At 37.1% G+C, this 72,089-nt stretch overlaps 4 protein-coding genes across 4 annotated transcripts; all 4 read left to right on the top strand.

The window, feature by feature from the left end:
- The first annotated feature begins 9,650 nt into the window (after positions 1 to 9,650).
- Positions 9,651 to 15,097, top strand: LOC139696637 (serine/threonine-protein phosphatase 6 regulatory ankyrin repeat subunit A-like). Its single transcript, XM_071595446.1, has 3 exons — positions 9,651 to 9,686; positions 11,849 to 12,610; positions 14,102 to 15,097. Exons 1-3 carry the CDS (start codon positions 9,651 to 9,653, stop codon positions 15,095 to 15,097), a joined length of 1,794 nt encoding a protein of 597 aa, XP_071451547.1.
- Positions 15,098 to 21,014: 5,917 nt separating this feature from the next.
- Positions 21,015 to 27,842, top strand: LOC139696565 (uncharacterized). Its single transcript, XM_071595369.1, has 4 exons — positions 21,015 to 21,124; positions 23,681 to 23,915; positions 25,384 to 25,533; positions 26,918 to 27,842. Exons 2-4 carry the CDS (start codon positions 23,750 to 23,752, stop codon positions 27,292 to 27,294), a joined length of 693 nt encoding a protein of 230 aa, XP_071451470.1. The 5' UTR covers positions 21,015 to 21,124; positions 23,681 to 23,749; the 3' UTR covers positions 27,295 to 27,842.
- Positions 27,843 to 29,798: 1,956 nt separating this feature from the next.
- On the top strand, positions 29,799 to 45,652 carry LOC139696328 (cytochrome P450 20A1-like). Its single transcript, XM_071595046.1, has 10 exons — positions 29,799 to 30,127; positions 30,222 to 30,274; positions 30,359 to 30,528; positions 30,873 to 31,018; positions 37,585 to 37,755; positions 39,535 to 39,799; positions 40,052 to 40,175; positions 40,748 to 40,927; positions 43,179 to 43,280; positions 44,116 to 45,652. Exons 1-10 carry the CDS (start codon positions 30,056 to 30,058, stop codon positions 44,264 to 44,266), a joined length of 1,434 nt encoding a protein of 477 aa, XP_071451147.1. The 5' UTR covers positions 29,799 to 30,055; the 3' UTR covers positions 44,267 to 45,652.
- A 10,033-nt stretch (positions 45,653 to 55,685) lies between these two features.
- LOC139696635 (uncharacterized) lies at positions 55,686 to 63,510 on the top strand. The gene is made up of 5 exons (XM_071595443.1): positions 55,686 to 55,689; positions 57,867 to 58,103; positions 58,220 to 58,655; positions 58,824 to 60,502; positions 62,705 to 63,510. The coding sequence occupies exons 1-5, from the start codon at positions 55,686 to 55,688 to the stop codon at positions 63,508 to 63,510; spliced, it is 3,162 nt and encodes a 1,053-aa protein (XP_071451544.1).
- Positions 63,511 to 72,089: the final 8,579 nt, after the last annotated feature.

The following is a 72,089-nucleotide window of genomic DNA, read 5'->3' as shown; positions in this document are numbered from 1 at the left end:
TAATGGCACGATGCCGGAGAGTTTGGCTGCTCTCTCAGCGAATGGGGCGAAAGTGTTTAAAACCCCGTATTGAATGAGACGATATTTGCGTTCTGCAGTGATGGGCAGCGACCTCCCAGTCTCTCTGCACAATGATCCGACTCCCACCTACGCTTGATTTGGCAAATGGTTGAAAGTGCAATCTAATAGCAATGCAATGCAATGCCGCTGCACGAATCCCTATAACTCTTAGCATTGAAACCACCTGATTTATTCTTCGGGGAGTAAGATGAGGCACAAGGTTCGATGCGCTGGCGGTATCGTATACCCGAGGAAAACTGGTGAGGTTGCTTGGGTTATGAGCGGCGTGTTGGTTCAGCAACATTTCTCCATTTCAAGGAAAAGGAGACATTTGTTGTTATTGCGGAAATCTCGAATAATCGGTCCACTGTGACACGAAAGATAATACACTGCCGTTCAATGTACCTACCATGGTATAAGATTTGAGTCTCGTATGATTTCGCAGGGAGGTCTAGCGTCGATCCACGGATATGGGTAAGAGAAGACTTTAGATTGGCTGATTTGTATAAAGCTAATATTGTTATATTTAAACTCTATTTTCATGCCTAGACTGAAGGATAATGGGTCATGTTACGGTTTATACACCCATAGGCCTCTTAAAGGATAGTTAAATTTTTTTCTAGGATGTACCCCATAACAAATCCTTGACGGTCTTATTACTCATTCCCAATATGCGAATCTGAACACAATCTTTTGATTAGCATTCCCGTACACTGATGGCATGACTACTTTGGTTGGAAAATATTCTCTAATTAAAAACCTCAGGTACTTATATTTAGGGGAAGCCGAGGGTGTAAATACTTGATTTTCGGCGAAAACGCCTATTATATAAAAGTCATTGCATTGTTTCATCTATCAAAATGAATGGGAATCCTCTGCTCATAATCAAACTTTCAACATGAAGAGATTATTTAAAACTGCTGATTAGGAATATTACTGGGAAATATGAAATCTGGGGATGATTTGGGATCTATATCAGTACGTTGTGGCTGTTGCAAAACTGCGATAAAAGTTTACGACCATCATTGCGATGAAATGTTCCGATCGCAAAATGGTTTTAAAATCACAAACGAAGGCCTTGGTTATGTTTTACTGAATTAGAAGCAAAAATATTTTCATTCGCCACCATTCTACGACGGTACATTTGTAGCAGGTACTTGATGGTTTCTGATAGCTGACAACTTATTTCCCATTGGAATATGGAAAAGTTAATTGAGAAATTAATGAGGTTTTCCTATATTTATTAAATAAGTGGAGTATATGGACTTTGTCAATATTAGATATCCATTTAAAAAATATAAGAAATTTTACTTTCCCGTCCATTGACAAAAAATTCCGGAATGGGTTCAAGGAGACAGTATGATCAAAAGTCGGACAAACAAATCAAAAATAGGACTGCACGTTTATTTACGTCCATACTGTTGTAATAAATTCACTTGCAAAATCAAAAGCGTTACAGAAGCTTACGTTACACATTCAAAGAATGATTTCGCCTTTTCAGGAGTAGAAGTAGTAGTTTTTAGGGGAGGCGACCGACAGCTGACGTCAGTCGCGCCGCTAGGGAACGAAGGCGCCAAGGGGTCCACAGTTTAACGTCCCATTCGACGGACGGCGTACTCACTCTAAGTGCTCTCCTCAAAGGATATCAAGCAGGGATCGAGATACCACTGATAACTATCTGCCGCACCTGAGATTCGAACCCGGGCCTCTGGATGGGAAGCCAGTGCGTTAGCCACCGCAACATTCCGATCGCCCGATTTCGCCTTTTAAGGCTCGTAGTGAAATCTTAGGAGTGTGTTTTACCTGAGTGGGAGACAAGTTGAAACATTCAGTCCTTTAAAGATCATGATGGCTTCCTGAGAACATTTTATTCCCCGTAACCTTTGAAAGCCGCAGAAATGTTTGTTTTTTTTGTAAATCTGAAAAAAATTATTCCATCAATAAATTTTTTTAAATCAGGAAACTACCCTAGTGCATGAAAGGTATGCAATTGTGCATACACAATGTGTTGCCTATGCAATTATGTATTTCACGTAATCGATCACATTTTTTGTTGTTACTTTCTAAGCACATTGAGTGCTGAGCAGCACCCAATGTTTGACGGTGGCTCGAGTGAGATCTTGTGGCCACAGTGGGAGCACCAATGGAGGACGGCTGCATCTGCTCTAGTGTGCAAGGAGGGTAATCAGTACCCTCCTCTCGTGCGGGAACACTGGCCGTAGGGCTTAATCGCGTAGCGACAAGAGTTAGGGCATAACATCACGACCAGTAGTGTCATCAATGAATGCAACACAGGACTGGCACCAAAGTGGATTGGGTCTTTCGAAGCAGATCGGAAGCTGGGTCACGCTTGGTAGATGCCAAAGACCAATGCTATATTGAAGATTCAGGTATCAGAATTTTATCTTGGGAGATAGCTGCTGGGCGATAGATGATGTAGAGTTAGAAGAAGGGCTGAATGTGACTTTTCAGTCAAAGAACTCTCAGGACTGAAAAAATTGGTTTATGGATGAGAGTAAGTGGAGTGCCCTAGGTAAAGTGAACAAAAATTCTACTTTTGATATTTCTTTTTCATGTATTCTTCGGCTGTCATTGGTATTTCCTTGAGAACGGTTCTTGTTTATTGGATTTCCTTTAAAGAAAGCGAAACCAGGAAAAATAGTAGTTATCACTTTTGAAGAGATTCATCGTATCTGGGGATCTTGTTGATATCGTTTAAGGTGATAATTTCATTTTTATATCTTGTTCTAAACGGTCCAAATACAGATTATTTCGATCGAGTTGTCATGATCACATTACTCAAAATAACGCAGATTTATCATTGCTAATTGATGACGAAATAACCGCGAGATAACAGTGCAGTCAGAAGAAACAAAGTATCGGTGTCAGTAAAGAACTGCTCTCACACTTATCAGTTCATATTTATCATCTCATATTACGTATCAACCCTGAAATGAAAGTATTTAGTGTCTTTCGATTTGGATTAGATCAGTAAGAAATCTGCGCAAGCCGAGGATCGTAACAGGTAAGCATCAGCTAAGAGGGAATGTAAATTCCCAAGTTTTTCATCATTTGATAATTTATTATGGGTTTGAAACAGATATTCCTCGTGTTCGTTTTTATAATTTATAAATAAGGCAGCAGAGCGTTTGAATTTTACCAGGTTTAGGTTGATAATCCTGCTCGATCAGGCCCGACGCCTGGGCGTCGTTTCTAAACGGACAAAATTTTGTTTCAGGAAATAGAGCGATTGTGTTCATACCGAGTGTACTGTTAATTGTTTAACGAATGACGGTTAATATAAGTATAAGTTTATTCTAGCGTCCAATAGAGGATACGAGAGCATTTATACTCCGTCTCTGTACGGATAGCAAACATCCACCTGCAATTTTGCAATTGTTATTTGGAAAAGGAAAGTCGTTTGCCGAAGAATTGCCAAGAATAGCTCGAATATCCCATAAAAACAAATGATAAATATTAGCATTTTACAATGCAAAATTAAAATGTAGGTGTTGGGTACTATAGGAAGTGTGTCATTCACCGCTGCATTGTACTCGTAGTTAAAATTGAATTGTGAAAAATATCGACTTCCTTTTCCTGATGATTAGTTTAGCAGGCTTATTCGCATTTTTTGAATTTAAAGAAGCAAACTAAAATTCAGGATCTACTAAAAGAAAAATTAGTGTATCTACTCATTAATAATTGATTTCCCTATGCTATTTAATGCCTTGATAGTTTGTATTTTTTTATTTTCGTACATTCATCTCTGGGTACCTTTTAACCAATAAATTTCTTTTGTTCCATTCCGAGTTCTAGTTATCCACCTGGGGTGAATCCACATTTGATTACACCATAGGTATTTGTTTTTTGATTTATTTATATTTTTGTTTATGTCTCGGTTTCGAATCCTGAATATATTTTCTCAATATTTTTTGTAGCCACAGAAGCAATGTTTTCTTTCATTTTTCCAGATTCTGTTAACATACATTGAGATCACGTTCACCTTAATAAGGCATTGTCTGACTGCAGTAGGGCCATATTCGGGTCAAAATTAGTCTGGTGTGTATTCACCCCCTGCCACACACCTTAGTGGTGGCTGGCAGGGTACTAAAAAAGGCATGACGATTTGTGAGGCGAAATTGATCATGTTCTCATTTAAACTATCTTTAGATAAGTCAGATGCTTTTACATAATCGGATATCTCTCACTTAATTTGCTTGCAAGTTACGTCTGAAATTATTGCGAATATTTTTAAAGATTTATAGCCAACATAACTGATCCATTCGTGCGCTGCGGAATGGAGTTTCGTGTGCACTTGAGTCATGTAAAGGGATCAGAGTTATTTCAATCAGAGACTCTGGTTATCGTTAAAATTCTGGTTATAAATGATCTGATAGTATAAGATTAAGTATTTAGAAGTCCAAAGTCTTCCATTTTTTCCATTTCTTTTTGCTCTTCCTTATTAATCCTTTAAAACAGTCCCAAGGTCCTGTGTTTTCCGATGTTTTCTAACATTTAGATTGCTAAGTTATTAATCCTCGGGCTACTAAGTTATTGTTTGGCCCAATTGAGAAAGGTTTCTCATGCAACAATTTCAGAGTGTAAAAATCATTCGCCTTGACTGGGATTCGAACCCAGATCCCTCAATATCCGGTCGAGTGCTTTAGCCACTTAGCTACCGAGGCGTCCTCTTAAACTCTGAAAATTTGGGGCTTTTAAAGGAACTAGATGTTGTGACGAAATACCGTACATACAATGTCACATGCATTCGTAGTCGTGCGCGAGGCGCCACTGTCCACGAGGTTAAAGCCAACATTAAACACTTATGGTGTTAATACTTTGACAAATTCCAAAGAAACTGCGGGAGATGCCGCAACAGTAACTTTTAACGGAGTCATCCGCTAATGTGCATTTCAATGCAACAAGAGGACGCCTCGGTAGCTTAAGTGGCTAAAGCACTCGACCGGATATTGAGGGATCTGGGTTCGAGTCCCAGTCAAGGCGAATGATTTTTACGCTCTGAAATTGTTGCATTGAAATGCACATTAGCGGATGACTCCGTTAAAAGTTACTGTTGCGGCATCTCCCGCAGTTTCTTTGGAATTTGTCAAAGGGAAAACACCATACGTGTTTAAAAGTTGGCTTTAACCTCGTGGACAGTGGCACCTCGCGCACGACTACGAATACATGTGACATTGTATGTACGGTATTTCGTCATAACATCTAGTTCCTTTAAAAAAGCCCCAAAATTTCAGAGTTTAAGAGGACGCCTCGGTAGCTTAAGTGGCTAAAGCACTCGACCGGATATTGAGGGATCTGGGTTCGAGTCCCAGTCAAGGCGAATGATTTTTACGCTCTGAAATTGTTGCATTGAAATGCACATTAGCGGATGACTCCGTTAAAAGTTACTGTTGCGGCATCTCCCGCAGTTTCTTTGGAATTTGTCAAGGTTTCTCATGGTATCAAACAACTTTGAATGCATTGAGTTATGTTTTATTAATATTAATGCTAAACAGAAAACTGGCAGGAAATAGTCAGAAGGATTAAAAAACAAAATGAGTGAGAAGAATTCAAAACAGTGAGTTCGTGAAGAAATTTGGGGAGGATAAGAAGGTGAAAAACATTAGGTTAGTTGACATGTTTACAAGCAAGTGCTCTTTGCACCAGCAAAACGAAAAGAAGAATTGTAAATTGCTTCACATCGATTTTGATATGAAGACGAGTGGGGCAGACGAGAGAGTAAACCACCTCATTCAGCGTACCATATTGACGGGAGCTTTTGAGTGGCCGAAATAGATTCTTCACGAACGGCATCACAGTAGTCAACGAAGAAAAGGTATTTACCATCCTCCTACGAAAACCCAATCGCTCCCTTTATTTTGTGTTTTGTTTAAAAAAGTCAACAGCTGTCGCAGTGTAACATATATTTGTGCGCACCACGAAGTAATGGACTTTTACCGCATTTCCACCGCTACTACATTGTTATAGGCATTTATTCGGATCGGCCGCGCTGAAACGCAGCGAGTTCGCCCGCGAAAGATATCTCCGCCGTCAACGCACAAAATGATTCTGTATTGGTCTATCATCGATTGAGGGGCGAGTTTCGGTTGTCGAGTCTGAAGCTCTGGGAACAGTATAAATTATTTGTGGCAAATGCGTCCTTTCAAAACTGCGCACGGGGAAGATTCTCGTTGGAGATGCCTGGAGGTGCATGAAGATGACAAATTCATTACAGCCCTCTGAAGCATAAATTTAGGAATCGTCTAAAGGACTAAATAAGTTATCTGGGAGCAAATATCGGCGGTGACCACAACTTCGCCTGCTAGTTAAATACTATTTCCAATTCAAAAGGCCAAATACAGTGATGCAAAACGAATGGCAGTCAGTAATATGGATTGACACTGAACGCATTCCAGTGAGAATTGGAAAAAGAAATGGAAATTTATGGTGACACAGAATCAACCAAAGAAATACACTTATGGAATATTATGAGAAGTGGATCATTGAAAGTCAAGAAAAAATTCGGGACTGTCGAGGCTTGAGAAAAGGAGGCCTTGAGGAGTGCTGACCTTGATATGCCTGAAGAAGAGCACGAAAATTCAAGAAACAAAGAAGGGAAAAAAGTTACAAAAGATTGAGTAATTACATCAGTCGCATGGCGGAAAGGTGAGTAAAGAACCTGTTGAAGGAGTGAAACAATTGAATTGGGGATTGCTGAAGGGAAAGTGGAAGTAACGTACACAGCCGTGAGATGCGGCTTCGGAGAACTCTGAAGGAGCGTTGAAATAATGCATGATGGCAATGGTGAAGTACTGATTTAAGGTAAAGATAATGCAGAAAAATGTACTTGAAGCACAATTTTTATGGGAAAGAAATACATGTCAGGTCACTTGAAGAAGAGTACATGGTTGATAGGGTTCATGGAGAGAGATGGGAGACTACATTCTTTGGACTGAATTTGACCCTGGAGCGTAGAGTTTACCGGAAAATATGTCACCAAAGACTGGTGAAGTACCCTCTGAGCTAAAAGTGTTCAAGAAATAAGGTGTGGAAAAAGTTCTTTGAACTAAAATGTTATATTTATATGCGAGTAGAAATACAGATGGACTTCAAGAGGAACATCACGGTCCCCATACCGCAAAAGAAAAGCGCAGGCAGATAAGAAAACATTACAACTATAAGCCTGATATATCGGGTATGAGGCCGACGAAAATCAATTGAAAATACTGGGGAAAGCTGAAGAGTTCGAAAGTGAGAGCCAATTTTCAATTTGGAAAACTTAGGGAAGAATGGGAATCAGTCTTTATTGCATTCCTGGATCTGGAGAAAGCTTTTGACACCGTGGTCCGGAACAATATTGCGCCTTAGGGATATGGCTTGTCTTTTTCCGATTCTGTAAGAGCCCCCCCCCCCCCTTGCAGCCAATCAAACTCCACTTATCACGGGTTTTCAATTTGAGGATTGGCTTCGGTAGATCTCCAGACAATGTTATTCCCTACCAATCTCTTCATTCCCTCATAGCTCATGGTATCGACATTTTACATTACTTGATCACCATAGTTCATCAGTGGCCTTGCGTTATAACTCATCCCCTCTCAATTTCCTTCAATTTTGGTCTTCAATCAACTCTCGTGCGCCAGGATGTGTCCAGATAGTTTCCCTCTTCTTCTTCTCGTAATTGTCCTTCATAGGATTCTTGCTTCATCCGCTCTTCGAAGTACTCCTCAATTTTTACTCCGTCTATCCATATTATTTTCATCATTATCTTTTAGAACCATTTTCCCATCGCCTCCAATCTTCTTTTCTCTGCTACTCCTATCGTCTTAGTCTCTTATAATTGGAAAAGTAGACTCCACATACAGCTTTTAATGAAACCTTTCTTATGTACACGCTAGTACTATTTGCTGTCAGTATTAATTTCTTCTTCTAGAGAGCCTTCTTTACAATTTGGATTGCTATATCCCTTCTTACTTCTACCATCACTAGTGGTTCTACACCCCAAACTAGCCGAAATTTTTCACTTTCCATATAAAAAGAGGAATCATGCCACTCGACTACTTTCGTCCATCAATGTGACAATGAAAATATTGGGACATTGAGCATCTTTTTCCGCCTCTGATTTTCTGTCGTAGGTGTGAAATGAAAGATTTATATTGCTCTAAGTTGCCTCCATTATAAACATTTGGCCACAACAATGGGAAGTTTTATTCATCAGAAATTATTAATGAAGAGGAAAGGTAAAAAGTCCACTCTAAGGAATACTTGAGATCCTTGCTCTTCGCACTTCAAATCACTCAAATCCGAAATCTTCATCCTTATTATTTAAAAAACCGCATACCTCCTCAGTAATCAAGTACATGTGCTCTTTTTTTCGGACATTTAAGGAGATATTCCGCTCACAGTTCCTTGGAAACCGTGGTTGAAAGTTTACTTTATTTGATGTCAATTTAAAAGAATCTGATGATGACAATCCTAGTACTCATGGTAGAGAATGGTAGAAGTCATGACAGAGAATGGTGGTTGATCATGATAGCATTAGTTATATTTAGTAGTAGTCGTTAATATCGATAAATTAACCCCATCCGTAATGGCCACAACAGTATTTTACCTAGTCGTGGTGGTTTCCGATGAACTAAGGTATTGCAAACCATGTACTGAATATTGCATTCATTCGTTATATAGCTTTTCATATATGCTACCTTTGTTAATTCTATTATTATACCTAGTCTTTTTCTCCTTCAACAACGCTTACCCATCATGCTCCCACCTATTACCACCTTTGGCATCTCATTGACTCTTAGTTTCTCTTGCGTCCACTTGTCCTGCCTTCTTTCGAATTTCGTCCTAAAACTTTCTCTATTATCCTGCCATGCCAAGAACTTCGTCTTTTCCTTTTCCGTCCGTTTTACGTTTTTTTCTATTTCCCTTCTAGACACATATCTCAAAGGAACAAGTCTAAACTCATCCTCTTGCCTCAAACGACCAAGTTTTCAATCCATTCAAAAATGTGCTCCTTATTAAGGTTTAGACTAATTTTTTTAAAATCTTAATTAAGGTACCCCATTCGTGCACTTCCCCTCAATTTAAAAGCTTCTTCACGCAACATTGTTCTTATAGTAGTCTTATAACTTACCCATCTCCTTCTAAAATACTTTCTGAATAGGTGCTCGATTTATTCAAGTTGATGTCCGCTAAGTGTTGCTTATCTTAGAATTAGAATTACTATATTAATGAATAATTTGAAATTAGACTATCGGTAATATCGGTATATTGCATGTCCTTCCTATCAACATGGAAAATTTACTTACCTCAAGTTGTTCTTTTCTCTTTTCATTTCAGTTTAAGAAAAGGATCCACCTTGAGAGATGTACAGCATGAAGGTTATTGAACCTGAAATCGGATACAGAAACGAAGAACATTATTTTAGGTATAATACTAATGCGCGTAATCACACGAAAATCCCGACTTTAGAGCAGCGTGATATGTTCTCAAAAATTTTTGCGACAGCACTTTTAAAAGCAATTGACGACAAGGACGTAGAAAGAGTGAAGAAGTTGCTGCATGATTGGAGAAAATTTTTCACAAAAACCATGCCCAGTGATTCAAGATCAGATATATGGAGCTATGTAAGTAATCATATGTGCACATATTTGAAATTCCATGCATAGAATTGCAGCTTCGTGTTATTCGAAAACATTAGCAAGTATTTAATATCAGAGTAGTTAAAAATGTAATCGTGTTCATCATTTCTTATAAAACGAATAGAAATACTTAAATCAAATATATGTAGAAGTCAGATATGGACTACACCCGGAATTTGGACCAGCCAATACTTCGTTTTATCCGTTTTCGTGCATTTCCTACTGCATCAGTTTTATTTATGTTTGCGGAAGGATAATAATGATTGCTTGTTAATTGGTAGTCAGTTTGCCTATTAAGTTATGGTTTGGATGAACACTGCATTATTTCTAAGCCTCACCTAATAAGACAACCAGACACCCCACAATACACTCTTCCCATCTAGCATGCCTAACCTTTTCCTCGGCTATCTAAAGCTTCATTTGAATCTAACAGATTTTATGAATTCCCCACGGACAATCATTCCTACCCACTGCTCTTTCTATCCCTCTTTTACCATTTCCTTCACGTACAAGATTCAACGCTGAATGCAGTACATTAAATACAATGGTTTCAATGACTATCTTCATGTAAAAACTTGCCAATGCTCTGATTCGTTCTATTGCAAGGAAAATATACGCACCCAACTGCAGCACAAGTTTTAGTAGGGTATGATATTTTCTCCACAATTTTTTTAAATCACTCCAAACGCTAATTGCTATATGACTACCCATACCTACGACCAGAGGCCACACCTTCCTTAACTAGACATTTAATCTGCCCTTCGAAGCCCCTTGACTCAAGAAAATGGTGGTGAGGTTATTGAATGGTGGTGAGGCTAAGGTGAAGATGACACACATTTTTAAGGTCTGATGCGCCTACAAACTAAAATTTATGTATACTGATATAGGAAAATCGATAGATACTTGTATTTCAGGCGTTTTGGAACATCTTGAGCATATTTCTGCCGTGTATAGAGTGAATTTCCACGATTACAATCTCTAAGTGTGCTTTCGTGACTGCAATTACTTATTACATCTCCTGTTCAATTTTTTTCTAAAATTTTCTATCCTTGGTTAATCGATTTCCATTATCTCTTTTGGATGAGATGGCGTGGTACGTAGGGTAGCGCGGGATTAGCTTCTTATCAGTGGTCCCATTTTCAAATTCCTGTGACTCAAGATACCCTCAGCTTCACCCAGGCTGGTACCAGAGTGCCGCTTCTCAAGAATAAAATTCAGTTTACAGTTACTTGTAATTTGCACAAACAGAGTTTTCTGTTGGTAATAAATAATTCAACAATTGTTTATTACATTACATAATATGAGAAATTGTCAGTTTGATATTACATTTAAGACTGTTTAAGAGGACTCGTTAATCGACTTGTAGCTTTTAGAAATGGACCCAAGGGCCAAGTGTCTGCTTATAAAATTGGAAATTACATATAACATGTATTATGGTACGTATAATACAGTATTACCCTGTATTATCTTACCGAACAAAATAAATGCAAATATATTTATAATGCGGACTTTCCTCGAGCATGGTTATTTTTCCTCTCGCGTGGAAAAAATAGCCGTAAAAATTTAAAATCCATTCATCACAAATTTCAACGATGGCATCGAGTTAATACTTTAATATCCTGTTTTAGTCCAATATTTGTCAATGCTTGGTATATTCGCCAATTCGTGGTATTGTACTCTGAATATGGAATCAAGAAAAACTTAAATACAGCCATCAACAATATCCTTCGCGTTCCCAGATAGTTTCCTTTGGCTGCCATCATTTCATCTGCAGACTGGTAGGGGAGGGATATAAATATATTACTTTTAAATTGAGATCGTTTGCAGATGGGATAATGGGAAAGATAAAGCTATATAAGCCAATCCATACTGTTGGCAAGACACCGTGCAGGAATTGTCCTCACCACGATAGTACGATTTTTTAGTCGATTGGTTGGCGAGTTACTTTCTGAAATTGATTAATCGTCGTTATAAACCGTCAGAGTAAGCCATATTTCAATATTTTTTATTGGTAGCAGCGTAAACATAGTTTATCTGCATGTTCCTAATTGTTGACTATTAATTTGTGGACATGCTAGAGTTTTGTATCTTATTTACACTCTCTTTACGGAAAAAGTCATAGTTCCAATCCGCTTCCTCATAAACAGATTCCCACTTTGAAGGACGGTAGCTCTTTCCTCCACGAGGCAGTCAGAGCGGTAAGGACAGACACCAAAGCAGTGTCTTTTTCTTCAAAAAGTCTGGAAATAGTTCACGTGCTCATCCTTTCCGGGATGAACGTCAACGCCAGGAATAATTTCCTCGAGACTCCTTTGCTCACCGCTGTCGAGGGCCTTATGCTTTCCACCGTTCCAGCCATGTTTCGGATCCACGAAAAGTTGATCTCTTTGCTAAAAGACGCCGGAGCACTTGTCGATGTCATTGTGGAGGAAGGTGCCGCCTCGCCCCGCCTCCGAACCATTTCCGCGCTGCGAATAACACCTGGTTTCGTCGAACTCGAGGGGAAGGACTGCTACCACGTTGTGGGGCCACACTTCTACTTCGGCTTGACCGTGACTCCTCGATTGCTTGACTCCATCGCCGCCTGTGACCCGTCGGCCGCCTCGAGAGCCTTGGATTTCGGAGAGGACCCGGCGGCCAAGATTTTTCCCTCCATGCTGACCGCCTTGCATTTGGCCATCTGGATGGGCTCCAGGGAGATCGTAAGGCTCCTCCTTTCCGTAAAGGATATGGAATCAAGTCCCGCCGACCACTTCGGGCTGACACCCCTCGTCATGGCGGCAGCGCTGGGCCATGAGGCATGCATGGCCGAGTTGTTGAAAGCCGGAGCAAGTCCTAACCAGTCGGCGGTGGCTCCTAACATGGCCAGAATTCAGCGTCCAACTGTGAGGGTGGATTATCTTATAAATGTGAGTATGTTAAAGGAGGAAGACAGCAAACGAGATCTTTGGTATTCGCGATACAAACTGAAGATGGCACTGTTTCTTCTTATTTACATCCTCCATCATAAATCCTTATTTACAATAGACGTACGAGCATTGTACGAGGGTCATCCGGAAAGTAGTACCCGTTCGTGAAATAAAGACACAAAAGTAAATATTAACAAACATAAAAAATTTTATTTGAAAGAGGATACTTTAAACTACTTCTCAACATAATCTCCAAGCAAATTAAGGCATTTGTCATAACGTGTGACAAGTTTCTGTATTCCTGCTGCATAGTCCTTCGCCGCCAGCTCATTGAGATACGCGAGGGACCCATCTTGCACAAATTTTTGCATAATGCAGATGGTGTTTAACAATTTCATGAACAATTGTTCGAGAAACATTGGGAAAATGCTCACAGATGTCATCAATTGTGACGCGCCGATCGTTCCTCACGAATTCGTCAACTGAGCTCACCAGTTGGTCTGTAATGACAGACGGCGAACGCTCATCGTCGTGTGTGTTCCCCCTCCCCATGTTGAAGTTGCGACACCACCGCCGAACAGACGACTCGTCCATTACATTGTCTCCATACACCTCCTTTAATTGGCGATGAATATCACATGGGCGAACGTTTCTTGCATTGAGGAATTTAATCACTGCCCTCACTTCACAACTGGCGGCGTTCTCAATTTTTTTAAACATTGTAAACAATCACAGAAACAACACAGGCAATGCTAGCGTCACGCAACTTGGCTCAGAGAAGGCAGACAAGCCACTGAAGCTATCTGACCTCGTCCAGCGGCTACTCGCGTCGTCAGCACTTCATGCGGCACGAACGGGTACTACTTTCCGGATGACCCTCGTACGTATTATTTAGATAAGCATTGTCCTTGATTTGCTTAGCTATTGAGCAGTAGCTAGAAATCTAAATAACCTTCCTTCAATAACCGTTGGTACGATAAAACTTGGTCCAACGTCCAAAAATACTTTAAAAGTCGCCCTAGTAATTGAAATTATTTGTTGAGAACTCTGGAATATTGATCAAATTAAAGTTTGCAGCACTCAAATGCGCGGAAAGATGGCTATTAGAATGGCAGGAGTAGAAAGGAGATGATTTAAGGAGGTTAGAAGTATCATTTCGAGGAACCAACCAGAAAAATCCTTGCTGGGCTACGTGATGATTCACTTCTCATGTCTGGGGTTATCGTCCTTCCAGTATTCTTCCTAGAGTAATTTCTCTTAACCCTATTTCAGGGTATGAAACATTTTCTAGTTGGCCAAAGTTGATTAATTACAAGGCAGGGGTGCAAACGAATAAACCGTCTGTTGACCTCTCGGGTCAACCAACCAACCATTCATCTGACTTGAGATTTACTTTTCAATACTTATCTACTGAGCAAATAAGATTAACTTAGGTTTTGTCTTTACCACAGAAATTGTTTTAGTCATTTGAACTTTTACTTACGTCCACAGATGCCTCTCCCGATCTGCCAAGGGGCAACAGCACTACACGAAGCTGTCAAATCGAACAATGCAAAGTGCGTTGAGATTCTGCTGAGTAATGGTGCCAATCCTAATGTCATGGACCGAATTGGTAACACTCCACTCCTCTTCGCTGGTGCCATCCTGAGGAAGGTCATTATAGACGATACGATCACCCGACCTGCATCATCTTCCGTTAAACCTGGCTGTCATTCCTCGGAAGTATTTCTGTGTGAAATTTCATCAGGGACTCAATCTTCAATCAGAACTTCCGATTCCTCTTCCCCGATCAACTTCCCCGAAGAAGGAGCCGCCGTAGCAAAGAAGGATGAGGGAGCAGTGGACGAGCTGGCTGCCAGCTATGAACGGATAGTGAGCGTTCTACTCAACCACAAGAATTTTAATCACTCTAACGATATTTCCGATTCGGTGCTAATGAACGCGGTATCCCTGGGATCAGAAAGTGTGTCTAAAATGTTGTTAGATAAAGGGGCCGACCCGAGCAGAAAGAATGAGTACGGTACCACCCCTCTCCATGAAGCCGCTTCGAGAGGCGACGTCAAACTTCTGAGACTCTTGGTCGTTTTTGTGTCTGGTAAAAACCAGGGCTCGCCGGAGGTGTCTTTAAGTGTGATCAACGCGAAAGACGCTAATGGTTCGACACCGTTGCATCGAGCGGCTTACGGGGGACATCGTGCGTGTGTTACTTATCTGATCAAAGTCGGCGCGAATCTCAGCTTGCGCAACGTGCATGGAATCAGTGGGATAGAGGCGATCCTGCTCCATGTTCACCGTTCGAGATCCTTCCTTACATCAATCCTGGATTCTTACGTGTCGTGTAAGCCGGCACACAAGTGGGAAGGTGACTTCGTCCTCGAGCTAGACATTTCGGCTCTCTCGCCAGAAGGTGACGTTAAGCAGACAGCTGTGATGAACTCCCTCCTCTCTTCTTCAGTTTTACCCAAAGGCATGCAAAGGTATGGATAGAATCGGCCGAATATGTGGCCCATCACAATCCATCAGAACCATCCATTCATACATCAATCCATTCATCATATGACATCCTTCAGAAAGAAACTGAAATATTATATCGTAAAGTGGGTCGCGGTAGTCCAGGGGTAGAGCGTTGGACTACTGACCGGAGGGCCCGGGTTCGATTACCGGGCAAGTCTCTCTGGACACCTATAGCTCCACCCAAGCTATGTGATTTTTCGGGTGCCAGATTTTCCTAGGAAACCATAACCGGCACAGGGGAGGGAACTGGCCCCCTCCCCTGATGTGTGAATTTCACACACCGTCGGGCTTAGTACTGGGTAAACTCTATCAGTACCTATCAAACCCACCTCCGGGTTGATTACTGTGCTTATGGTTTATAATATCTTCTCCCATCACCGCATTCCAATCCCCCACCATGGTCAAACGTTTCTTTCCAGAAATACATACAATTATGCCGTAAAAATTACCTTTCACCCTGTCTACTTCTTACTCCCTATAATTACTTGGTGGTTAGTACACACAAACAATGACAAAGGTCGTTGGTTGAGTTTTTGCTTCTAATGATATTCTATCAGTCTCTTGCTCTATGTTTACCATGTTTCCTCCTGCCTTTGCGTTCAATATCATTTCCACCCTCGCTGATTCTCTTCCCCTCCTCTGTTTATCATTCTTCAATAATCGCGCCATTAATTCGTGCTATCCTTTCATCGCACCTTGAAGTGCCATAATTTATCTAAATTTCCTCTCAATCTCCCTTTCCATATTTTCTAATTCCTAGTCTTCAGCATGGTCTTAACATTCCAAGTCCCTATTTTGACTAATTAAGTCGTCTTCTGCGTTGCTGACGTACGCCTACGTATCTTTCGCTTCGCAAGGATTTCGTGATATGACGACCGCGGAAGCTTTGCTTCTGACGCCTTTGCAGCCACCTTACTGAGGAATGCACGCTACCCGAACTACCTTTCTTTTGGGTCCTACCCTTCAACCTACGAGGGCGTATTGAAAAGTAAGTTCTCCTATTTTTTTCATGGAAAATCAAATATATTCTCAACTATGCGTACATTGTTGGAAAGGTTGAGAATCAATCACTTTTTGCATTTTTTTAATCAGCTTTTTAATACCGGCGTCGTACCTTTCTCCCACCGCGTCGCGAAGCCAACGGGCGACTTCTTCTTGCACTTCCTCGTCTGAGTTCTGGATTCGATATTGACTGGAGAAGAAACATGGGCACATGATTACACTCCGGAAACGAAGGAACAGTCGAAATATTGGCGTACCAGACCTCATCGAAGCCCAACAAGTTCAAGGCAGAGAAGTCAGCGAATACCATTTTCTGGGACAGGAAGGGGGTTCTGTCGGTGGATTTCATGCCGAAAGGAACAGCAATCAACTCAGAAAGCTACTGCGAGAGTCTAAAGAAACTTTGACGAGCCATCCAAAACAAAAGAAGGGGTAGGCTCACCAAAGGAGTGCGTTTGCATCATGGCAATGCGCGTCCACATGCGTCACATCAAAGGACCACCCTAATCAATGAATTCGGCTGGGATATCATCGACCACCCTCCTTACAGCCCGGAAGTTGCCCACAGCGACTACCACTTGCTTCCCGCTCTCAAAAAACACCTTGAGGGACAGAAATTCAAGTCAGGCGAGAAAGTGCAAGAAGTAGTCGTCAGTTGGCTTTGCGACGCGGTGGCAGAAAAGTACGACGTCGGTATTAAAAAGCTGGTAACAAGGATGCAAAAAGTGATTGATCGTCAAAGCGACTATGCAGAGAAATAGCTAAATGCTCAATCTATCCAACAATGTACGCAAAGTTGAGAATATACTTGATTTTCCATGAAAAAAAGCAGACCTTACTTTTCAATACTTCATCGTATTTTGAGTGGTGCACATCTTGGGGCAAGTGTCATTTCTCCCAACAATATAGCTGTAGGGGTCATCAGAACGCACAAGCCCTTCCATGCGTCAAGGTTTTTCAATGTATCAAAAAAAAATAAAATGAAAGTTTCCGATTAAAGTCCGTGTCCGATGTATATTTCGTAACGAAAACATTAATTACTATAAACCTAGGTTATATTTCAAGTGTGAAAATTGGTATCAGTCGTTGATTCGCTAAATTTGAAATGCCACTTAAACGTACCTTTCTTTTATTTTTCTCAGGGAAATTCTTGAGCATCCCCTTGTGGAGGCTTTCTATCGACTCAAGTGGTCAAAGGCGAAGGTATCCTTCTTTGTCGTCATAGCAGTTCATATCATCTTCGTTCTCAGTCTTTCTGTATTTGTGACTTTAGAATACAATAACTGCTCCCTAGATAGGTGTTTTCCCAAGCTCTCGAGCCTGTTCCGATTAATTAACTCAATATCTGCTGCCTTGGTCCTAATGAATGCTATCTTACCATGCTTCCTGCACTTTAATTATTACAGTAGAAAGTTTGAGACTTGGGTTTTGGTAATAAGCGCTCTGCTGTCTATCCTCTGGGCCATTGCAGGATTAGAGATCTCCCCTAAGTCCCTGGTTGCCGCCTCCTCGTCTTATTGGGGAAAGGCATTGTTAAGCTTCATTCTGCCTTTGTCTTGGACCGCCTTGATGCTGATGATTGGGAGGTTTCGTGATTGGGGCGCGCGAGCTCTCCTTTTCGGTGTGGTTCTGAGGAACGTTCTCGTGACCTTCTCTGTCCTCGGACTTTTGCTCATCGGTCTTTCCCTAAGCTTCTTCGTCCTTTTCCATGCTACCAGGCCGAATGAGTTTGGGGACCCTTGGAAGTCCTTTGTGAACACCATTGTAATGATGACTGGGGAATATAATTACAGTCAAACTTTTGAGGACGCCGAATTTTACGGCCGGCTTTTATTTCTCATTTTCGTAGTCGTGGCGACCTTAGTCATAATGAACCTAGTGATAGCTCTAGCAGTGACTGACGCTCAGTCTCTGAGCACCGAGGGCGAATGGCTTTGCCTTAAGAAGAAGATGGAGTTTTCGGATGCTTTGGAGTTCCTCGTACCGAAGATGGTGTCGAGATGCATTCTTCCCCGCAAGAGGAAGTTCTTGGTAGACGGATCGGAGGACAGTGGGTACATAATAAAGAATTCAGCTCTTCCTTCTAGACTTGTGGGCGCATTGATGGAGTTGGGGTTGAGGAGCCAAGCGGAAAAACCGCTGCTGCACAAAGCGGTAGGCGATGTGGTCATCACGTTCCCTGAGGCTGATGACTGCTCTCTTGAGCTGCATATCGTTGACGCAGAGGAGAAACGAGTGAATGAGATCATGAGGGCACTGTATTCGCGAGTGGAAACTTCGATCAGGGATTTGGTTTCCTCTTCAAAAGGTTTACCCACTGTTGGTAGTAAGGTATTTTGGGTAAAGAGGATCTCCAGGAAATTCCGAAACAAATGAATTCCGTGCTGGTATCATAAAATGCCCGCAGAGGAATTCATTATATCGAAGGATTCGGAAAGGATTCAATCTATCAAAGATATTATAAAACTCACCCGCCAACAACTCATCCAGAATTAATATCTGATATTGCTTGAACTATGCGAGACCGAAAATTCACTATTGTTCTCAACAAGCTTAGTTTTTATTCCTACGCAATTTTTTTACATACTCGTATGTTGTATTCACCACATACTCGCCGTATTCTTACATTGTTATTATCTGAGAATCCTCGGAATATATGTACTAGTACTGGCCGTGGGTATTCTGTTGTGATCTAGCAATGTGTTAAAAGATTTCGGACGAAAGAGTCTACAGTTATTTTTTGAATTTTCATTCCAGAAAAATTAAAAATTGAACTAAGGACTGTGTACCTTAACTGAACACCGTGATGGTTCCAAACAAAAAATCTGAACACATAAAATCTATTAGAGTATTTAAGTTTTCCATCAATTTAGGAGGTTACAGAAGGATTGGGATTATAAAGCGCGCTATGAAGTGTGTATTCAGTGTGATGATTGTTTGGAGAAGCGCGAGGAAACATTTTAAGATATACCAAAGGTACAAGCGCAAGGCATGAGTCAACGCCATCTGCGTTGAGCATGGTGTTGGAAAGTTCTGGGTGCTTCGACATTTACAAAAAATTGACTTTAAGGTCGTTCAGATTGTGATACCTGATTTTTAGGGCTACGCTCCCTAGAGCTTATCACTCCAGGGATTATCTGCAATTTTTGTTTTACTCCTTGAATCAAGTACCCTATTCGTGAAGATGAACAGAGCTCCTCCAGAACGATGGATTAATGAAAAATCATTTTCGTTTAGTTTGCGATTTGAACTGAAATGGAAATGCTTCCATTACATGTTGAATGGTCCAGTGATGCAACCTCACCCAAGTTGTAATAATAATGTAAATACTTCATAGAGAGCATTATGCTCCTTTATTTTATACTTAATAAATATTTCCTACCTCTCTCGAATAATAATTTTTACTGTTTTTTTAATTAACTGAATTTACTCACGAAATTATAGCCATAATACATAATATTCGATGGTCCCAACATTGGTGAAAACTTGCCCAGATTCTTCCATCAACTCGGTGAGGTTTTTATTCTATGTTACTTAAAATTTGATTGAATTAATAATTTGATTTGATTAAATTGTGATTTCGTGATACCTATGGTAACTCATCGGCAGGAGCGGATAGTACGAGATCTCAGGGAGCGCACTGCTCCTGATGGAAGGAAGCGATGAAAGTTGAAGAGAAAAAAACTTTTAAATTTCCCAGAAAAGATTTAAGTAGATAGGCCATGTACTAACTTTTTTAACCACTGTACCAAAATAGCGTCTCACCAAATCTTTCTCTTTCCTTGCATAACTCTTATCTTAATTGAGAAGTCTTAAATTGAGGATAATTTCTAAAAGAATGGCAAAGAAACTTTAAGTTAAAAGTTTGATTAAGTATGCTTCATGCTACCAGGCACTATATTGCACCCCCCTCACTATATTTATGCTCCCGGGCTATAATATGCTGTCATTGATATTCCACCTGTTGAGAGTTTTGGGTGGACAATGGCAAGAAGGGCAAGGGCAAGTGGTAGCAATCAGCAGTGAATATAGGGATTTTTGCCGAAAAAACTTCAGGAAACTGTTTCATGGTCTGAATACATATATATATATATAAATATATAAAAACACAGATGTAGATTTTTAGAATATAGAGACACAAAGAAAGGACACTCACAATTTGTTATTTTACGTTTCGACAGCACGGCTGTCGTCTTCAGTATATATATATATATATATATATATATATATATATATATATATATATATATATATATATATATATGTATATATACATGTATATATATGTATATATATATACATATGTATTTATAGTATATATATATATAACAGCTTCCGGGAGTTTTTTCTTAAATTATCCCTATCTGTGAGTGGGAATAATTTATAGAGGAGGCAGAAAAACTGAGCAGCTAATTCTGCAAAGGAAGATGACAAACTCAATTAAGGCGTTAAGGATCCATTAAACGTATAGTACCAAAATTATGAAAATTATCGCGGAGCTTAGCTCTTGTCTTCACGAAGAAGGAAATAACGTGTCTTGGAAACGACCGCTTATGGAATCATGCTGTCTCCTTGGTCTGTCGGTTGTCTTTTTCGCTCATCTCCCTCCGCTCGTCATTGGCGTCGATGTCGGGGAGAACCTGAGGGTAGCAGGAAATGGTAGCGACGTCGGCTCGTGCGTAAACCCCGCGGCCTCTTGTCGTCACTCTGCTTGAACAACGGAGGGCGGGGGCGGCTCTATGAGGAGGGAAGAGGGGGGACGAACGGAATCCGTTTGCGCGCTCTCGAAAACTTTTATCTCGCTTCCAAATGTCCGGCGGATGTCATTCCGTGACGGCGGAACGGGAGCGATTAAAGTCACTTCGAGCGGAGCCGAAGATGGCTGACTCCCGCGTCCCGGTGTCCTTCGCCCTCGGACTGCTTCTGCTGGCCGCTTTGGGGGAACCCGCAGGGGGATGCCCACCCGCCAGACCACTCCGGCACTTCCAGTTGCAATCGGTAAGTGTGGAAACATTAATGGGCTCCTTTGCGCTCTTTCCTTTAATTATTTATGATGAAATCGACGATGGTGAGTCAAGTTTTTCAGGCTTCACTTCTTGGAAGTTGTAAATATCTATAAGCACAGAAGTAGCGCACTACTCTTCCACAAAATTTTACTCTTTGGTACCAGGCGTTTCACCGTGATGAGCCCTGTACGTGATGATGCCATGACCACGACGAAACACTTTGTACCAAATGATAAAAATTCCCTGGAAATGTAAATTATTCCTTCTAATAATGTTCACGATGTTGAACTTTGCAGTCTCTCTTGGATTTTCACCCGTCTAGAGCAATATTAAATTCTCGTCTCTCACCGTGTTCAACTGACCGTGGTCTCCGCGAAGTCTGCGTAAGAGATCGATCGGAAATTTTAACCCCGGAGGTTTGGTACAGTGGGTCCTCGAGTCCAGGTAAAGACCGGCACGACATCAATGCCACATCTCACGCTGGTGACCGACTAGGTAGTCGTGCTATTAGCATAAGGGTGACAAAATAGTAGTAAATCGAGTATTTTCCTCCTAAAGTTCGTATTGATGACGAACTGAAAGTTATTTTAGATATACTTATATTAAAGATTTTTTGTCGGCGTAAATCGTTATTCGGACAGGGAGTTTTAGATTATTGAAGAGGGTGATGAATGTGTTGGCACATCTCTTGGAACGCGAATAATGCTTTGCGAATTGCGATTTCTCTAAGCAGGCACGAAATGTTGAAAAGAGTCAATATCCCATACCGTGATCTTCGCCGTAGACTTTCGACACTCGGATAACATTGATTTGATTTATTCCTCTGCTTAATTTTTATTTCCTCTAAAAGGATTTTGATCAGTTTTGGAAGATACGATGTTTGGCGAAGCTTGAAACTCAAATACCCTGACGGTGGAATTTTTTACCACCAAAAAACTCTCTTAACAAACGTTAACATCTAGATTGTTTTCCCCAATGCTCATTAGCATCGACCTGGGATTAAAATAATATTATAAACTTGATAACCCATTCAAGTTTTTTTAAACTCTATCTGGAAGTGAAAACAAATATTTTGCTTAGCAAACTAGCAAGATTTTGAAAGTACTTTTCGTTCTTCCGGTGGATCATAAAGACCTCATCAGATCGTGTATAGGATGGAAGTGATGGAGTTCATTATGATCTGAAATTTAGAAAGTATTATTATGATTTCTTCATGAATTATTCTTTTATTCCTTTATTTAATAACATTTGCTGTGTGAGTGTGTATATATATATATATATATATAAATAATATATATCTTTATTAATATGTATGCACACACAAATTGGATAAAAATAACAAGTCGAATATTTTCACTGCAGAAGGCGTCAACATCAACTTTAAAAATTAAATATGATACCACGTGGGAGCGGATCCTAGGAGGGATGGGATGTGCCCCTCTTTGAAGATATTTTGGCTCTAGAAAAATTTAAAATAAATATTACTGAGATGCCTGAAACTAATGTTGAATATTTGATGCCCACCGTTCACAAAATTATCTTCTTCAGTGTGTTGCCATCTATAAATTAGTGCGATTAGTTTTCGATGCCACACGACTTTAAAATATTTTTGAAGGATAAAAGGCCATAACATTCTTGAAGTTCATATATGAAAATAGTCCAATCTAAGATTTTTAGATCCATATACCCCATTATTTACCGTCATGCTGACTCTGTGTTCCCTTAAAGTTGGCCAATGAATTTCTTAACAATGCTGAAAGAAAAATCCCCATGCCCTTGTCGCGTAATGTAAAATGTTCGAAAAAGTTCCAAACGGGATTTTGCGTTTGGATCGGTAATATCAGCTTAGACTTAATGAGGTTTACAAAGAGGTGGAAGGTGATGGCTAGTAAACTAGTGAAAACTTTTATATGGACCGTTGTTTAATATGATTCGGTAACTTCGTTGTTGAGACAAAAGGATAAGAATAGATTGAAAGCTTTTCAATGACGGGTTGGAGATGAATGGAACAAATAAAATGGACGTGAAGGCAAAAAATGGATGGTTCTGGGATGGTAGTGGAGAGACAGCTGCTGGGGCAAATTCAAAGAAGGTGAAAAAATTGACTCATTAGATACTGAGAGGCAATGATATGCTTAAGACGGTAATAGAGGGGAGAATACTGGGAAAATAAGGAAGAGGGAGGAAAAGAATAGGCATTTTGAATGGAATTAAGGGAGCAAGAAAGTATGCAAAGCCAAAGGAAGAGGTATTGTACTCAGTTGTAGGAGGTTTAAGGGTATTTTCTGTCGTGTTAGTCAAGCCTTAGGAGTACAGCAGTGTGTAGGAATTAAAATCCTACTCTAAGCCGGTGAACTGCTGCTAAAGCAGAGTATTACTTTATGGGATACGGCCTTTCAAAATTTGTACCCTCTGTTTACCATTTTCTTCCCGACGTGTGCCAGAGATGAGTCTAGTGAATGGCCCGTTGTTATTGTTTGGTCTGTGCAATGTCAGACTGACATTTTCGTCGATATTTTTTGAGACCCGAATATTTTCCTCACCGCAGATCCTGGGCGGGTGGCATGTCGTACAGTTCTACTCCAGCGGCGAAGAGGGATCAGCCCCGTACCGGTGTATGAGAGCCAACCTCTCCCTGTCCGGCTCGACCCCACCGAAACTTCAAATGATCTTCTCGTACGTGTTCGCCGACGACCCCAAGCGGGAGACCCTCCTTGGTAACCTCACGTGGGACATTCCGGAACAAGGAAACCCGGCTCACTGGGTCCACGCCGAAGATCCCTGTGAGTGGAGAGATAATCAGAACAGAGCGTATGAGTAAATGGAGCAATCGGTTGTCCGGGAAGACTCAGGTGTTTGAAATTTTTGATGCTCAGCATTCTCGCCTTAACCAACACCCTCTGTATAAAATGGGTGTTCGTTGAAATGAAAGGGGTCTATTCAGAGGATGTTAAGATGTGTTGCCTCCGGGCCGCAGAGTTATCTGGGAAACCTGAAGCAGTACTCGGGAAGAAATTAGCTCATCTAGATATACGATTTCAAGCACGTAAGATGTATCGTGAGGCACACTCAAATCTCGCCTATCAGAACCTACGTTAATGCCGTTATTTTTGGTGGATTTTATCATAAATTCCTGCTAAATCCAATATTTTCGGTGTACGGTTTGTAGAACATCTTGAACATGACGGTGAACGTTGAAACCGAGGTCTGTGGTCGATAAAAATCCTTCGTCGATTAAAATGGTTTCATCCCAGCTTACTTCCAGGTATGAAGTGTATGGAACCGAATATAATCATGGATGAGTTGATGACTCTAATCCAACCTCTCTTTTTTGTCACATTCATTGTTACTCTATTGCGAAATGATACCAATCTTCAAAGTTGAAGCTACTCTCAAGTTTTTTTATGAACCGTAAGGATTCCAATATTGTGGAAATTATTATTTGCACTTCGTATTCAGTAACTCATTGCTCTATATAAATCATATACTGAGGGATATAAATCGCTATTACAGTATATATTAATATAAATTTTCCGAAACTTACAGATAAGTTTAATTCATATCAATTTTTATTTATATTCACCTTAAATAAATCTCTTGCACCGCCATGACCATCTATCAAGCATCAATAAAGCGATATGAATGTCACTGCAAATAAAAACTTGCAATTTTGCAATACACTATTGCACACTAATTTTTTGAACTAAAAGAAAAACAATCGGACCTATTGGAGAGTTGGTTGAGGGGAACTGATTCAACTCTGCTTTTGAAACGTGTAGTCGTTTCCTCTTATTCCTCTCGCTCGTGCAGTAGTTTCTCTAGTAATGCCTCAGATGTTGTGGCTGTTAGCTGAAATGAATTTTTTTTATTTTGGGACTGAGGGAAACTGTAAAAAGATCGACTTCACGGATATCCAGAACATGGCGTAACATTCATTTTCCATACTATTCTATGAGGCCTGGAATTGAAGGCCGAATTCGAGAGCAGTTCACTCCCAAAGATGGTCATGGTTTGAATAACATAAATCAACGTCACGTGTCAATTATTCCATTATACCCTTCTTGTGCTACATGGAGGAGGGCGAGGAAATAGAAGAAGCCCGCAGGTTTGGGTTTACTCATCGTCTGTCTCCACTCTAGTTTTCATATTTCATTTGTATAATTTTAAACAGTTTCTAAATCATGATTTCTTTGGAAGATGACCAGAAGAAGATAATTAATTTGTATTAAATCGATTTTTGGCTCTCGGCAGATGATGGCATCTACGATACTTACGTTCTTGACGCGGACCCCTCTTCGTGGGCACTCCTGCTACACTGCGCCAGGAACCCAAAGCGGAATGTGGGCGAAGAAGAAATAATCAGGATGCATCATTCCCCCTTGCACAACGTGGTTGGCACAGGTTAGCAATCAACGCATTCCATTATTAAAAGGTATGTTTTTAGGACTCCATAATAACTACTTTCTTCTACTTATCTCGAAAACTTCCTCTTGAATTGCATTCTTATTCCCTTATTCATTTCTTCGTAACTTCTGCCTCCCTTCATGATGCATCAAAAGTCTATTCTCTTTCTTCCTCTGCTCAGCTTACCTAACATTCTTCCTTTCTCTCACAGCCTTCAGCATCCCACTTACTATCAGTATTACCCCCGTCCTGGAAAGGTGCTCACACAGGTACGAGTATGATTAACTTCGCGGAAGAATCAGGGGGGATGTCTCCAAAATAATGGAATCAATATGCCGAAACGACATTTTCGATTGGTGGTCAATTTAGTAGGGGATTTTATGGGTTAAAACGTTTAATGAAGAGAGAATAATTTGAAACCCCTAATCCCTAACGCTAATGGTGAAATCTCTAATCTTAAAAGTAATTGGTTAAACGAAAAGTATTTTACGAAAGTAACAAAGTTTAGAGTAATTGCATGGTATAAAAATCCAAAATGAGTAAATTTTGCTATCTATTAAATTCTTCTGTCGGGTCCAGTAGTGTTATCTCTCGAAATAAGGTTTTAACCATGTAAAAATGTCTGGTTTCTCCATTTTTCGTCCTTATAGTGAAGATGTGATGTATTTTTTAAATTTGTTTTCTCAAGAATTTGTTATGATAAACGATACCAATCAAACTTGGTTCAGATGAATTTATATTTATAACATATCCTAATGTTTACTTGAAAGAAAGATCTAGTGGAATCACCATTGAGGTTAGGTGGAGAGTTTTTATTTTGTTTTGTGATATGTTCGTAAAAGAAATGGATGAGCCAGACATCGAAAGACGTATGCATAAAAATATTTTGGCGTCTAACGCTGTTGTTTTAAGATATAACTTTGTGAGGAAGAAACGATTATCAGGATACTTACATAATTGCGGGAACCTATTCATATGCTTTTACTCAGTTGCCTTAATTTTCCGATATAGTCTGGGGTCTGCGCTGCAAATAAAATGCCATTTAACGTTTTTAAAAGCCTTTCAGGCTTGTTATCGTAGTTACGGGAGGAACTCTTATCCTAGATTCTCCAGCATTTCTTTCTTCTCGAGACGATTTGGATACACATAGCGGATCTTTGTTGACCTTTAAACCTTCCCTTCCCTTAGATGCTTCTTGTGCCAACGCATTTCCTTTCCTAATGCCCCTACGGATACGACCATACAACTTGGCCTCCCTACTTCTTTTGAATCTCATTAATTCGACTCTTTCTCTCTATGGTTAATATACGTCCCATACTCCACGCATTGATCCAGCAGTGCACTTATCATAATTAATGTGATAATCGATGGATGTTTGCAGGATACGGTGGCTGGCGTGGGCAGGTCAGGGTCCGGAGATTCCTCTCTGCTTTCATCCTAAGCCGACAGAGGGACCTCAGCGCGGGGCCCTTGGCTTTCCTGAGGGACAAACTCCCTACCTACGGCGTCGACCTGGAGTACGTGAGCGACGTGGAGCAAAATGGTTGCAAGGCCGGGGGGCGAGACGAGGGCGGCCACGTGACCGAACAAGTCGTCTACGAGGAGAGCCTGGAGGAGAGGAGGCTGCGGGAGGAGAGGAGGAAGACGAAAGAGGAGGAGGATAAGGAGGACAGGGAAATGCAGGAGGAGGAGGAGAGGGAGGAGGAAGTGGGAAGGGAGGATGAGGACGACACCGAGGGAATTGAGGAGATGGATTAACGCCGGCACGTCAATATGAGACTCACCCGTGTGATTATACGCCGCTCCATCAATTTGTACCTATCCACGCGCTGGGAAATTATTTGACGCCTTTCGCGGAACGCTGGAGCGCGTCTCTGCCCACATTACGTACCAGCGTATCCAGAATTTCACCGCAGGGGGAGGGGGGTGATCAGCCTGATGGGTTTTGCACTCTCTGGATAACCCAGAGGAGGCGGATTTCAGCTTATCATGGGTAGGACTTGTGTGCGATCGTAACTGAGTAGGGAAAAATCCCGATTTTTTCTTTACAACTTAAAATCAATGAAGAAATTTCGTTGAAGGAGGCGGGGCTCTCACATGTGTGGGATAATCTGTGTAAATACCTCTAGAAGGGGGCTATATCTTCCCCTGGCTCTTCCGGGGCCCTTCTGTCTGTTGAAAATGTATTTTTTAGAGAATACGCTGTGATGTATTGGTTAAAACTCTGATTCATTTCGATAAAATAATCAAAACCATGTCAAAATGTGTTGATTTTGTGCAAATTTGCATTACTAGTAAGGTAAATGTTTCACAGTGAAAATTTATTTTTGAATTTCTTTATTTGAATAAAATCTGCTATAGTACCTGCATTGTTACCTCTATGTATGTTTATTCATTTTTTTTAAATAACGTAAGTTAAGGTTGCCAATTTATTTTTGGATGTTCTAACTACTGATACTTTTGCCGGAGGAAGTGGAAATTTTAGGATATATTTAATAATCAAAATATGTGTTGTGCCAATTCGGTCGCAAAGATGAAGATGCAATTGTAGGACAAATAATTTCATGCAAGACGCTTAGAAAATGGGCGCAACAAGTCTGCAATCCTTTAATCCTTACTAACTATAATCTGAGGGGTTCGATCGCATCAAATCAATACATTGTTTTTGCAAGTGTTGCTTTTTGTCCTTATTTTAGACGCAGCAATTCTATCCAGTTCCATTAACGACCATAAACCGTTCCTCGCTTCAATTTTGCTGTAATTACGAATATTACTGCGCTGATACTAGAGGACGCTGGTTTTAAATCTTTGTTTTTTTTCGCGAAAATCATTCACTCTCTTGACAACATTTTTCAGTCGACACTTATTAAAGAGGATGTATTTATCTTTGTAAATTTTGTGGAGTCGATTCAGAATGTAATACTAATAAAGTTTGATTATATACGTGCTGTCAGCTTGGACATTAGAGATTTACGATTCTTTTGATAAATATTAGGACAGAAAAAGTTTAAACTGGAAATGATCTTATATATGCTCTTATGCTCTATAATTTTATTTTCGCTTTGATAGCATTCATCGTAGCGTTTCATTTAATTCTACCAGTTTGGCGGTTGTTGTGCTATTCAAAATGAATTGTGTACAAAGTGGTCACATTTGTGCATGCAAAAATTGTGATTAATAGGACAACTTAAAAATCTGTTCTTTTTTAATATACAAGCTAAAACCGCATTTAAATTCCTACTCTCATTTTCATCCAAGGTTATTTGAAAAATGATGTTTTACGTATAGTTCTTAATCAACTATCTTTTCAAACGAAGATTGACTTTTAAGTACGAATAATAAATAGTTTGAATCTTAGGAAGCCTATTTCAGGCGTTGGAAATTATCTTAAAATGCTAGTGATTTCCCATGCGTTATTATTTAGCACTAAACTAGTATTGTATTCTTAAGAGGATCAACATATGTAATTATTAATTAGCATTAGGGAAAATTAGACTTCTCAGTTTTGCTAGCATGAGCACGACCGATGTAGTAAATGAATAATGTGAACATAAAAGTACTCCATCAAGCACAATATTTGTTACTGCTTCAAAAAAGAATGCTACTGGTATTTCACTCTCGACAAGTATTTATTTTCCTACCGAAGTTCCGACATTAGCATATCTTTCACAACTACCATGTTCATACCCGCTGCCATTGATTCTTTAAAATTATATTATAAGTTGGCGTATTTGATTCATAGGTTAAATTTTTAATATCTTAAATCTTTGAGGAAAATTTTTGTCTGAAAAAAGAAATTAACCAAAAGGAAACTGAGTAGTATGTAATTTATTGCCCATCGATATATTAGATATTTTCGTGCCACACTCAGTTTCCAGCTCTTCTTGCATCAGACACTGCCTCAAAAACTGTTTTTCTCACCCTCTATATAAGTTGAAAAAATTAATGTTTTTGCCGATGTGAATACATGAAAAGATATAAATATTTACTTATATCGTTTATAAAAGAAATAAGCCAGAGCTTTGTTAAGGAAATAAACCAATCGGTTGTTTAGAATTCATGTCATGGATGGCGAATAAACTTAAAATATAACAATTATTTCTTTATATTGTAACTCGCTGCCATTGTCATACTAATTTGCGACATTAATATCTAAATAAAAAGGATTTAGTTTGAATGATTCGTTATTAAGCCAGTTCAAATTCTACGGTTCTAGAGAACAGTGGAGTAACGATAATAGCCTCGCGAGTGATCGTCTTTAATTTATCGTTGTATATGGAACGTAGGGTACTTAAATTGGAATTGTACTACCAGGACTCTTTTTGTGTATAATTGGATCACCAGCTAACGGTGACCATTAAACGTGCTATAACACAATTTTCTTTATCGCCGCTGCGTACGAGATATGTGAAACAGTAGATAGCTCTTCCCTGGTTTACTTGTTCGAGGCCTTGAAGTTTGTGCTGTGTCTTATTCAAATGAGTACGTGGGTTACTCATTGGACCATTATTAAATAAATATGCTGGCTTTTGTGATATTTGCGGTCACATTCGTTGCATTTCTTCTGGTAGCTGTGCTGTATTTGTACCCCGTAAGTTCAATAATTGTCAGTTTGATGGTAATGTAGAATTGGCTATATTCCTGTATAAGAAATGTTAATAACCGTAGTTGAATTTTTACATTAGGCCTCTCGCAAAAAGCCGACAACTATTCCGGGTCCAGACCCGTCAGATCCCAAGTAAGATGCGAATCTAATATATTTATTGCTGTTATTGTAATATACCTTAATGTATACAGCCTTAATGGAGTTATTTAATTTCAGGGATGGAAATTTACCTGATATTCAGTTAGCTGGAGGGATCCATAATTACCTAGCTGAACTACATGATGAATACGGTCCTATCGCATCTTTTTGGCACGGCCCTCAACTTGTTGTCAGCGTTGCATCTCCAGAAGGGTTTGCAGACCAGTCACATGCATTTGATAGACCAGGTATTGAGATGTGCCCCTAGTATTGTGAAATATTTTGATTTTTTCTTATAAATAATATGATATAATTGGTGAAACAATGCGACGTTTGCTTCCTTTCCAATATACTTACTAATCTCTGCTAGTAATAGTCCATTCAGTGGAAACAAGTTTGATCAGAAATAGATTGATGAAATTGATTATTTCTGTGTTAATTTTTTAAATTGTTTGAATCATGTGGTTGTTCACTGACGTCAATATTATTATTAAGTAATCTACCGGTTAAGATCTCAATGTTATGTTCCAAAATTTGATAAAATTCCTTCTGGAACTAGAATTTCACAGTAATTATTGTTTCCTGATTTCAGCAATATTACTGGAACATTTCAAGCCCTTGCTTGGAGAAGACTGCATTTTATTTTCCAATGGTGCAGAAGGACGAAAGAGGAGAAACCACTACACTCAAGCATTTTCTGAGCAGTTGTGTATGTCTTATGCTGTCGTTTTTTCTAAGGTAAACATGTTCATGCTCTAATTATACTCAATGGGTTCCTCAAAATTCAGCTGCCTAAGATATTATAATTTTGTGGTCCCGATTCATTCCGTACTTTCCTGTCAATTTCATTACATCTTCTGGTAACCAGTTTCAGTAAGTTAAAATACAATTCATTCTGGCTTAAACGCCAATTCGAAGAATATTTTATGGAAGAAAATTATTTGTAAGAAATATGGAGGTTCATACTTTTTTAAACCTCGACCTTGTGAATAAATGCTTTCATGATAGACATTTAATTCATTTATATCAGAATATGTGGAATTGAGTAGGCAGTCACAATGGTGGGGCATTTGGACTAAAGAATGTCATTCCTCCAATTTTGTGGTTGTTGTATAGTTGAAAAAAGAAAGAAAAAAGTCTTGAATGTGCAGTGTGTTTCCATGAAACTCCAGTGGGGTGGCCTGTGCTCATCTCCATCTATCGATCACCAACTGGGGATTCTATGCATTTATTAAAACACTGCACCAACTCTTTTGTTCCTTATATGCAAACAACCGGATACTCGAGTTGAACGACATGCTCAACTGTAATCTCTTAGTTGACTCCACTCGCAGATCTGAATTACTGAATTTTTTCAAAACTTATGGCATGGAATGTTTTAAGAATAATCTTACTGAAGTCACCCCCACATCCACCACCCTAATTGATTATGCTATGACTAAACTCAACCAAAAAAAGTGTGACAACTGTTTATGACCTAGGTATATCAGACCATAGTATGGTGAAAATAAGTATTGATATAAAACTACCAATGGAGAGTGTAAATGATAAAAATTACCTTAGGTGGTCTTTTAATCATGGAAACATGCAGATCTTCTGCTCCTTCTACAGTCCCAAAACTGGTGCAATTTCTATGACTCCAAGTTAGTAGACGAAGGTTTCAATTACTTTCATTCAATTTTCACACAATTTTAAATTGCATTTTCCAATAACACATCAGAAAATATTTCATAGAACAATATGCAAGCCATGGCTAACTGATTAGATCCGTTACTACTCAACTATCCTTAAAAAACATGCTATTTCCAGTAAAAGTTGTAACAATCATGAATAAAGATTACTCTGTAAGGCATTTCAAAAGCACTACCATAAGAGGATTTCTACCATTGAAAGAACTTATAATGATAATAAGTTACTTAATTACAATAATAAGTCCAAAACTGCATGGGAAATAATTAATGATTGTATGGGTTAGAAAAACCCACACCTCACTCTCCCAAAACTTTGTAACCCTGAAAGTAACACAGCCGTAAGCTACTCATCTTTAGCGAATAAATTTAACAAACACTACATGTCAGCTCCTTGCCCAACTATGTCTCAAGCTGATGTGCTTTTTGCAAATGCACCGTTGCCAATGTTTCCCAAGCCCTTTTTTGAAACCAATCTAAAAACTATGGTCTCCACGCTCAAAAACAAATCCAGTACTGGCCCTGATGAAATTCCTCGCAAAGTTGTTCATCATTGTTTTGAAGCCATAAAAGCACCCTTTTATTTTTAACTCATGAATCTTTGGTGCAAGGGATTTATTTTCCTATCCATTTTAAAAGAATAAAAATTAGTGCCCATATATAAAAACCATGGTTGTATTAATGATTTAAACAACTACAGACTAATAGCCATCCAAAATAATACTAAGGGAACTACTGCATTCAGGCATAAATTAAAAAGATATCTACAAATATGTTCTACTTGGTTAACGGATATCTCATCAATATTCCTGACCAATAAGTTCATTCTCTTAATTTATTGCAATGGTCATAGGTCATATTAATGATCAATAATTTTTCTAAATTGATATTTCATGTGCATGTTACAGTCGATGTTCAAGGGTTTGTGCCAAATATTATGTAACTGTGAGCTCCATTTTTTTTGTATTTTAATTGAGCCTGTACCTTTACTCCTTTTTAACATGCCTTATATCATGTACATACACCACCCACCAGGTATTTATTTATTATGATTTCTGGGCAAATAAGAGGAGTCACAAAATATTTATTTAGTAGCTGTGTCCATCCAAAAACCTACCTTAACTGGTAGAAAACCTAATAATATATAATAATAAGAAGCAATAATAATAATCTCCCCTTATGGTATTTTTCCCTCATTTTTCTATCTTATTTGACGGTGTGGCTCATTTTTCACCTTTTACCTCCATTAAAAACGCACAAAAAATTTTCGATTACAGTCAATATTGTTACAGTTACGGTTGTCTCCTGATGCTCACACATTCCAAAGGGCAGAAGTAATTACTGTTAGTCATGGGTATTGTGTCTATGGTTGGACAAATTCTTTTGGGCAATTCACTATCTGTATCCTCTCTCCATGCCACTGTCTCTCGGTTAATTTGGCGTGACTAATCCAGCAAAATTTCATGACAAAGTATTGGTATATGGGCAGCCTCAAAATTTATCAGGTGGTAATGATGTACAGCTGGACAATGGACATTTAGTTCCTTTGAATTCACCAGATTATTTTGGAAATCTGCATATTGTGGTGGTCAGCAAATATTTCCAGCAAGTAAAATGCTTGGGGTTTGTTTCCCATTTAATATGGGTCTTTTATAAAGTTAATCAAACCTCAGATTGAAAGTATACTATTCTATGAGTTGTGGGTAATTATTTTTGTACTGGTAGGTAGGTTGTTGTTGGACTTCATAGAATTCACTTCATTCAAGTCATAAGCTATTCTACACTACTAAGCCCTCCCTAATGATAAACTAGATATCTTAATACCCCAAATTATAATAACCAATTTTTTTATCTCCCCATTTTATACCCTCCCTCATGCCATCCAAAGCACCTAATCACATCTTACCTTTGCTTTGCTTAACCAAAATTCACCTACTTCTCATGTAACATTTCCTCTCAATAATTTCTGCATGTACCCTTCTTGCTTTCTTTAAATTTTTCCCTACTCTCCACTATCTGTTCCCATCAAGACTAGTATATTTTTATTTTGTTTCCCTTTGTGTTGATTTTATTATCTTTGTTCTTCTCCTTACTGTAATTGATTATTGAGACCTGCTATAAGAGATATTTCATGTTCTTATGATTGATTCTCATCCCATACCTCTTTGACTGATTCTATAATGCACTCAGAAATGATGACATTCTCTTTACCTCTCTGGCAAAGTAAAGCCTGATCATCCACAATTCCACAAGACTTAATCAGTTCCTTACCTGCTTTCCAAACTCATCTATGGCTCTTACCATTCTATAGATGGGATTGATTTGGTAGCTAGTGTACTGGTTTCGCACCTTGAGAACCTGTTTGTTTGAATCCCATTGGTGTCAAAATTTTTCACGATATGTAGAGAACACGAGTTGAAAATCGCATCCATCAAATGGAATTTTAAGTAGATCCCTTAGTATCTTCATCAAAAGTAGGCTAATACCATTGTTGGTTTTCTCTCTATGCCCTTCCATCATTGCCTGAAAAAAATCCTACCTCTTCGAAATTCCTCACTTGTCATAGTGGTGCAAATGACCGTATTAATCAGTGTCCAAATAACTGCTTCCGCAGCTACCTTGAAATGTCTCTCTTACCCTTTCCATGGGACCATGATAAGAGTGTGACATATTATGACCATGTGCCCAGTTCTAAAGATATTTCTTGAGGTAATGGTTGATGGTAAATACTGATGAAAAAGTAATAACTGATAACAGATAATAATAATACATTTATTTGTCCGGAGATTTGTTGCATATTCATACATACACAAATATAGGACACGTCAGATGTAAATTTCACAATTTTAGAAGAGATACAATATATGAATATACATACCAATACACTAGTACAATTACATATTAATTGGTTAAGCCAAAATTGACGCATAGCGACAATTCCAGGTATTCATTTACAGAATAGAACATATTATTTTTTAAAAGGTTAAACAGCTTTTTCTTGAAAACAGGTACTTTTGTTTCATATTTGATTTCATGGGGAAGTTTATTGAATAACCTTAAGCCCATTGCTTTGGGCCCATGAGCAGTATTGTTTGTCCTGACAAATGGTTGGTGCAGGTCATTGCAGGTCCTTGTATAGTGAATATGGTAATTGTGGTTGGACTTGTACTGGGAAATATTACCCTTTGCATATAAGATGACATTAAATATATATATTCAAGGTACTGGTAATAAACCAAGTCTTTTGAAGAGAGGTTTACATGGTGCATCGCAAGGAGCATTGCTCATAATATGTATAATCCTCTTTTGGATTTTGAAGATTATGCCCACATGGGGAGAGGAACCCCAGAAGAGGATACTGAAAGTAACATGAGAATAAAATTCACCATAGTAAATGGATAGAAGGACCTCTAAATTTACAGAATATCTAATGTTTCTAATGAGGAAGCATAAGGAGCTTAACTTTGTATGTAATTTGAAAAGTGTTCCTCCCAAGACATGTTTCTATGCAGGATTACTCCCAGGAATTGGGTACTGGAATTTTGGGGAATGCTCACACCTTCTACATCTATTGAGATTGCAGGGGAAACTTTCTTTTTATTGGTAAAATAAATCAGGCTGGACTTATTTATATTGGGTTTTAGAAAGTAATGAAGACACCATTCATTGAAAATCTGAGCTACTTCAGCTGCTCTTTCTGTCAAATTGTCTACTAAGGAGGCTGTCACAATGATATTTGTATCATCAGCATACAGTATTGGGCCTATCCCCTTAATGAACTTAAGCTTGTTGGAGGAGATCATTGATATAGATTAAAAATAAAATAGGACCAAGTACAGAACCCTGGGGAACACCCAGTGTTACTTCTCTACCTGGAGAAACAAATTTGGAGCCATTTCTTGAGAGCTGAGCATACTGATGCTGTTCACTTAGATAAGATTCAATCCATGATTCATTCAATTCAATTCATCCAATTCCATCCAATAATGAGCCAAGGTCCAGTTTTGCCAATACTTGGTTGACCAGCATGCATTTGTTTGATAAGTATTCTTTATTATGAATTAAATCAGTTGCAAAAAGTATTTGTATTGATCCACATTCCTGATTTTATTGTAGATTAGCCGTATTTTTGCCATAGTTATTCAGTTACATATAGCTGTTGACTTGTATACTTCAAGAGAAGTCTTTTATTAAGTCCAAGCTTGGATTACTGCTGTTACTGGGCTGCTCTTCTTTGAAACTTTTCTGTCTTTCCTGTTCTAATAATTATGTATTTCCTTCTGCCCATTGTTGTTAATGCTATTTCCCTATTAATAGAACTCTTCCCTTTCCTCTAGCTTTTGTTTCTCTTGTTTAGCTTTGTTGCCCTTTGGTTTTTTACTACAGACCAAAATCTTAATGTATTTATTTGTTCATATCTTCAGGTGAAGTTAGTGTCTCTTTTTCACATTTTCCTAATTATGCACCTGTCTTTTACCAGTCTCTGACAAGTTGGCAAGTTCTTTAAGGCTCCTCCTCGCTGCTACAGCCATGATGTTGGAAAAACAAAGCACATTAAGTTTTTTCACTCTGTCGCTTCTTTTGTGCCTGTATTTTTCTTTAATCCAAATTGGTATTTGTCAAGCAACTTTTCTGCTTTTTATTCTACCCTTTTGCCAAGACCCTTGATGGAGAGCAATTACAATGCCAGGTTTGCAATTGAGCTGTCTATTATTTGAGTGAATGATAAATATCAACTGCTATTACAAACCAGGTAGCGTCTTATCAGTGATATTAAAGGTAGGCACATAATCAATCACAAGTGTGGAAATTAATTTCAGCATAAGGGATGGGATCATGGGCTTCTACTCTTAATGGACTAAGTTCACTCTTCCACTCTGTGATTCATGCAGGTGTCAATCACCACTGTGGTTGGCTGGGAAATATTAGGAAAAGTAGCTGTTTAGTATGGCTTCAAGCTTCAGAAATTTTTGTAGCAACTACACTAACAGCTATATGGTTAAAAACTAAGCATTTCACCACTGCAGAAAAAATAGTAGCCACTGCAGTAGTACAGTTAGTACAAAATCCTTCGTCCATGTATTTGCATTGAGATCCCTTTCATTGTATATTGTCCCATGTATTCTTTTCAATTCTTGCTGTATCTTTATCTTCAGGTAAAATTTCCAGGTAGTTGTCCCAAATTTTACTTAATATCATAATTTTAATAGCATGATTATTCCGATGTGTTTTATGGTAACTAATTAGCATGTATAGATGATATCTAGAAAATAGTGCATTTATTTCCTGAATCAGTTGAGTTTACTTTAAATCACATGTTTGTTTTACTATTCCTTTCCTGAATTTCTTTATTGTCCCCTTGATGCTTAGAGCAGGGTGCTGTAATGACTGTGAGTATGCCAGGTTTATGTGAAGACATGATATATATTTCAAAACTGAAGAATTTTTAAATGTGTCAAGTATTGGGTTAGTGCAGGTTTGCTTCCTGTAGTTCCTATGAATAAGTTAAGGTGTTTGGAAATCTTTTGAAAATGCAGGTAAATTAAAAAAAAATAATGTGCATGTAGGCAATGGTTCTTTTTGCACTAATGGTTCTTTATTTTGTTGTTGTTGCAGTTGGCACGTGAGTTGTGTGAACGCTGGGCACGGATGCCCTCAGGACAGCTGTTACCTCTTCATCAGTACATGGTTGCCTTTGCAGCTAAAGCACTTTTAACCACAACTTTTGGAAGCCACTTTTTAACCGATGATAATTCAATACTTCAGCTTGTTCAAGAGTATGATGTGGTGAGTAGTATTGGGCTGCATAGTGCCCTGTAACATATTGCACCTTTTCAGTCAAATATTTGTATACTCTTTTTATGATGAAAATGCAATATAAGATGAGAATTTAATATTGGAAATGCTGCGGTGGTGTTTCTGTTTGGTACTTTTATTGGCAACTTCAACAAAATGCAATGGCATGTGAAATTCACTCATTAGGGTAAAGGGGAAGGGGGGGGGCAATTCCTTTCCCTGTGGTTTCCCAGAAAGATTTGGTATCTGAAAGTTCACACAGCATGGGTGAAGCTGAGGGTACAATGCAAAAAAAACATTGTTTTAGTTTGAATATAACAAAATGAGAGAAAATGAGTCTTTTAACCATTTATTCTTTATATTCCAATTGACTTAAAGCAAATAACAACACAAGGCATATAATTAAAAAACTGGTGGCCTTGTAATTTTATTTTCTATTTTTAAAGAACCTGCCACCATGAAAAAAATCAATGCTAATTAGTAATATGCATATCTATCTATCCACACAACAACAATGTAGTCTCAACAGCTTTCATGACATTAAAAAATAGAATTGAAGAGAATTTTCATTGATGGGTACTATATTCCTAGTAAATAAAAAAATTGAAAATTTATGAATATAACCTTGTTCTTCTAATAATTCATAATGATCATACTTGTACAAAGCTAATTCTAGGATTGGTTTGTAGCTTGGTGCTCCAACTGTCCCATCTCATTCCACTCTCTTCATTCCTTTAGTTTCTCATTTTTGTATCTTCTAATGAAATATATTGCCTTCTTGTATGCCAAAATGTATAAAATATGTGTTGCCTTCTTCTAGTTCCTCCTTGGCCTTTCTTTGTAGTTCTTCCCTTCTTTGATCTATGGTTAACTTCTGTCATTCAGAATTAATCCATTTAGTTTTTATCTTCTCTTCATCCTCATCTTTTATGCATTTCTCCCTTAACTCACTATTTGAAGGACTTGTTTATCATTTTGCATACCATCTAATTTCATCATTTTCTGTTGCGCTATATTCCCATCATGTCCAATTTTTCATTCTCTTCTGCTGCTTTTTTCTGCCGGTTTTCTGGCCTTACCTGATGTATGGTCATGAGTTATTTGCTGCTTGTGATTGTTTCCTCTGATAGTCTTCAACACCTTTGGCTATTCCAATTACAATTTCCCTCACAGTTCTTCCATCTCTGAATATACTATGATTCTGTTATTTGTTCATATCCTTACCCTAGCTCAAGTGTGAAAATTATCTTCCTCGATAAACTGAGGATTGTATTTTCTTTTTCATGCTTTGTTTTGAGGATTTGCATTTTCCTCTCATCCTCGTTAAATGGCTTCCTTAGCAAGTTTTCTTCCTCATTTGAAAATATAGATTCATCATCTAGAAATTGCAGCATGTGTATCCTTTTGTAATGTATTTGAGCCCCACTCAAAGTTTCTGAAATCTCCCACCAGTTAAAGTTAAACACTGAAGCTTTGATGGTTTGCACAACCATTGTGTTTAGACTTTGCCATTAAGATGATGGTGGTTCCAACAGTTGAAATATCAGTGTTCGACTTCTTAACCTATTTAGAGATCTAAAAATTTCACTCCAGCAATTCTCCAGAGAGTACTGAGCTCATGTGTGCACACTTCTTTATCCTTTCCTTTAGCTCATGCATTACCTTTTCACTGTACAAATTAATGATCAGGAGTCATAATGACCACTCCTGTTGCCTTTTTCTTTTTCATATTAGTTATGAATCTCTTTTTTTTTCATTTATCAATGGTAGTGCATGGCTGAACTCTTATCCAGGGAGTTGATGGAGCCTGTTACCCAAAAGAATGACCCTAGGGAGAAGAGATTTCAGCAGTCAATTCAGGCTATGAAGGATGCAATCAGGAAAGTTCTTGCTGATGCTAAAGCGAGAGGGGAAGGAAGTGGGGATAAAAACACGCCTTTAGTTAAGTCAATCATTTCCAGTGGGATTTCAGAAGAAGCCATGGTTTCTGATGCCATTGCTTACTTCATTGGGGGTTTTCACACTACAGGAAACTGTGAGTATACATTTTACTGCTTTGCAAGGTTTTGTTATCATAATGGTTATGTTTATAGGTAATATATTGTTGATTTATTTTACTTAATAAAGTTATTAGCATTTATAAAAAGTTATTGTCTTCCCTGCTTCCTATGTTATATCTTTTGCTTTCCTATTCAATTTTAAATTCAAAATATACTCTGTAATTCTTGAGAATAGTTTTACTTTTCATTTGGCCTCTCTGAATAGTAAAATAATGGTTTATTTTCAGTTCTTACTTGGGTGTTGTATTACCTGGCATTATACCCAGAAGTTCAAGAAGAACTTTATCAAGAGCTGAAATTGGTTTTTGGTACAAGCAATGAATTTACAGAGGATCATCTGAGATCTCTAAGGTTAGATCAGACTTAAGCAATATGCTCCATAAAAATAATAAATGTGAACTATTGTAAGAAATACTTGAACACAAATATTGACATTGGCATAAAAATTAGGCCATAGAATTTTATGTATGAGAGCCCTAGCATTTTATCATGCAAAAATAAATATTTTAACTAAAACAATATCCAATACATAGGATATACATATCATATACATGTATAAACATCTGACATGTTTGATTAAATATTTCACATTAAGGGAAGTTTTCTGCTGAGTGCTCCAAGGCATTCCTTGTTTGCTTATTCTGTTTTGAATTTGTACATTTCTCTCTCTCCTGCCAATCCAATGTGGTTGATTATCAAACCAACATCGAGTACACTGGAAAATAGCATTGTAATAACAAAGGTTTTTCAAGGAGATCTTTTGTGCTATTGTTGAGATGTACATATTAGATGAAGCTGATTCAGAATCTTGTAATAATAGATCTAAACTTGATGAGAAATGCATTACAAGTTTGATAATCTTATAATTAATTTTACATTCTTTTCTTGTTTTTATCAAGTATAATATGCATTCTGATTCGAAGGTACACACGCCAAGTTCTTGATGAAGCTTTGCGCTGTGGAGCAGTGGCACCATTTGCAGCTCGAGTGCAGCAGATTGAGACAACCATAGGTGGTCATATTGTTCCTAGTGGAACACCTGTGGTGCATGCATTAGGTGTGATTCTTCAGGGGGAGAACACATTGTGGCCAAATCCAGAGAGGTAACGTAAATCTTTCATGATATTCCCCCTGGCTGCATTCATATGATGGGGTTACATCATTGGAATGTCACTCATTTACTGATTGGGGTTTCTGGATTATCCAGGCCATGGCCCAGGAAGCGCAGGGAAGTGAAAGAAACCTCTGAATTTTTTAGCATTATTTTGTAAACAATTGCATTTAGTATGGGTTGAATGCTTCCTTCCCCCATCAAAGCTACCTAATTATGGAAGGCTGTAGTTTCCAAAATTTTTAATTCATCAGAATTTTCTCAAGTTAGCTCAAATTAATTCCGGAAATAATCACCGTGGTAATCAAATTGATGGTTGGTTTCTTAGATAAGAGTAGAGATCCCCTCATGCTGAGCCTTACATGTTGTATGAAATTCGTACATCGGGGTATGGGGACTAAGTTCCTTTCCCTCTGCTGCCTTTGGTTTGTTTTTGAACTATCTGGTACCTGAAAAATCACACAGCTTGGGTGAAGCTGAAGGTGCCCAGAGGTATCTCCAAGAATTAAATCTGGGCCCTTTATTCGTTGACCCCATGCTCTGACCACTAGACTACCACAACCCTATCCCACAAAAATTTGGTGATTAAGTTTCTGGATTAAAAGTTTTGTATTAAATTTCAGCACTCTACGTTGAATTTGAAAAATAATGAATGATTAAACCTCTTAGTGCGGCGGGCCGATATATCGGCTTTCGTATCCCTGGCGAAAAGTGCGGCGGGCCGATATATTGGCTCTTGCGTAGGCTATTGTTTAAATCGCTGTAACTTATGGTTTTTTCTAAAATTATTTATGGTTTTTGTGCTATCGATAGGTTGAATTCCATAAAATTACGTAACTAATTTTTAAATTTTTTTTAGCAATTTTAAATGCTTTTCAAAAAGTATAATTCTTACTATAATTTTTCGTTCAGTTTTGTACATGTCGGGAAGCTCAGCCTAATTTTTTGCTCGTTTTTTTTTCTGAGTGGCCTTTCCACTATGAAAAGCCACTGAAAGGCTACTAATCTGTGTTCATCTTTAATCCCTTGAATGTGTTATGGTGTGGTGGTGTTGATATGTAGCTGCTTATTCAGACTTTGTTGATACGATGGAAATGAGAGCACTGCTTTGTAATCATTTTGGTTTCTCTTGCTGTCCATCCTATCTAATCAATTGCGCCCTGTGTAATGGATTACATTGTCAGCAGTTCTCTGTGAGTTAGAACTTGATTTTTTTCTGCCTTTAGATTGTAAGCACATTGCCGCAGTCTCAAGGAAAGGGGAAAAGTCCCAATTTGACTCAGTGAGGTCAGCCTTTTCAACAAAATCGAACTATGCAGAGGCTGACAAAAAAATTTGCAATTCACTGGTTTTTCTTTATTTATTTATAATATTTTCTGCATGTCTTTTTGATTCTTTATTATATTTAAATATCGTAGTTTAATTGAAAAATGTTTTTAAAAAAATATTAGTTTTGTGTCTAAAAATGGAAATATAATTGCTAAAAAAATATTCTTCAAATTTATGATACTGTAGCAATTACATTTATTTTTCAGATGATGTAAATGTATTACATCATTATTAACTACAATATTATATTTTAAAATAAAAAAACTGCATATGGATATCTAAACAAATAACTTCATAACGTTTTTTTTTCTAAGGTGATACATTTTCTTAAATTACCCTTCGCACTTCTCACTAGTACCCCTGAAATCCCCGCTGCACTCAGAGGGTTAATAGGAGATCATCCTAAAATTTTGCTGGAGAGTTTGTAGACCACTGCATATATTAAAAAACAGTCGTAAAATATGTATGTATGTGTAGAAGGTTAATGAAATGGTCAGTATTTAATGAGAAAATAATGTATCCATTAATTATGTAAAATATAATGGAACTTTTAGAACTTTTTCACCTACTTCTATTTCATCCTATTGTATTCAACTGAAATCATTCATAGCACACATGTCCTTTTTAGTTTGAATTTGATGTAATGTCATTGGTTCAGCCAGCAATTAGATATTCAAAGTGCATTTTAAGTATTTTTGTAATCCACAGACTTGTGAGGTACACAGTCATCCTGTGAAATTTCAAACTGAAAATAATCATATGTGGGATTCTTTTCTGATGGCAATGTCATTAAATGAGGCTTTAATCAACCTAGTGGTTTATAGTTGATACTAAATACCAACTTTGTTAATTTTTTATTTTTCTTTTTATTTTGAATATTGATTGTTACATCACAAGATATTTTATCACCTCAGATTTGATCCAAGCCGATTCAAAGAGGAGTCAGTTAAAAGCAGACCGCCACTCTCTTTCTGCCCATTTGGTTTTGCAGGGAAAAGAAAGTGCCCTGGAGAGACGTAAGTAATTATGATGTTTCATGAGCTTTTGATTGATAATGACTGCATATGACTACATTTATTTTGCTCCATTGAAACTTTAACATTGCTGTTAATTTTGGAGTAATTTTAGTTGTATGTCCTAAAAATTTGCCGATTTTTCTCATCTTTCAGTTCATGGACTCTTAGAAAATATTTTTTGATTCTTTTTGCATGAAGAATGGTGTTTGTAAATGAGTGATAATATTCCTCAATGGTCTAAGTAAACATATCATTATGTTTGGTATCAAATAAATGTTGTAAAACAAGCCGGTTTTAATAGTTATAATTTTCTAAACCATAAAACTTTATTAGCAACTGTAGAAGCTAGAAACATAGAAAGTTAAATTTTTTGACTGTTGTGAAAAAAATTAAATAAGTATATGTACTCATTATCATTTTAATTGAGTCATGTTTATTTTTAAGTACTCAAATATCCATCAACAAATTTAAATAATGACTGGACAAATTAAGTTACCTGCTGCCATAAATTGTAAGAACCCTGAGATTGTTTTGTTGCCAAAACACTCATGTTTTATATAGTTTGTGGTTTTCTTCAAAATATTCACTGTTTAGTAATCATTGAAATTGTGATTCATTTGATGCTTAGTGTGTATTTATTTAATCTATCTCTAGTAGAATTTTGAAAAATTTTGCATAGTAGCCTTTCATGCGTGAATAATCATGACAGTAGCCTCTTACTCTGTAATGGTTAAAGTTAAAATCATAGTGTTGTGGATTATTTCTTGTGAAATACTGTTTTAGCGCACTTAGTTTTACAATGTCCTCCTACTGATTATATCTCTAAATTTTCCAGGTTTTCATATGTTGAGGGTGCTGTAGTGGTGTCAAATGTGATCTTGCGTTTCCATCTTGGACTGGCAGAAGGCCAAGAAGCAACACCTTGCCTTGGTATGATATCACGGCCTGAAGATGAAGTGTGGCTAACTTTAAAACAACGAGAATGAATGACGATATGAAAGCTCAAAACTCAAACAATGAATTCTACTTTATAATAGTTGGCTCAGGTTCAGATTCCTTAATTCTGAGCAATAAATTGGATTGGTGACGTTGGAGGGCATTTGAAGATAAAAACTGTAGCTGGTATGTTGTGAAGTTTTTACTTACTAATTGGCTAGGTGGATGTCATCTTGTTTTGATTATTGTTTTACGATGCTTACTTGAGTTGAGCAGCTACATTCCTTGAAAGGAATGTTAATGCATTGACTTTTCACAGAAGCTAGCACTTGCACATGTGATGCAAATCAATTTAAGTGCTTACACTGACTGTCAAGATATTGCTGTAAATTGTGGTGTTAAGTGTGAGAGGAGTTTGATTGGTAGTGATTTCTGTTCATCATGTCTGAAGTATATTTTGGACTTGACTGTCTGTCAGAATGTGCAATTAATCAAAGGACAATGTGATATTTTTTAAGCTTCATTCGTTTTCCAGCAGGTTTTTAGTGAAGCTATTAGATACTGTGTGTTTTAAGCATTAAGTCAAAGATTCATTGTGTATCTTCATGATGTTGTATATATTTTACAGTTTCCTAGTTTTTAGACATGTTGTGTTACCACCGTGGCCATTTACATCCTAATTTATGAATGAAATGGAGAAAGACATTTTTGTATCGTGTTTTATACGCAATTATTTTTTAACAGAAATAATACAGAATCAGTGGAAGCAAATTTGTGACATTGCCATTTATGTTCAGCAGCAAAAATGATGTATTCTGGGAGTTTATCCTGCTTTTATATAATGCATTTAAAATTTTTCCCATTATTTTGTAAAATTAAATTGTTTTTTTTTGTCTCCAACTGAAATATAGATAACATATCATAGAAGTAAGTAAGAGTTCAGTTTTTCTTGGAATAGATCACTGCTTATAATTCAGAGTACCTATGAATTTAATATTGTTGAAGGTATAATGTTTTGCTGTTTGACTAGTTTTGAAAGGCACCACTATCTGTGGAACACTAGCTTGTTGACTAGTTAAAAGTAGTAGTAAATAGATTCGTTCAGTCAAATTTAACTTTTTTACTATTTTCATCCTTTATTGCACAATTTGCTGTCAATATTATTGATTGCTTTGAGTATTTTTTAAATAAAGGAATGTAGGTTTCTTATAAATGTTTTCTCACAGTATTATTGCCAAATTCGCCATGATGAAACTTCCTAGTATGCAGTTAAAGATGAAGATATATGTGATATAATAATGTGTTCTGAACAATAAAGATGGATTGTTATGTGCTTTCAAAGGGAGGTTTTACGGAAACATATTTGCTGTCAGGAGACCTTGAGTGCAAAAAATTTACTGGAGCAGATGATTGCTTTGCCTGAGTTATCAGCATTACAGTGGTGTGATTCCCCATTGAGCAGTGTTTGATCATCTCGGAGCCCCACTTAAAATCTGGTAGATGGCTCTGAAAATTCTGTGCTCATCATATGCTGTGTGTTTTTCTGCATACCAAGACCCTTTGCAGGAAACTATAAGTGATAAAGCAAAGGGAACAGACCTCAACCTGGATGTACTAACTTCACTTTTATGTGGTTTATCCCATAAGTACCCGACCCAACAAAGAACACACAAATATTTTGGAAAAAATGCATTTATTTTTCACCAAAATCTCCTTTCAGCTCTATACACTTTTCCCATTGATGTTCAATACCCTTTTTATGATAAGAACCATCTTGCTCCTCAAAATAGTCATTAACTGCTGACATCACTTCTTCATGGTTGGAAAATCTTTGACCACCGAGCCATTTTTTCAAGTTTGTGAACTGAAAATAATTTGAGGGGGCTAAATCTGGCAAATAGGGTGCATGAGGTAGCAATTCAAACTTAAATCCATGAATTTTGGCCATTGCAATAACGGATTTGTGAGCTGGCGCATTGTCTTGATGAAACAACACTTTCTTCTTAACCAAATGCGGCTGCTTTTGCTTGATTTCTTTGCTCAAACGTTGCAATAAGTTCTCGCTGTTGATAGTTTTTCCTTTTTGAAGCTAGTCAATGAAAATTATCCCATGGGCATCTCCAAAAACTGACACCATGACCTTGCCTGCAGATGAAACAGTCTTCGCCTTCTTTGAAGCCGGGTCTCCCTTTTGAATCCATTGTTTTGATTGTTCTTTTGTCTCGGGTGTGAGGTAATCAACCCATGTTTCATCCATGGTTATGCAGCGGCACAAAAATACTGCTTTGTTGCAGTGAAACTTTGCTAAACACTCAATTGAAATATCTTTATGACACTGGTTTTGCTCGAGTGTAAGGAAACACGACACCCATCTTGCACACAGCTTTCTCGTGTCCAAATTTTCAGATAATATGCGATGTGCTGCACTTTTTGAAAGGCCCACTATGTCTGCTAGCTTGCACACTTTCAGTTGACGATCATCCAATACCACTTCATGGATTTTATTCACTGTTTCTGGAGTCGTCACCTCATTTGGTCGACCAATGCAATGCTCGTCTTGGCAGCTCGTACAGCCCTGTTTGAACTCTGCTAACCAGTATTTTAGTTTTGTAAACAAAGGAGCAGACTCACCCAAAGTAGAACCAGTTCAGCTTATGTATTGGTTGGGCTGAGGCCTTTTAAATAAAAGTATTTTATCGCATAACGATGACCAGTTTTCTCCATTTTCACAAATTCACTGAAAAATTTCGCTGTTGATGGCTGCCAAACAAATACTAAACAACGTGGCATCTTCAAACTTGAAACATATGCTTTATAGATTGCATACTTTCTAAAACAGTGATATTTTTGAAACAACTACCGCCATCTCTAGGTCTGGCTGGGTACTCCTAGGCCTTCCCAACTATTGGGCTTGGATACCTCATATGAAATAGTTTTTTGCAACCTGTGGTTGATATCCCCAACTGCATCCAACACTACTACTACAAGTAAGTATACACAAAATACTTAATTCATAATTGTCTATGTCCTTATTCCTCAAACCCAAATATTTATGGAGTCAAAATTCATTTTAGTCTATATCAAGAGCCGTGTACCTATCTTGGAAGTGTTTTTGACTGAAATCGTGAAAGTAGTAGGGACATAAGAAGAAGTGTTGCATTAAGCAAGAAGGCAAAGAAGGCTTGTCAAAACTTTGATATAGAATGTGGTTTTTTATGGCACTGAAACATGGTCATTAAAGCAAAATGATAGCGGTAATTTGGAGGCTTTTGAAATATGGGTGTGGAGAAGGATGGAAAAGGTGAAATGCATAGAAAGGGAAACAAAAGAGGAATTGCTAGGCATGATGGGGAATGAGAGGGGTTTCTTCGGAGAAATCCAAATGTGGCAGGAAAGATGGATGCTGATCATTTTGATTGACAATGGTGAAGATTGTGACAGAGGGAAGAATGCTGGGCAATCAAGGAGGGCAAAGAATGGACATTTTGGACCTTATAAAAGAAGCTTGCAGAAATCAAGGGGTTTACTGTGTTGAATTTCAGGTAGAGTTCTGTGGGAAAGACAACAGAATTATTGTTGTTCTGTTGTGTAACATGTTTCCATTGAAAACCTACTCTAGCCAGTAGATTACTAAAAATAGTAATTAGGTATATCTAGGTGTATATATTTTTTGCAGGGTCACTCAAATATTAGTCCCAATTAGACAACTGTAATTATGATCTTGTTTAGGAAATATGTAAATGGTGTTTCTAAAGTCATGAAAGATAAAATTTTTCTAATATTTTAAAATTGTAGCTCCCTAAACTATACCAAAGCCATTGTTTTAGAAATAAATTTCTTTTATCCAAGGGCAATTTTTTATGGCTTATTGTACTGAATTTGCAGCCCTGAAATTGTGGTCCTTGTCTGTAAAGTTAAAACATCATATATTTTTTCTCTGAAAAAATTTGAGTCTAACATGGCTGAATATTGAAATTGGCCATTTTCAATGTCAAAAAAGTTGCATGGGATAGCAATTAAAAATTGAAAACACTACCTCTCAGGTCATATAATTCCATTTAATTCAAAATTTTGGCCAAAATAAACTTTTTAAATCAAAAAAATTACCTTCACAGTGCACTTCTTTAAATGCCTGGCAAATCAATAACTTCTATTCAACCATTGTCCTCCCTATAATGTCTGAATTTAACTTAATGACATTTTTTTATGTATTATCAATAAAACATTTCCTTAAAGTAAAATTCCTGCTTATGAGCCATATTGTTTCCTGTCACCCAAGGTGTTTCCCTCAATGCTTCTTAGAAGTGTTGAAATTGGTAGATTTTTCTTTCCTGATTTTTACCCGGCAAGTGCCAAATTGAATTAAAATAAATAATAATAAAGTTATTTCCTAGCCAGCGATAGAAATTCAAATGCTGGAAGAAGGCCCAGAATATTTTTTGAGTACCGATAAAATATTACATTAAATTTAATATTTCTCAGTGAAAAGTTTCTTATGGAATTTATTAACTTTTTAATTTTGTGGTATTTTGCATTATTAAAGTCTTTGATGATATAATTTAAATTTTATGCAAATTATACATATTGGTATGTTGATGTTTTTAGTATGCATACTTCATAGCAACTTCTGACCAAAATAGTTATCGATCAGTTACTATTGGCAATCACATTTTAAAATTTATTTAGTATTAAAATCTGGTATAGTCAAATTAAAAGCAAGAAAGATTTTTAATGGCATTTTTTGTCATTTGAAGACTTTATTTGAGGTAACATTTGGAAGACTGTTCAAATGAAATTAGCAGTAATTGGAGAAATTATTGGATTTTCCTATTAATTTTAAGCATTAAATTTATGTTCCCATTTACATATTGTGGGAAATAGACAATAGTTACCATTTATGCACTTTAATTTTGAATCTATGCTTTACCGAGAAAATAGAAAACATCACTTGGAAGCATTTCTAAATTCTGTTCAGAAAGTCCCCCCCTCAATTCATTTTCCTTGAGTACTTTGTACATTGTAAAACTCTCCATAACCATCTACCATTACAAAAACATTGCACTCTCATCACTGAGCAAGCTAGTTCACTCTATACCTCAATTTGCCCTGTAATTTAAAAGGATACAAATATGATGAGTGTTACATTCACTTTACCTCTTGCAGAAGTCTTCTATTGAGTTCATATGTTTATTTTGCCATTCCTTCAGCTGAAAGATGGAGAGGCCAATGTCATTTCCAAGTGAAAAATATGTATTCCTGCTGTAAAAGATGGAATCCAGTTGTTTTGTAGATAAGATTTCTGAGAAATAAGTCATTATTAGGCCACAGTAATTGATCAAATGTTTGATTTCATTGGCGAGAGTAGAGGTTACCTAAGCACACGAAGGAATTTGAAATCCACTCAACAGGGTAGGAAGGGAGAAGTCATTATTCATCTTATTTGCATAATTGACTTTTCCCATGAACTAAGCTTTCAAGTATCATTGATGACATAAATATTCTGAATATGTTTCGAAAATATCTTCCATGTATTGTATTTACCCATTCCTCATCTTTATAGTATTAACATTTGAGTTCAAGGGGATGAATTATTGTTCATTAGCTACTTGCAATTAATTATAGCCATATTAACAGTTTGGAACTAGAGCAAAAAATAAACTAATTTTTTACTGTGTTTTAAATTACTGGGAGTTCTTTGTTCCTTTTTTTTTACTTAAAGATGAGGCTTTTTAGATGCACTGTTTGTAATTGGTTGCAGTTTTTTGTGCTCACTGCTTATGCCTACTTTTTGTTAGGGAAAGATTTGAACTTGTTTGTTTTGAATTGTAAGAAATCTGTTTTTAATAGTTTGTGATGTGTAACTTTATTTTTAATAGTCTGTTATCAGGAGTCATCAAAAAATATGCTAAACAAACCCAATGGAATTCCATGCCAAAGCACACTGCAGGAAGTGCTCCCGCCCAAGGCAGTGAAGTTTTCCCTGACACAGCAGCAATTCTTCCTGACATGCACTCCTCTGGGAACACCATAATTGCTGTCTATGCAAAAGTGACTTGAGAGTTACCCAAGTTCACTACTCAGTTTGTTTCTTAATTTCCTCTTCTTTCATTCATTTTACTCCTAGCCAAGACCTAGTCTATGGTCATAATTTACCAACAGTTGTTATGGCTGCTGTGAAAAGTGATTATTTGCCTCTACTACCTGACATTCTTCCATTCTTAAATGTCAAGAAAAAATGTAGGAAGTGAATTAGTAATATTTATATCTTCAGAATCATGTCACAATAAGGGTTATATAAACACGATTAGGTTTATTTTGAGTCTTTAAAAAGGCAGTGCTGGGGAAGATAATTGACAGTGTTTTTGTGGTCCAAGAGGATGAGAGTCTGGCACATGCAGTTTCCAGTACTGGGTGAGTGTAAAAAATTCCTTGTTTAATAAGCATTTGGCTTAGTTGTATTTTGCTCAAGCATTGCTGATAATCTATTCATGTTTATTTAGCTGAGCATAGGGAAACTTTCATTTATTTGTGTTTTTCATCTATGCGATCTGTTTCAGCATTTTCTCCCAACTAAAGTGTGTGCAATAGTACACTGTGTATGTACACATAGCTGGTATTGATTTGTCTGCTAGTTACTACTATGCTGATGTAGATTAATTTTATTTACATGGAGGAAATGTTTGCGTAGCCTTGATAATTTGGTGGATGCCTCTGATGATTTTTTTATCTATTGGGCTTTCATTTGATGAAAATCATAGTTCCACTTTATTTTTGCTGGTAGCTTGAGGATTTTTCTTAGTGTCACTTTTTTAATTATTTTTTTGAATGGTGTTTTTGTGCTTTTTGATGATAAAAAAAATAAATTGGGTCTACTGCATTATTGCCATTGAATCTTTTCGTTCAAGGATATATCTGATTTGTTACAGTTATTACCTTTAATGAAAAGAAAAGATGACAACAGCTATTGTTTGAGAGCTTTCACCATAAACTTACGTATGTTAAGTGATTAGTATGGTGTCGAAAAATTTAAATTAAAAGGTTAATAGTTTGGCAACATTGAAGAAATAAAGTGAAAAGCCAAATGCATAATGTTAGATGCCCTGGATGAGCCCGGAATACTCTTATTGGAATGCTATGGTTTTGGTGTTTCATATTGGTTGCACATATGAAAAAAATTCTAGTGAAAAATATGAGGGCAGTTTTACAGGTTTTAGTAATTTTGCACATAGTGTGAATTAACTTGACCCTAGAGCCTAAGCCCTTGGGTAAAGTTAATTTTTAGAAAGTTATTGCTTGCATTAATGGTGATACCATTCCTATTCGATAAAATTATCTGACAAGGTTCAAAATATTAAAATTGCTCAATTGCATTGGCTGTGTTCTCTCAGAGGTGGATCATTGAAAACATTCCATAAATATATGTATTTAATTCATTAACATTTAGCGGGCTCATAGATGATTCTTCCATTTACATTGAATACAACTTTTCCAGCAATTGATATTTGCTCCAAGAACTCCAATTTTCTTCCCACCTCTTTACCACCTGTTCAGTCTGAGGGTTTTCAACTTATATAGTTGCATAAGTAATTAATAGATGTGTATTACCAAATATATGTGAACAAATGGTTGCATCATATGGTTGTCATGTTTCATTACTAAGTTCAGCAGTTTAAGTTTTAATCTACACCTCTAAACATACAAGTTAGAAAACTGAAATGTTTTGGAGAACTGGAAGGGTATTTAGATTGTGTGGAGCTATGAAAATTAGGAGACTTTTAATTTAAGAGTATTGAATTCGATTACATAAACTCCATAAGTTTAATTTTCTCTATAATTAGAAGACTGATATTTTTAATCCTAGAATTGAGGAATTCTCTTGGCTTTAAAGTACACATCACTCATGAGGTTATAATCTAACTTAAAAACCACCAATGCTAAATCCCATGCAAACTCTTCCTTTTATTTGTTACCGCTCAATATCCTGCCTGGTAATGATTTTTTACTGCCAATTTAGTGAAAATAACCATAATCAATAGCATGCCACACAATAGAGTTAAAAGAGTTGAATTGCGTCTTCAAGTAAACTCATCCTAAAACTTTTGATAAATAAGGGATATCCTGTGTATTAACTCATTTTTGTAAATCGCAGTGGGCAATATAAATCTATAAAGATATGCAGTAAAATTATTAGATAAAATGTGTCATTAGTTGACCACTAAAGTTTTAATTTATAAGAGCACCCCTTGTATACTTTAGAAAAGGATATCTTGAAGAGTCAGTGACCTAGTCATATTTTTCTAGAAAACCTATGTCCATTTTTAAGGATTAAAATGTGTTCACCTTGGTCAGTGTTGTAAGACATGTGCAGTTGGGGCATGCATTGTATTTTCAATGATCAGATATTAGGATAAATGGCTTTTCAAATTCTTCTTTTGCGTTTCTATTTCAGACCATAGAATTTTTGAACAATGTAATTATGCATTATAGAGATAATTGAAATATTAGTTGCCTAATTATCAGGAATTGGGAATTTTGTGGTGAAAGTCAAGTATGGTAAACAGTCCGTTAATTTTTTTTAAATATTTTTACTCCTACAAAAGCTATAATGGCATAATTTTTTTCTGTTTCTCAAAGAAAATATGAATTTATTTATCTAAAAATTGATATATGTTGAAAAACCTTTATATTTCTCTAAGTACAGTAGATGTGCCATGTTGAAGTTTTCTTGTTATTTTGTATTGCTTATGAGACCAACCTAAGATTATTCTAATGGGGGTCCTCTTCATGTGATGAATCAACTTTTGTTTCAATTTTCATGTTAAGTTTCTTTAATACAAAATAAATGCATTGTTTTAATGAGTTAACAGGCATAGTAATTAAAAAGTTAGAACTATCAAGAAATGAAATTTTTAACTTGTTTCATTTACAAATAATTGAATGCTACCCTAGTTTGATGATTATTATAAATGAATCTCATTATTTTGAGAGAATCCTACTGTTGCCTTGACTTGCCATGCCTAATGACTTGCCTTGAATTTTATCTTGGCTGTGGATAAGTTTTTCAAATGACATGTAGGCATTCAAAAATACGCCTTCAGTATTGTTTGCAGTTGCATTTTCAGAGTACAATTTTAGGGCGTGTGAAATATTTTTGTTACCTGCATTGGAAAAATTACAAATAATTCTCTTCACTGGTTCTCTTAAGAATGGAACATTTATATAATTTAAAAAAATCTAAGCATTGAATATTACTAGTAGTTTTCAAAATATACCTAAAAAGGGAAATCATATGGTGAATAGGTAACAGAATTATCAGAATATGCAATTGTTAAATATTTTGTTTTGTGCAAAGGTAAGTTCTTCTATGTGGTGGAAAAGAATGTGGAAATATTTGATTAAAATCATATATTTTCTTTAGCTTTCACACTCTTTGATACTACTTACTTATATTATACCACAGCTATTCTTGTTGGAGCAGCCATTGCCTTTTCAAATGAAGATGGGAGGCCAGATGACCTTGAAGCACAGCCGAATGCCATTGAATCCTCAGTTCAGCTGGCAGAAAATATTTGTAATGGTCAATTATGTAAGTTTATAATTTATTTGTGCCATCCCAATACATTTTATACAATGGTAACATATTATATGCCATCTTGTTGATATTCACCAGTAAACCTTAAAATGGATACATAAAAAGATTGTCAAAACTTTTGACTGTAGGGTTATGTGTAAGTTATTCTTGAATTTAAATAATATTATTATCACCAATTGCGACTGACTGAGACATGAATCGTGGGCTAAAGGAATAATTGAGCACTTTTTCATGCCCCCTTAATTATTGTGTGCAAAATTAAATTATGCATCATACTAAATGTTTTTCTAAAACATATGAGCAAATAATAACATGATTCTCAATTCGCTGCTGAGAAAATTATGCAGGCTGTAAATAACATTGTGTTCCTTGCTGAGATTTCGCTTCAGCTGGGTGACTGAAATATCCTCTATGTCCAAGCTATATTTTTGTTAGGTATGTGGAATAAATGTTGGCTATGAATATCTAAGATTTTATCTTTCCCATCACTTGCTTTGATACTCCAATGTTGAACATTAGTAAGTTGAAAGTTTTTTGTAATAATCTTAACAAAACTTATTTTAATTGTAATTAGTTTTTAGGTCATTGCAGTTGTATGTATGGTATATATTTATGTTAAAAACTATGTATGCATTTGCACTTGTACTGGGTAGGGATTTTAAATGGAATTTATTAATAATTTAAAGCCAAGAGTTATATGGAAAAATGCTGCAGATGATGTCGGTAGAGTTTTGAAGGATAATGAATGTAGTGCCAAGATGTTTTTATAGGTTGATCCACCAGGGGTCAAGGGGTCGGTCAGATTTTTTTAATGAATGGCACATATTTAATTACAGGATTTGATAATGTATATAATAATGAATAAAAATTAGCCTGTCATCATTGCTCAAAATTTAATAATTTAGGAGATATTTTTGTATAAACTTGCTATTTGGCACAATAGTTGATATAACATGATCAAGGAGGAATCTTAGATATTGAGCATCAGCACCGTGGACGTTGCACAGTAAGTAAAAGAGAAACTCTATCATCTTTTTGTGAGTTTGATTTTGTGGACTGGGAGAGATTTCCTCCCTACTCAGGAAGGAAATCTCATGCTATTTTCTGGTACACTATGCATAGTGCCAGATAACTATTTTTAACATTTTAGAACTCCTTTCTCTTTCGTAGAGGAATGATTTCATTGGTTATACATGTAGAAAGGGGACTTTGTAGTTCAGGGGGTAGAGCATTGAAATACTGATCAGAGGGCCTGGGTTCAATTTCTGGACATCCTCAGCTTCACTCAAGCTGTGTGATTTTTCTTCTACCAGATCTTCCTGGGAAACCATAGGTGGCACAGGGAAAGGAACTGGCCCCCTTACCTCGATGTGTGAATTTCATATGCCATTCAGCTTCTAAGTAAGTGAGCTTTACCCTCACCTATCACACCTACCTTTGGGTTGATAGCTGTGGTGGTATATTTATATAGGAAGTGAAAACTTGAACTTAAGAGGTGCTTTTGAGGGAATAATAGGGGAATGTAGGGCCAAGGGAGGGGTCAAGGGAGATTAGGGCAAGAGATAAGGAATGTATATAGAGAGGGGCAGGTAGGATTAGTAGTAGTAGTTTTTAGGGGAGGCAACCGACAGCAAAGGTCATTTGTGACATTAGGGATGGACAGGAAAGGGTGAAGGGTAGAGAGAAACCCGGCATCAGCATTAGCCTACTCTTAATGAAAGGCACCAAGGGATCCACAGTGTAACGTCCCATCCAATGGATGGCGTGTTCACTCAAAGGGCCCTCTACAAAGCACCTCGAGTACGAATCCAGATACCATTGAAAAATATTCAATGCTGCCGGGATTCGAACATGGACCCTCTGGGTGGGAAGCCAGTATGGGTAGGTAGGATTACTATGGTTAGGTACTCTTACTTAATGAGGCAAGGGGCTCAGGGAAAATATTCAGACAATGGCAAAAAAGAATCCCATAAATTAAGATAAATATAGGTAGGTTTGAAAGGTTCATAGAAATAAACTTTTTAATGGTGTGATGGTAGGAAGAGCTTGCTTTGACCCTGCAGGAAAGCTAGGAGGCATGAAACAATTATTTATCACAAAGTGTGATGTTTGATTGCATTGAAATTCAAGAAGTTTTTCTCTATTGACATTATTCATCAGAATTCCTAGTATTTGTTTTGAACAGTGCAGTTTTATGCCTATCTGATATTCTTTCATATGTTGATATACCTTTGCTTTCATGTTTTGGTAGACAATGAGAATTAGTTTCAAAGCATCAATGTTTGAACCTTTTGATAGTGCACATATAAATATTGATTCAAATTTGCTATAGTGGACTTAATTGTCAATTTTTGCATAAAGGTTATATGCATCACAGTTTTTGAGAAACCTAATGTGTTCCATGAAGTGTGTTTATAAACCTTTTGCGCATTATTCTACATAGAATAATGAACAAAATTATGTTGCGTAATTTTTTGGCAACAGCTCTAGTGTGTTGATAGAGTTTATCTTAATTATTCTAGCACATATTTTTTAGTGTAAGGGGCTAGGAAAAGATTTCTATTTGTAAATTGGGTGACGGTTTTCATAATTTTTAGTATAGCTTTCCCTTAAGGTGAATTAAATGCTATTGGAAACAAAATTTGTGATAATAGGTAAATAATTTGTTTCTTTAAAGTCAACTTCTTTAATTTTCATAATCTTTCCCAGTCATTTTGGATTGCTGGAAGCTATTTCAATTAATGGAATTGATTTCATTCATTATGGAAATTACAGGCCAAGAGAGGCAGTTGGTTTATGAAATGTATGGAGCAGTGTGTGCTTAAGTGAGGAACAGCAGCAGTACTTTTAAAATAATTGTGTGGTCCATGAGAGTAGGTTTTAATGTAACAGAGAAATCAACAGAATGAACTCATTAACATTCTTGTTTAAATGATGTCCTTTTCAATTCTGGAGGTGACATTTTTTTAGTTTCTTAAACAAATTTTTACAATTATACATAATTGGCAATAATTTCCAGACTTGAGGCTAAGGATATTGTCGGCAAATTTGAAGTAGTAATTAATAATTGGTTACCTTCATTGTTCGCTAGCTTTAATTGATGATAGACTTCTAATGGATAGAAGAATGCCTAATCTAAAATAGGATGAGTGATAATTTCATGGCAAAGTCATCCATTTTATTGTCAATGATTATATTGTCAATATTAAATTAATTTTGGACTATCACACTTCTTACTAATCAGGAAATTGTTTCAATAATGGTTGAAGGGCATTTATGATGATCTATTTTCCCTCTCAAGGCCATTAGCTTTTTAAATCTTTATGTTAAGTCCAAGTGAAAAAGAAGTGATGGATGAATGTTGAACCTCAATGAAGCTTGAAAATGCTCCTCTCCATGTTCACAGTTTTCTTCTTTGGTCTCACCATCATTTTTTTCTCCCCAAATCCATGGAGGAGTTGGGATGTGAGGTTAGCCAGCTCTTTGTTAAGCAAAGGTGCAAAATTGGTGTTTAGAATAAGACATTGTTTTTATTTCATGTATCATTCATGCTTCCCATGTGGTTCTTAGTTGAAATCTTAGTCACCATTCCTCTACTCAGTTCATGTATGCATAAGATCTTCACTTATAAATGTAAGAGGTTCATTGAAGCAAAATAATTTTCCTTAGATTTGAATATGACTCCCTAAATTTCTGGCCAGCCAGGAAACTGGGGATCTGGTTTTCAAATATGTGCAAGGAAATCAATAGTTTAAACTGTATTTACATCAAAAATCAATTTTACTATGGTTTCTGTGTCATCATTTTCTGAAATAACAGTAGTACTGTATAGTCATCATTAGTTCATTAAATTTTGACAAAAAGATTAATACAATTACTTGAATTTAATCATTTATCAATTAGAACAAAAATAAATGCTACACTCATTGTTTTCATTATTCTTTCAAATTATGTTGGGGCTAAGGGAATGTCAAGGATATTTTTGACCAGCATAAACCCATTTTTGTGGTATTAAAAAACTTGTTCATCTTTTGAAATATGTATTCTTTCTTTTGCAGATAATTACCGGAAAGGTAATAAACCTATGATCAATCCATTAACAATCAAAAGCCATGTGGACTGTGATCTCCTCTCTGAGTTATTGCATAGAAAAAGAACTCTCATCTCTCCGAACAAACCAGTTTTTAATAGCAAGCAGAGTAGTGAGGTAGAAACTGAAGCTGCTAAAAGTATTGTTTCTGTCAAAACAATTGAAAGTTCCCCTGGAAGTAGTGAAACTCCATATGGAAGAAATGGTGAGTATGATTAAATGCTGAGCACATGCCAACATTGTTGCATTAACACATATTAAGTACACTCAAACAATGTCAAACTTTGTGAACTAAAAACACACCTAACTCCAATGTAACAGGTTACCATGAGGGTGTACACGAAATACAGTCAGGCATCACTCCATCATCCAAAGTTGAAGATACACCAAACAAAGACACTTTCACTAATGGGAAGGAGGGTCGTTCCAGCCAAATCGCCAACACATCTCAGGAAAAAAACCTAAGGACTACTACATACAATAAACAAGAGTCTGTATATCAGGACAGGGGTGCAAGCTTTGATGATGTTGGTGTGGCAGACATCAAAGGAAGGGATGTGAAAAGAGAGAGCAATGCTCACTTGAGTAAAAAAAATACCAATCTCGGGCATCAAATCACGAGTGGAGCATCAGATTGGAAGATTAATGGGGAGCATTATAATGTAGAAGATGCTAAGGGATTCGAAATCAAGGTGAAACCAAGTAGTAATGAAAAAGATAACCACAGCCTCAGAAGAGACCTTGATGATCCCTTTACGTTAGTGAGCAATGAGGAATGGGGAGGGCATGGAGAAGGAGATTACAGTGGATCGGATGAGTGGCATTTTAGCAAAAATGAGGAAAATTTTAATAGGAGAAACATCAAGAAAAGAAAGGTAGATGACAATTATTTTTTTGAAGAATCTGAAGAACTTACCCTTTCTAGTGAGGATGATTCCTCTGACAATAAAGAATATACTTGGCATCCTTATCACCACAAATATGATAAGCAGACCAATGATAAAGGGCAATATTGGCTCATAGAACCTGGGAACTACAGGTTGTACCTGAGAGAATATGTTAATAAAAGAAATGAAGGGGACAGCCATGTTAATGAAATTTCAAGTGAAAAAGAAAGATTAAATCAAGGTGCAGAGGATTATGACAAGCATGAAAAGTCTTACAGCAGTATAAAAACTAAGCATCCTGGCCAAGGTGCATTGTACAAAGTGCTCAAAAAAGAGAAATTACTGGAAGTTGATGAAAAACATGATAATCATGGACCTCACTCCTCTCACAAAAAGAATAGTTCTGGAAGAAGTCATTCTGAGGAAAAACATGGGTTGTTGGATAAGGAAAAGGGGAAGAAATTGAAGAACACCCTATCAGAGGAAGAACATGAAGCAAAGTTTAGGAATGTAGAAAAGTATAGCAAGTACAATGGAAATCATGGACAACCAAGAGGCTTCAAAAATCAAAAGCATTTGAGGAAGTACGACCCATATGATTTAGGCTTAAGTGAGAAGGAAAAAGAGCAAATACTGGCATGGTATTTTGGCCATTACAATTATTATGAAAATGAAGAGTTCATGGTGCCAGGCAAAGCTTCCTTATATGAAGAGCTTGACTCTCAGAGTGAAACATCAGAAGGATATACAGTAGAGCATGATAAAGATGACGAAAGAAAAGCTTCCAAGGTTGAAGCCAGCTATAAAGAGTTCGAAGACCTTGTACAGGATAAAAAAAGGTTGGAAACATATAAGGAAAGCAGTAGAATGTGGGAGAGTCATGAAGAAGACAGTTATATCCCAAAGAAGGAGAGAGAGTTTAAAGAGTGGTCACCTGAGAAATTTTGGTCAGAATGGTTTAAATACCAACAGTCTACCAAAGAGGGTAAGCATTATGATGACTCAGGGGAATATTATAATGCCCCTCAAGACAACAAGTATTACAAAAAGGACAGATCACGTGAAGGAGAAAGAAAGGGGAAAGAAAGAGGGGAGGGAGAAAAATATCTCCAAGATTATCATTTCAACAAGGAAAAGTCAGGCAAGCATTCTCATCAGACAAAGTACGCTTCGAAGAGTAAGAAATCCGGGAAACCTGTCAAAGAATATGAAAGTCATGAATATTGTGAATGCTACAAGATCAAGAAAAGAAAAGGTTCCGAAAAAGCTAAATCAAATGGAGTACATGAAAAACAAGAGAGTACATGGGAGAAGGATTACTACCATGAGACACCCCTCTTTTATAAATCAAGGAAGACAGAAAAACACACATCTGTTGAAAAACATAGGGCAATGAACAGGAAATCGGGGAAACATGAAAAGACACATAATAGCCATAGTGATGTTGAGAAACGAAAGAAATATAAGGGATCAGGAGAAGTCTCATATCATGATAACATAGCATATCCACTATATCACCGTAGCTATAGCAGGAACTCTAAAAAGGAGAAAGAATTGCACAAACACGAGACCCTTGGCAAACATAAGAAAATATCTGGGGAGCATTATGACAGATATAGTAGCCATGAAGAAAGAAAAAGTGTGGACCATCCCAAAGGAAAGGTTTCAAAAACTAAAAAATCTAATGGTGAAGATAATAAGCATGGGAAACATTCTGGTAAGAGTAGTGATAAACATGGAAGCCACCCTGAGAAACACCCAAAAGAAAAAGGAAAAAAACCAGTAAAACACACATCTGTTGAAAAACATAGGGGGAATTACAGGAAATCAGGGAAACATGAAAAGACACATGATAGTCATGGTGATGTTGAGAAACAAAAGAAACATAAGGGATCAGGAGAAGAATCACATCATGATGACATTGAAAAGAAAAATTCAGGGAAAGTCAGAAAAAATCATTCCGGCAAAGAGAAACATAAAAAAAAGTTGCACAAAGACAATAAAAAAAACCATAACAGGAACTCTAAAAAGGAGAAAGAATCTAGTAAGAGTAGTGAGAAACATGGAAGCCACAGTAAGAAACACTCAAAAGAAAAAGGAAAAAAACCAGTAAAACACACATCTGTTGAAAAACATAGGGGGAATTACAGGAAATCAGGGAAACATGAAAAGACACATGATAGTCATGGTGATGTTGAGAAACAAAAGAAACATAAGGAATCAGGAGAAGAATCACATCATGATGACATTGAAAAGAAAAATTCAGGGAAAGTCAGAAAAAATCATTCCGGCAAAGAGAAACATAAAAAAAAGTTGCACAAAGACAATAAAAAAAACCATAACAGGAACTCTAAAAAGGAGAAAGAATCTAGTAAGAGTAGTGAGAAACATGGAAGCCACAGTAAGAAACACTCAAAAGAAAAAGGAAAAAAACCAGTAAAACACACATCTGTTGAAAAACATAGGGGGAATTACAGGAAATCAGGGAAACATGAAAAGACACATGATAGTCATGGTGATGTTGAGAAACAAAAGAAACATAAGGAATCAGGAGAAGAATCACATCATGATGACATTGAAAAGAAAAATTCAGGGAAAGTCAGAAAAAATCATTCCGGCAAAGAGAAACATAAAAAAAAGTTGCACAAAGACAATAAAAAAAACCATAACAGGAACTCTAAAAAGGAGAAAGAATCTAGTAAGAGTAGTGAGAAACATAGAAGCCACAGTAAGAAACACTCAAAAGAAAAGGGAAAGAAGCCAGTAAAAAGTACATCTCAGGAAGCGCAAAAGAAGAAATCCAAAAAAGAGGACAAGAAACATGATAGCAATGTACAGCATAAGCACACTGAAGATAAAGACCACTCTGGAAAACCTCTATCTCATGATGGAGGCAAAAAGAAGAAATCAGGAAAAGGAAAAAAGGAACAGAGAAAACAAGAGAAAAAAAATTAGAGTACTGGAAGTGATGCAACCACCCATGACTAGGAGAAAGCCTAAGAATCTTAAAGAAGCAAAACTGCTGATGAAAGTACTACGTTTCAATCCCAGACCATTGAAGCATTTGCTGAGCCAGTGATAATCTACCAAACTGTACCACACCTGGGGCAATATCACAGTCAACATTGGTTATCACCCTGTTCAATAAATGTTCATTATTTTGTGATTATTTATGGTACTCATGATTGCTGCCACCAGTCTTCATACAATGATGATCATTTAGGTGGTAAAAATTTGCCAAATCCACAAATGACTATGGCATTATGATCCTTGATAAGGTGCATGCTATTCATAGTCAGGAAAAGATGGGAGATTAACATACATATTGTGAGATGGTATCTTGATCTTATACAAATATTTCTGCACCGACCACTTCAATTGAAACCAGACATAATAACAATAAAGTTGAAATAACTCTTGGTCATGATTTTTATGATACCAGAAAAGTGCTTGTGCAGGAAACATTCATTAAAGATAGAAAAGAAGATCAAAGGCACAATATAGTATGTTATTGGAAACCTCCTCAAGTTGCATCTTCACATGCGTGTGTTCAAATGCGACACATAATTCACAATATTAAGAAGAATTAGAAACTCATTGAAATGGTACGCATCAAAGACCCAATCCAAACTTTTTACCTTGACCAAATGAGCCAGCCCTCTTCCTTACTCCCCAGAGCTTAGCCTGAAACCCTCAAACCAGTCAAGTGCTTGTATATCAACAAACATGAAAGACCAGAACATTACTGCACATATCCAAGACTTGATCCAAAATTTTCACTGTTGACAAAATTGCATAGCATCTACAAAACCATCTACACAGTGCTGATCCAAGGGTAATTAATGTGTATTTAACACAGAAATTCCAAATTTCAGTGGCATTCTGAATGGCAATGGTAATTATTTTTTGAAATCTTTAGGGACTCTAGGGAGAAGCAAAGGGGGTGGTAAGGTCCCATTTAAAGTTGAGGTGAACAGAGCTAATGCTGCCAAGGATGGAAAGGAAAATATGCAACATGCTGATGGGTACGCCAAATCTGGGTCGGGACATCAAGGCCAGTCTAAGAGTGGTGCCCAAATCTTGCCGATAACACCCTTATATACACACTCTCATACTGACAACTGGAATGAAAATCATCCTAAGGTATTTGAAGATGAAATAAATGGAGCAGCTGTTCAGGATCATCAACACTTCTTGAATCATCATCAGGAAAGTGGAAACAATCAGATAGTGCCTGCATCAGCTCGGTATCAGGTGATGAATCAGTTTCAACAGCAACATCAAGCAAATCAGATGCAGCAAAGTGGTAACTATCCGGCCGTGCCAATGTCATCTCAGCATGAAGCAGCTGATCAAATGCCTGAGCAACTTGGTGATTTTCAGCCGCCGCTTAGTAGTAACTATCAGCAACATGGTAATTGGCAGTATCAGCAAAGCAGTAGTAATGAAATGGTTCCAATGTATGCTCAGTATTCTCCAACTTATGCCAACAATAAGTTTCAGCGTAGATCTCTATTTCCTTATGTATTTCAAATCCCTATGTACCTAATCCCTCACTCTCATAATCATCAATCTTACCAGAACCAACCTCCCCCTAATTATCCGGGGATTCAGGTAGGGCAGAATGTTGTTGCCAGTCAGCCCTTTGCTGCAAGGCCAGCACCATACTTTATCAATGGTATTGATAGATACAATAATCAATTGAAATACTATGTAACTGCTTAGTGTGTGCCCACCTTCCTCATAGGTTTCCATTGACCTTAAATAACTTCTCACTTATGTAGAATGATATTTAATTAGTACACCTACAGAAATAACTTGAATGACTCTCCAGTTAGTGATCATTTTGCCGTACCCCCATTAATGTTTTTGAAATTCATGTTCACCTGCTCTGATTTTAGACTTGGCCATCTTTCCACTAAACTTTTTTGAAGTATGATTGTGAGTAAAATCTTGAAAAAATTAGTCTGTTGGAGAAAATTTTGAGAAAACTTGGAGAAAATTTTAATGCTATGAGCTGATGTTTCCTGGAAGATACTTAGGGAAAGTTTAGTGTCCATATTTTAGTATTCTTACATAAATACTTGTTCTTATGTTGTTTGATTTGTTAAGTTCTTCTAATACTTAGCTATAATGATTGTATTTGAATGGGAAATATGTATAATATTAAGTTTTTACATGAAATGTGTATAAAAAATATTCAAAAACACTCTAGTATTGCAGAAAAATAATGAGGTTATGTTCTGGGACAGCAAATTTAAATTACATATCCAACTGGAGAATATTCTTGGATAAATGATATTGATTCTTTTTCTATATATATTGTAGATACTGAAATGTATAACAATTTCAGATTGAATAAATTTGAAATTTATATTAAGAACTTTTTACCAGAAGGATTCTTGTGTGTAAAACATTCATGAGTACCAGAGTTTAAACTCTATTTATGCAAGTGGTGAAAAAATGCCTCTTTTTTGGTTATTCCCATCCTTTTCTCCTCTATCCTTGTGGTAGGGATACCATCGTATCAGCATTGTATGAAAACTGGAAAATTTGGAGTTTCCATTTCCTTCCCTGGCACCTCCCTTACTCCTGCCACCACCCATAAAAATATTAGTTTTCTGGGACAAAACTTATAAAAATCTTTTTGCTATTGTAAATTATACTATATTTCAACAGGTTTTTTTTTAGGGTTTCAGCTTAAACTTATATTTGGTTTTTAGTGCAGTTAAATTATTCCTCATAAATTGTTCTCTTGGATAAGATATTTACTCCCACGATTTTGTCCTCAATATTAGCTTGATTGAATGCAGCTGAGGTGGATCATTGATGAAAGGATAGAGAGAAGGAAAAATTATTACTTTGGGGATGATCCGATTGGATTTAGGGAAGGGAGAAGTACATGTCATGCAAAATGAGTAATGATGTCACTGATAGATAATATATAATAACAGTCAGGGTGCATTTTTTGATTTTGAAAACAATGTATATAGTGAATTGAATAGAATCAATGAATATATTACAGAAGATAAGAGTAGATTGAAGGGATAGGCGACTTATCTACAACCTATACATGTCTCAGAATTCTCAGATGAATTTGGAGGATGGAGAGATAAGATGGGTAGCGTTAGTAGGAGGTGTAAGGCAGGGTTGTCCATTATCACTGGTGTTGTTCCAGGTATGTAGGGGCATTGGTAAAAGGGGAATGGAAATAGCAATGAAAGTGGGTGGGGAATTAATAAAATCATTTACATTTACATACATTCAAGCTGTATGCAACCAATTAGGCAGAGTAACAATAATTGATGAGTGCACTATAAAATCTGTGACAGTAATAAAATGAGCATCAACATAAGTAAAACAAAGGTTATGAGAATTTTTATAGCAAGGAAAGCTAATTTAAATGTTAATATTGGAGGGCAAAGAGCAGGTGAAATAGTTTATGTAATATGGACCAGGATTGTCACAGTAGTAGGATATAAGAAGAATTGCATTAGGAAAAGAAGCTTTAGCAATGAGATAATTGGTAACGGGGAAATTAAGTAAATAGATTAAGAAAAGATGAACAAAATTCGGCATAGAACATGGTTCATATGGTTTGGTAAGTTAGTTGTTGAAGCAAATGATAGGCATAAATTATAAGCTTCTAGGATGTGGTTCTGGAGAAGGATGGAGGGATGAAATCGATACAAGAGAAAACCAAGAAGTACTAGGCATTATGGGGAGGAGAGAGGGCTTTTGGGAGATATCTAAGAGAGAAGTTAAAGCACCGAGTTTTGTTGGTGGATGGAATGCTGAAGACAGACTGAACGGTAGGGGGTGGAAGAAAATAAGCATGCAGGATGAAATGACATTGGAAATAAAGGAGAGCTTATTGCATCTTGGAATGAAGGGAGGTAGAAAGTGTGTAATTGAAGGAAGATTTATTGTAGTCTTTGAAGTCTTGCCTTATTATGCAGGGCTTAGAAATGTAGCATTAGTAATTATATTTCCATCTAATATTACCTTCAAAAGTATAATTTCTTTAATGAATTAAAGTTATGCATTGACATTAAAAAAAACCTTGTTGAAATATATGTTCCCAAATTAAAAAACCAGTAATTACCTGGGTTTATGAGAGGGGTTACATAAAGTTTTCGTAAAACATTTTGCTGCCAAACCATCTACTTGCTTGTTAAATCTAGGCCTGAGATTATCTATATTAATAATACATTATTTTTAATGGCCAGCCGCATATCTTCATAAAACGACCATTTTTGATAAAATTTAATCGTATCTCCCAGCTCGTAGACCTGGCCATCAAAATACCTGAATAAAGAATTGGTATCTTCATTATCCGATCTTTATAACATTACAACCAAATCCCGGAGATAAAATGCTTCAACTAATGCGGTTATTTGAATATGTATTCTCGTACGTCTAGGCCAAGTTCATTGCAAGAATCTTCAAAGCTTGTCACCGGGACTGTACCACTTAAGTACACAAACTTTCTGTGAACTTAACTCCACCAAGTACAGTAAAGATGTTAACCAATTCGAGTAATTCAAATTATTTTGAGTGTGTTTTGTTTAGACAACATCCGGGGTACGTACACAAGGTTCAATTTTGGAGACGTCCGATTCAACTCGGGAAGTTAGGTAAATATGCCTTTTATTTGTAGTTTAAAGTGTAATATTGCTATTTAAGATGTGAAGTTCGAGTCAATAGACTGCCGTATACTATTATTTGTGTTTTGCTCTTATTTAGTTGAAAATTCAACTGATGTGACAAATTTCTTTTGATGCCATCAAGAGCAAGGCAGTTTTGAAGTCGAATGAGGAAATTACTCTCTGACTGAGACGGAAACCCATTTCGTCACTTTAATGGTTATAGAATATTTTCACGTTACTTCAGTTACATCACTCTGTTTTGCTCTTTCGGGAAACTTGCCCACTTCCCCGTGACAAGAAGAGTTGAGTTTCGGATTAGAAATTTCCTTTGGATTGCTAGAAATGATAACTACGTACGAAAGAAGGTAAGTCATACAATTAATTTATATATATATATATATATATATATATATATATATATATATATATATATATATATATATATATATATTTATAATATTATCACGTTTATTATGGGTATTTCCATGCCTTTTCGTTTTACATCGGTTGTGAAGGATAGTGAGCCAGCGGAATAGCCCAAAGCATAAGTTATAGACGAGGCCGAGCGATGTACGAGGTTAGGCTGAGAACTAATTCACACATTCTTGTAGACCACAAACGAAATAACCTTCAGGAGCACTCCTGGTGGCATGTGGCAGTAACATTCCCCTCAACACGCTTGCGCAGGTTTGAGGTCGTTACATTTATCCAATGTACTTTGAGAAGCGGAAGTATGGAGATGTGTTCTTGTGCTACGCCAACGCGAGTTTAACAGCGTGCTGTTATCGAATTTTGAACTGCTGAAAAGGTGACTCCTGAGATTCATCGTCGTTTAAAGGCTGTTTATGGTGACGATGCTGTTGATAGGTCTACTGTAAATCATTGGGTAGTAAAATTTCGTGGTTTCGAGCTTGGAAAAGATTGTTTATGAGACACGTAGCGGGCTTCCCATCACTGCCACTGACGATAAACATCGTAAAATCGTCTAAGATTTGTTTCAAAATGACCAGCTAGTCACTTAAATGCGTATCGCAAACCATATTGGAATATCCAAGGAAGAAGTTTGTCGCGTTAAAGGAAGCCGGGCGCCAATAATCTTGCAAAATGACAACGCTCGTCCACACACCTCGCGCGCAACTGGAGAGGCTCTGCGAAACCTGAAATTTGAACCGATTCCTCTCCCTCCTTATTCCCCGATCTTGCGCCTTGCGATTTTTGTTTTTTCCTCAACTCAAGAGACACCTCAAGGGCAATCCTTACACCACGGACGATGTGGTGAAGGCAGCTGTCAAGTCCTGGGTTCGAGAAAATTCGCGTTGACATAACACTGGAACACGTTTCCATACTTCCGCTTCTCAAAATACAATCGATGAATGTGACGATCTCAAACGTGCGGATGTGTGTTGAGGGGGAATGCTACTTCCACATGCCACCAGGAATGCTTCTGAAGGTCATTTTGTTTGTGGTCTACAAGTAGGTGTGCATTAGTTTTCAGCCTACCCTCGTACAATATTCTGACATGAAAGTTCTTTAATTCAAGACTCAATGCAAAAGGTTTATTCGATTTCATAAATGCATTTTTTTTAATTGTTTAATTTCTTCCGCGCTTTTCTTGTCCCCGTCGAGGTTTGACGGCTAAAGTGAGAATTGAAAAAGTAGTAGTAGTAGTTTTGAGGGGAGGCGACCGACAGCTAAGGTCATTTGCGCCATAGGGGAAGGACAGGAAAGGATGAAGGGTGGAGAGAAACCCGGCGTCGGCATTAGCCTACTCTTTACGAAAGACGTCAAGGGGTCTGCAGCTTAACGTCCCATGCGACGGACAGCGTACTCGCTCAAAGTGCCCTCCTAAAAGCACCTCAAGTAGGGATCGAGATAACACTCGAAAAGTATTCAACACCGCCGGGATTTGAACCCACGCCCTCTGGGTGGGAAGCCAGTACGTTAGCCCCCGCACCATCTCGATTCCCGATAATTGAAAAATGAGAAATGAGAGACAAATTTTATTCCACACGTGTCCTCAAAGCAATAAAGTTGTCACAACAGTGGCTTATCTAGACAGCGTTCAAGGGGTTGAGTGTAACCCTTGCTTTCTACCTCTGGCATCGATGTCAAATTTGTAATGAATATAGTATGCCTAGTTGTTATGTGGCCTATGCATGCAGTAGCGAAACTTATCAAACAAGTATGGTATGCAGGTGCCTTAATACCCCTGGGTAAAAAGTTTGCTTTTCTGTTTAGATCACTGAGGAACGTGCCTGGGAGGTACTAGGGAAGCAACTGCTTCTCTTGCGCTAGGTCAGTATACAGATCAAGAATAATTATACCTAGCCAAGACGATGTGTTAAACATAAGTGCATTGTCGTGCATCGTGTTTTATGAGATAGTTACTGTAGTAGGATCGACATTTAACTGTAATGTGCCTAGCAATGTTCCTTTCGTAAATTTCATCATCGAATTTTGTTCAGTTTATTTCACAAATATAAAAAAAAGTAGGGTGAATAAATGAAATTATTAAAAAAGTGTTAATAATACCAAGGAACAGGGTTAAATGCATAATTTACGATTTTAAGGATCGATTATTTAAAAAAAAAATACTATCATCACCGATTCATTTGGGAAGTGCAGTGTACAAATATCAGCGTTGCATCTATAGCTAATTTAGGACTGATGATATGTCCTACGAGTTTGTTAAAATATAATTTAAAAACTAAATGGTTTAAAAACTTGGCTAAAAATGAATAATTCATGGTTCAGCAACCGTCGGTCAGAAGGGTACAATTGGGGAGACCAGACACCTCCAGACTCAGTAAAAGTCGGCTCACTGCATACGGGTACTTTTTGTGTTACCTTGTTTTAGAAATGTACAGGGAAAAAATTGGCTTTTTTACATAGAAAAGTAGTAAGCAAAGAAAGAACTAAGTGAAGAATGCAAGAAAGAAGAGAACATCGCTCTTTCGTGTTAACTTATGAGCCTCACGACAAAGAAGTTAGTCTGTATATCTGTCGATGGCCCTTGGAAATTGCCGGTGATGTGTTTTTTGAACCTATGTATTCTTTGATTAGGATTCCACCGGGTATTTTTCGTTGGCGACGACTAAGGGACACGGATTTAATTTAGCTCATACGTATTTTCTGTAGCAGAAGAGCTCCTTTGAGATATCAGTTACAGCTCTTTAATATTCTTCCCGAAGCAAGTAAAACTCATCGAGGTGCAATAGAGTGAACGTAAGGGTGGGACGTTATCACCAGAAGAAGCCAACGGTCTTTCATGAAATGGCGAATTCGAACGGTTGTATATTGACATTTCTTCAGCAGTGAAATGCTTCATAAAAGTTTTCGCACAGTGGCCGATTTCTCTGCTATTTCGCATCCGCCGCCGCATTAAAAAAATGGTTGTTCGCCTATGGAATGTAACAATGACGGGGTTGAGTGAATAGAAGTTACTGAATGAGTTACCACTAAAATTATATTATTGAATAATTTCTTAGTACACTAAATTTTCCTGAGTCGTGGAGGGAATTTTAAATTAACTCATTCTGGGATAGATGAAGTTTTCAGAGAAAATCCTTTCAAATTAACCTTTGGATATTCATCCAAGTACCTATAGTTTTTTTTAAACATCAGGAAGTCTATTGCATGCCGAAGTTATACGACCATTTGCTGTGAATCTACTTATTTGAGGACGGAGTCGGGTTCTTGCTTCATTGTTATGAATGTTAAAATTAAAATTTAACTTTTTTGTTTGTTTTTTTATTTCGATCGGATTATATGCACTTAAAACGATAGAATAATTATTTTCAGAGATGAAACGAAATGATGGTACGTTGTCGGCAGAATATTTAATGGTGCACTAATTACCCGTATTTTTTAATTTGAAATAAATGCAGCGTATTTATAACGATAATATCGACGAAAACGAAGTACTTGCATTTCACGGTTCATTAAAAGGCTAAATTGGATTGGATTTTTATTGCGTCTGTTGCCCAATTTGTACATATTGGATGTGTGCTCTAATCATAGGGTAGCTGCTTGTCTTTTTTGTGAACAAATTCTCCCCGGTTTCACTATCAACGAGCGCAAATTAGCCACGAAGTAGCTCTAGCAGCGCATTTCATTGTAAAGATAGTGAACTCGGCATCGCGTACGAGTACAGAGTATTTAAGAAGAGCTGTGGTGTAGTGTTTATCGTCACATCTTGAGCGTTGGTTCATTATACGGTTACCAGCCCTTCTTCAGATAAAGCCATTTCATCTTACTGTTAGATCAGAAGTGACCCTCATATTTTATGTTGCCGTAGGAAAGGCTGCAGGTAAAACTAGTGTACGTTACTCATGAGTTTATAGCGTGAGCAATCCCTCCTGGGATCGAAAACGTTTTAACAATCTGGGACAATATTTGCTTGCGAACATTTTGTTTTCTCCTGGCCATTGAACGAGAGTAACCATGCTGTAGCGTTTCCGCGGGCGTCGCATGTACTCGTATGGCTCGGATGGACTTGCTTTAGTTATCCCTTCCGAATTATTCATCAAAATTTAAAAACTGATCCTTCGATTTGTCCTAGAATCATCTACATGTTTCTTTTGAAGTACACAATTGTTGCTAATCAGGGTAAGTTGGAAAAAATGACGAGTGTCTCTAATGGTCTTCTAGATATATATCCCGCGTACAGTTGCCACTGTTACCACGATGATGCCCTGTCGATTATCTCCCAAGCACTTAACATTTTTGACGTACTCCGATATTACGTGATTGGCACAAAAACGCATTGGAGGATGCGTTTACAACAATTTACATTTTTCATAAAACATCAAGATAAAGTATTTAAGCCATGAAATTTATTGTCTATTACAGTATTACATTACGGCTTTAGTCATTGAAACACTTAAAATTTAATAAGACACAGGAGTAGGCACTTACTTTTCAATGAATATCGGTCTGTTACAGTGGTGATGGCAATCATTAATATTTACGATTTACTCATATATACTATCTTTTTGCTTTTAATTACCGTTATTTTTAATAGAAACTGTCAAAGTAGAATGTGACCGACTTATATTTGGCGACGTATTTCGCTTAGCCTACTGAATTATTTCGGCTAACCTATTTCGCTTGGTGCTCAGCACTCGTCACGGAAGAGTTATCTCCATGCGAATTCAATGCGTCAACTTTAAAATGCATAGTAATTGGTAATTTAATATTTTCTCTTCCAGTTCTGCCGAAAATTGCCAACGAATGGCATCCCGACGATCGCTGACATACTTGTAGGTATATTCTTATCATCATTTTCTATAGTGTCCTTCCTACATGCATAGAAGCTTAGTTTTCGAAATCAGATATCATACCTTGTCACGATCAACCCTCTAACGAGATACTAGGCATGCCTAGAATGTTTCGTTTAATATTTGTATCACGTTTACAAAAGCAATCATACCTGCTGAACGAGGAAATTGCACCGACAAGGTTACGTCAAGATTGGAACTGAGAAGGCCTTCCTCGTCGCTGTGTTTCTGATTAACCTTCTGAGTGCGTTAAAGCAATAAAAGATTGTTATATATGGGAGTAGTTCATATGAAAACTCTTTCTCCTTGCTCTTAATTTTGTTCGACTTGCCGCGGATTAGCCATCGTGGAGATTAGTGCGTAACAAATTAAGATG

The sequence above is a fragment of the Hetaerina americana genome, unplaced genomic scaffold (genome assembly GCF_022747635.1).
Source record: "Hetaerina americana unplaced genomic scaffold, ioHetAmer1.1.p SCAF_7, whole genome shotgun sequence".
Classification (NCBI taxonomy): Eukaryota; Metazoa; Arthropoda; class Insecta; order Odonata; family Calopterygidae; genus Hetaerina; species Hetaerina americana.
This window is presented reverse-complemented; position numbering and strand designations above follow the sequence as displayed.

What these genes read in the sequence shown, in the direction of transcription:
- LOC139696565 (XM_071595369.1), top strand. Translation starts at nt 23,750, where the DNA reads ATGAGAGCCAACCTCTCCCTGTCCGGCTCGACCCCACCGAAACTTCAA. An exon ending in GGTCCACGCCGAAGATCCCT is followed by an intron (nt 23,916 to 25,383) that starts GTGAGTGGAGAG and finishes GGCTCTCGGCAG; the next exon opens with ATGATGGCATCTACGATACT. An exon ending in GCACAACGTGGTTGGCACAG is followed by an intron (nt 25,534 to 26,917) that starts GTTAGCAATCAA and finishes GGATGTTTGCAG; the next exon opens with GATACGGTGGCTGGCGTGGG.
- LOC139696637 (XM_071595446.1), top strand. Translation starts at nt 9,651, where the DNA reads ATGCCCAGTGATTCAAGATCAGATATATGGAGCTAT. An exon ending in GATCAGATATATGGAGCTAT is followed by an intron (nt 9,687 to 11,848) that starts GTAAGTAATCAT and finishes CCTCATAAACAG; the next exon opens with ATTCCCACTTTGAAGGACGG. An exon ending in GGGTGGATTATCTTATAAAT is followed by an intron (nt 12,611 to 14,101) that starts GTGAGTATGTTA and finishes TTACGTCCACAG; the next exon opens with ATGCCTCTCCCGATCTGCCA.
- LOC139696635 (XM_071595443.1), top strand. An exon ending in AACTCCATATGGAAGAAATG is followed by an intron (nt 58,104 to 58,219) that starts GTGAGTATGATT and finishes CCAATGTAACAG; the next exon opens with GTTACCATGAGGGTGTACAC. An exon ending in TAAGCATGGGAAACATTCTG is followed by an intron (nt 60,503 to 62,704) that starts GTAAGAGTAGTG and finishes TGAAATCTTTAG; the next exon opens with GGACTCTAGGGAGAAGCAAA.
- LOC139696328 (XM_071595046.1), top strand. Translation starts at nt 30,056, where the DNA reads ATGCTGGCTTTTGTGATATTTGCGGTCACATTCGTTGCATTTCTTCTG. An exon ending in TTGTTCAAGAGTATGATGTG is followed by an intron (nt 37,756 to 39,534) that starts GTGAGTAGTATT and finishes TATCAATGGTAG; the next exon opens with TGCATGGCTGAACTCTTATC. An exon ending in TTTTCACACTACAGGAAACT is followed by an intron (nt 39,800 to 40,051) that starts GTGAGTATACAT and finishes GTTTATTTTCAG; the next exon opens with TTCTTACTTGGGTGTTGTAT.